The following is a 71,050-nucleotide window of genomic DNA, read 5'->3' as shown; positions in this document are numbered from 1 at the left end:
GTCCCGCATCACTGCTAATGGTAATGCGTCTATCGCATCACTAAACTCGTGGCGCAGGAAGTGCAAATACCTGTCACCAGTAATGTTGTCCTCGAAGAAGAAAGGTCCGCTGATTCTGTTTCCCAGAATGCCACACCAAACATTTATCTTCCATCGAATTTGATGGTAATGTTGCCGTAACCAGTATGGATTTCGTTGGGTCCACTAATGTAAGTTATGTCGGTTTACCGTACCATTCCTGTGAAATGTCGCCTCATCAGAAAAAGAACCTTTCTTAAGAACAATGGATCGGCTTCTATTATCTCGCGCATGGTAAGACAGAAGTCTTGACGTCTTAGGTAGTCATCGTCCGTTAAGTCTTGATGCAGGTGGATATGATAGGGCCGGTAATGATGCCGATGTAAAATGGCAAGAACGGTTGAATGGCTTAGACCTTAGACCAACCTTTTCTCTGACCGCTCTACTACTAGTATGAGGATTGGCTTCAAAACGTGCTAGAATGTCGACTTCCCTATCATGATTACCAATTATACGGTCTCTTCTACGTTGACGGTTTTGCACGACGAAACTCCCGAAATCTCGTAGGTTGTCTCAAATGTTCGTGAAGGTTCTTCGAACCGGCCTTCGTCGGTTTGGGAAGAGTTCGGCATAAAGCAATGGCGCTTGTTGAACGTTACCGCGACATTCACCCAAAATAAACGTCATGTCCAATTTTTCTCGGTTGGAGCAGGCTGCCATTCGTCTACGACACAGGACTTACAACGTTTATACGAACTAAGCTGCTAGTAACGACGCGTACGTTTGATTGAATAATGTGCCGAATTCTCAGTGCCGCGGAAAATTCTGACCTTCGTAACCTCGTATGGATTCCTTATCTAAGTAGGCCAAAGCCACGAGTTTAGTGATGCGATAGACTCATTACCATTAGCAGTGATGCGGGACCTGTGGTTCCAGCAGGATGGTGCGCCACCACGTTGGGCGGTCAATGTTCGCCAATGGCTAACTGAGCACTTTCCAAACCGTTGGATCGGTAGAGGTGGACCAATTCCGTGGCCATCAAGATCCCCTGACTTAACCCCACTTGATTTCTTCTTTTGGGGAAGGTGTTTGCAACAGAACCTTTAAATTTAGACGACTTGACGACCAGAATTCGAAGCGCAATTGAACGAATCACTCCTCAAATGCTAAAAAACGTAATACAAGGCATGGACAATCGTCTTGAAGAGTGCCTACACCACGACGGTAGGCACATCGAACATTTACGCTGATGGGTTTACCAAACAGCCCTTTAATTTGTAGTGTGATGCCTTAGTTCCTAAGCTTAATCGTAGGTCTTTAACGTTTCAAAGTGCGTATCATTAAACGATATTCACTATGATACTTGTTGCACGTTCTCATTTGTATACAATGACACATGTCACACCCTGTATACGAGCTCGAAAATGTACTGCAGTGAAGTAGTCCGTCAGGGGTTTTGGGGGTTTTCCACAAAGGTAGGTGTTGCTCTGATCTCTTCCACACTGTATTAGATATGACCTGATTCGTACATGTCTCTATTTGCTGCTCTCCTGGGCTGAGTTTATTACATTTATTCTTCACCAAGATTATTGATAAAGCTGCGTTCTGGCTTGGAATTTTTTCTATTTATAATCTGTTGCGGATCTTGGCGATCTTTACGTTGCAGCTTTTTGAATTAGAGTTTATGACAAAAAGGTTGCATCGTCCCTTGGAGTTTTATTATTACCTTGTGAAAATTCATATAACGAAATCTCCTCCACGGAGTTGCAAGTGTTCCACCTTGTGAAAACACCAGTTATCATAGTTTAAATAAATGTTTAACGTTTTATTAGGAGCGCTCATAACTTTGAAACTGTCCCACTCGGCTCCATGGATTTCGAATTCAATTACAAACTGCGACAGTTTTTCTGGAAAATGCCACCAGACGAAGTGAAAGGATTTAGCCTGAAAACCTTGGAGGCTGTATTCAAGATTCTGGTTTACGGAAATGCTTTGGCGTTTCTCGTATTGGTAGCGGAAATTTCATTTCAAGTTGCCACAGCCTCAAAAAAACGGAAGCGACCATATCCACTATTTTAGAAAAGAGTACGCAACTTATGGCGTGTATCGTTTACTGGTCGCCATTTACTCTATTGAATAATCTAATCCACTAGCAATCGTTCACAGATTGCTCTGGAAATATAATACGCATCATTTCCGGAGCTGCTTAAAAGTTTGTTCTTTTTCACCTATAAGCGTCTTTACAGATTTAGCGAGCGATCTGTCGCTCTATACAGACCAGTTGTGAGCGAATCTCAGGCCGAATGGACAGAAACTCGTTGATAGCTCACAAAAGATCACGATTAACCTACAGATCTTTTCGAACACTAATAACTATATCGCAGTAAAACGGCCTATGTAATTTTCCGCTTCGCGATATTTCCGATTTTAAAACGTAAACATTTTAACAAATCAAGCTCTATTTTTTAGATATCCGAGTATTTGAACCCCCTAATAGCAAATGTTAGTCTAAAATAGTACCTAGTATCAAAAACGGATTTATATACTAAGAACGTCGGATCATAGCTTTAGCCTCTGGAACCATCCTCGCATACTTTATTGAGAAACTTCGTCTGCTTATATTTTGACTCCACCTAAAAATTTTGTATATAGCGACTTCTCGTCATTCTTATCTCTATTTTCGTGGTTAGATATATTTTTTCCGAAAGTGAGCCAGTGGTAAAAAAGTAAAGTGGACAACAATGCGATATAACTTCCGATTTAGTGGAATTAAGTTTCAAAGTTAAGAATATATATAATTGATGTCTCTTTAAATATTTTCTTTAAGTACTGGATTTTATTTCTTAGTACTATAATTCTTATTATTTACTTGCCTTATGCAGTATCTATATTTAAAGACTAAAGTATAAGAGGATAATGCCGATAGATGGCGAGCGCGAGTTTTGAAATTAAAAGCCACTCCCATCAAAACTTACAAAGTAGTCGAGGATGGGTAGGGAATTTGCTTCGTCGAACGTTCTTCTTGCATAAATCCGTTTTTTCTAATGTAAAACTAGTAATCCATAAAAATTCTTGAAGATGCCATTTTTTCTAGAAGTACCATTCAGAGCAAAATACATGTTGAAACAATGTTGAAGAAATGAAATTATGGTGAAAAAAACTATGATAAGAATTTTTTCAAATACTTCACGGTTTATAATCATGTCATCAAACGTGAAAATTTGATTATCTGTACTTGACTGGACTATCAACGCCGAGGGGTCGGTCATTCATGAAATAACGTACGCTACCCTTGAAATCCAACATAAGAAATCCGAAATCAATGCTGATTTCGAAATCAAATAAAAAAATCCGAAATCAGCAACGAAATCACAAAATCCGTAAAGAAATCATAAAATCAGTAAAAAATCACAAAATCAACAAAGAAATCACGAAGTCAACATAGAAATCACGAAATCAGAAGGGCAATCACAAAATCAGAAACGAAATGAGTAAAGAAATCGTGAAATTCATTACAAAATTCACGAAATCCAAAATCAAAAGAAATCACAAAATCGGACGAAATCAAGGGGAAAATCTCAAAATCAGAGGAAATGGAGCGAAAAACCTCAAAAACCAACGAAATCAAGGGAAATATCGCAAAATCAGTCGAAATCACGGAAAAAAATAGCCAAATTCGACGGAATCACGGGAAAAATGAGACTGAAATTGAATACGGGACACTTGCAGTGGGTTTATATTCATTCATACGCATTGTTGAAGCGAGATTGACCAGTGTCTGGGAATTAAAATTGATTTTCTCGAACAATTACACTTTTATTTCTTGTCATGAATGGCATCTAGCATTAGTAACTTTGTTGTAGTTGTAAACTAACTAACATTTAAATAATCTGTTAAATAATATTCAACACCCTCTCTCAAAGTTACACTTGTCTACCGCCATAAACGGAACATATTATGACAGTCCTAACGATGATGTGAGTTCTTTAGTTTTCAACCTTCCTAGAGGTTTGGTGAGCAAATCCGCTATCATTACGTCAGTAGGGCAATACGTAAACTCAAACATCTCCTTTAGATCCTTGATAAAATGATGGCGTGGGTCGATGTGTTTTGTGCGCTGCGTTACACCTTCATTTTTGACCATTTTCAAGCAACTTTGATTATCTTCATATATCCTCGTTGCAATCACGTCTTGATGTAAATCTTTCAGAAGCTCATGAAGCCAAAGCGCTTCACGACATGATTCTGCCAGTGCCACATACTCGGCTTCTGTTGAGGAAAGCGTGACCAGCGTTTGCTTGCGACTAGCCCAGCTTATTGTACCTCCCATCCATTGAAACACTAGACCCGAGTTTGATTTTCGGTCTACTACATCTCCTGCCCAATCTGAATCGGCATACCCGGTTAAAAAATTTTTCTTCGCTTTTTCTGTTCCCAATTTTAACTTCAAATTGATGCTTCCTTTCAGATATCGAAAAACGCGTTTTACAGCCGTCCAATCCTGTTGAGTTGGGTGACAAATATTCCTACTCAAAATAGAGACTGTCGCTGAGATGTCTGGACGTGTGCACGTTGCAACATAGAGTAAACAACCAATTGCTTGATGGTAGATTTCTGTACTGAAGGGTTCACCACTTGTTTCTTGTGATTATTGCTTCATGTATCCGGTTTCCATGGGCGTTTTTGCGGGCTTTGCGTCTTGCATTTTAAATCTTTGTAGGATTTTCCAAATATAGCTTGATTGATGAATACAGAATAAACCGTTCACGTCGCGTTCTACCTCTAGGCCCAAATAATATTTCAATTCGCCCAGATCTTTAATTAAGAACCTTTTCGCCAGTAACTGAGAAACACTGCTCAAGAATTCGTCTGTGCCAACCGCAACGAGGTCGTCTACATATACGAATAAGTAGCACCACACGTTTCCGACTAGCTTTGAGTAAAGACATTGATCCGCAGACCCTCTCTTAAACCCGTTTGACGTGAGGGTTTTGTTTAATTCTTCATTCCACGCCCGAGCCGCTTGTTTCAAACCGTAAATGCTCTTGTTTAAGTGGCATACCAAATTTTCACATACTGCCGTAGCATAGCCTGGTGGTTGTTTCATATAGATATCCTCTTCTAAGTTGCCATATAGGAATGCTGTTGTAACATCGTAGTGATGTACCTTCAATTTCTCATGTCCAGCAACCGTCAAGAGAGTTCGCAACGTAGTGTGTTTACCGACTGGAGAAAATACCTCATCATAATCGGATCCATATTTTTGGGAAAAACCTTGCGCGACAAGTCGAGCCTTGTATCGGGTGATATCACCTTGCGCATCTTTCTTCGTTTTGAACAGCCACCTACAACCAACAGCCTTTTTATGTGGTGGTAGGGTTGTAAGGGTCCATGTTTGCATGTCTTCGAGCGACTTTAGCTCTGCACTTACAGCCTCTTTCCATTTTTCACATTCAGGGCCAGAAAGAGCTTCTTCAAGTGTGCTTGGATCATCTTTCGTAGGAGTAGCTTGCTGTTTTGCCAGCACTACTTCTATCAACCTTTCTGGTTGCTTGCCTATGTTTGATCTTAAAGATCGCCTTGGCCCTTGATCCAATTCTTCAGCGTTTTCATCCGAAGGAAGACACTCCTCATCCAAACGCTCTTCTTGATTAGCCATAGTTGATACACTTGGCGGCAAATAGTCTTCTTCCTGTTCCTGATTTGAGCATTTCTTGTTAAAGGGACATTGTTCTTCCACGAACTTGACGTCTCGACTTATTGTGATACGATCAGTCGTTTCATCCAAAAGCCTGTAGGCTTTGGAGCCGTCCTCGTACCCAACGAACGTTAATCTGTTCGCTTTCACGTCCAGCTTCCGACGTTTCTCATCCGGAATGTGAGCATATGCAACACATCCAAATGTTCGAATATGACTTAAATTAGGCACTTCACCGTACCAATGCTCGTATGGCGTCTTCTCAACAGCTCTACTAGGTAATCGATTTTGTAGATAGCAGGCTGTTATGACGGCTTCACCCCAGTATCTGTTGGGAAGCTAGCTATCATTAAGCATGCATCGAGCCATTTCAGTCAGAGAGCGGTTCTTCCGCTCCGCCACGCCGTTAGCAAGAGGGTAGTGTGTTTAGAAACCATTTTAGGTTGGACCCTACACGGACCTTCGGGGGAACCCACAAACCAAATAAAACAGGGGTCAGTTATGCACATAGGCGTCACTCAGAAAAGGGTAGATGAAACCCTACAGAAATTCTTTAACCTTGAAACAATGGGTATCAATAGTCAAGAGTTGAAAGAAACAACCGACGACGATAAGTCACAAATTTTTTTGATGAAATCAAATTTAACGGGGAAAGGTATGTGGTTAAGTTTCCGTGGAAATGCCCAAAAGAATTATTGCCCAATAACGAGCAAATAGCTAAAAAACGAGTTATGGGGTTGATTAAAAAATTTGAGAGGGACCCAGCCTATTTTGAAAAGTATAAAGGAGTCATTGAAGAACAGATAGAGTTGGAATTATAGAGGAGGTACCCAAAGAAAAACTAGAAGGCTCCCTACCTGGGACTTACTACATGCCCCATCAAGGTGTATGCAGAGAAGATGTTCTAACGACAAAATTAAGGGTAGTAAACGACGCTTCTTCTGGTACCCCGTCTCTAAACGATTGCCTCTCCCCTGGCCCTAACCTAAATCCCGACATACCATTATTAATATTGAGATTTCGTACCAACAAAATAGGCATAGTTTCCGATATTGAAAAGGCTTTTCTCCAGATAGCGCTAGACGAGGAAGACAAAGATTCCACTAGATTTATTTGGGTAAAAGAAGAAGGGGAAAAGATCCTTAAAAATGAATTCAGAGTGCTCCGGATGAATAGGGTGCCCTTTGGGGTCACCTCGAGCCCCTTTTTGCTCGCGTGTACTATCAAAGTCCACATACAAAATGTAAACAATATAGACCCTAGAGTAAAACAAAAACTAGGAAACGATTTGTACGTGGACGACTTGACTACCGGAGTGAGCGAGGTTAAGGAAGGCTATGAAATCTCAGTGGAAGCCGCGTTGGTCATGCAAAAAGCAGGCATGAGGTTCAGAAAATGGGGAACGAACTCATTGGAATTAAAGGAACTTTGGGAAAATCATCCAACCACAAGTGGGAAAGAATTGTTTGAAAATGAGATAGACATGAAGGAGCGAAAAATATTAGGTCTTAGATGGGACCCCACCTTAGACACTCTATCTTACAATCTACGTCCGTTAATACAAACCTTACAAGACCCCAAAATGACAAAACGAAGTGCAGTTTCGCAAATTTGTTAAAAGACCAAGAACTCACACTACCCAAACTCGAGTTAATGGGATGTCTCTTAGGAGCTAGAATCACAAACTACATTAAACCCACTTTTGAGCCCCTCGCCATAAAACACTATTATTGGACTGATTCTACTATCGCCTTAGCTTGGGTAACGGGTACCGCAAAAAATTGAAAGCCGTTTATTTCTAACAGAGCTAGCGAAATTCAAAAACTGACAGACAAGAACACGTGGTTTCATTGTCCAGGTATACAAAACCCGGCGGATTTGCCAACAAGGGGGCTAAAAGGGGGAGAGTTAGAGAACTGTAAACTCTGGTGGGAAGGACCTAACTGGTTAAAATAATCGGAAAACCTATGGCCAAAACTACGTCCAGAAAATCCAGATATGTCCACTGTTGCCAATGAAAGACGGAAGGTTACGTCATTAGCACTTAACATAAAGGAACAGGCAGGCATTCACCATTTACTAGATTCAAAAATAAATAGGGGAAAGTTTCGGACTGCCATATTTTCCTGCCTTTGCCTCAGCTTGACATGCATTTCGAGACGCTCAAGAGGTGTTTAGCCAATCAAATTTGAAGTTGATGATGTCATTCTTCCCGAAAATAACGCTCGTACGCCACCAAACGGGACAATTTGGCATAGGCGTATCTCAAGGAAGAGTCACAACCTCGGACCTCAGCGCTCTGTTCTATTTTCGCGTTTGAACGAGGTTAAAATTTGCTTAAAACCTTAGCACTCCGAAAATAAAATAAAAATGCTGCAAATCATTATTTATTTCAAAAAACTCATGGGTAAAATCCTTCAGAATTTCGTTCAAACTTAGGCCCTGGGTTGTCATTATAAGCTAAATGGTTTTAATATTAGTAAATAACATCAAAATTAGCAAACTAAATTAATACAATCATGTACATCATCAAATTAAATTGTGGCCACGGTTAGCCTCAGTCAAAAGCAACTAATGTAAAATAAAACCGCACTATTTCTTCACGCGCAATATCACAAATTATCTTAGGTACATGGTGAATAGGCGAGGGGGATGAAACAGATTTCGCGAGTATGCATTCACCCCTCCAAATGCATGTCAAAGACGAAGGAGAGAGTCCGACACTTTCCCCTATTTATTTTTGATAGATTTAAATAGGCACAATTCCCTAAACAAAAACTTAAGGATCACAGCATATGTTATGAGGTTCATTAGAAACACCAAAGGAAAAAACTTAAATATAATTGGTGGGCCCATAACCGCTGAAGAAATGGGACTAGCTGAGATCACGTGGGTTAAATCAATCCAATCTAGCATTTATGCACCCGAATAAAGGCTCTTTCAGACGATCCAACTTTTTGACTCAGCTCGATGGGTCAAAAAGTTGTATCAACTTGGCCTACTTTTGAAGGGAAAAGTGATATAAATCCTTCCCCTTTTCACACGACTAAACTTTTACCGCCAAATGGAACTTTTTAAGCGCCACCTACCTTGGCACTTACGAAATAACTCGCGAAGAAGGCTTTTTTTCTAATTCATTTTGATTAGCTGGAGAAATGAGTTGAGTCAGCAAAAATTCGATCATTGGTCCAATTTTTCCTAGCCAACTATTTTGTTGACTCAACTCATCCAGCGTCTATTCACACGATCCAACTACTTGATTCAACTCGAGTTGACCCATCAAGCTGAGTCAAAAAGTTGGATCGTCTGAAAGAGCCTTTAGTTGCGTTAAAAGCTGGAGAACCCATAGATCCAAATTCAAATTTAGCCACTCTCCAACCCATTCTTAACGACCAGGGACTTATTTGTGTAGGTGGGCGTTTAGCTGAATCAAACATGAACTATATAGAAAAACAGCCAATACTCCTAAACAAAAATGAAAAATTTGCTAAATTTTATATGATCTGTTGTCACAAACAAGTGCAACACGGAGGCATCAATGACACAATAGTGCAACTTCGGGAAAGATATTGGATACCAGCTAGCCGACAATTAGCAAGGTCTGTTGTCAAGGCTTGTCTGACGTGCAAAAAACTGAGCGTTAAATCAGGGGACACCCCTATAGCACCGTTGCCCCACGACAGAATAAATGAATGCCCCCCCTTCTCCATCATGGGAATTGACTTCGCGGGTCCCTTACTAGTTAAAACAGGAGACAAAATGAGTAAATCTTACATTTGTCTAGCCACTTGCGCCGTTACGCGTGCGATCCACCTTGAGTTAATACCATCTCTTAACACTGACGACTTTCTGCTAGCATTTAAAAGAATAGTAGCAAGAAGAGGGGTACCGAGCGTTGTCTACACGGATAACGCCAAGACATTTAAAAGGGCAGACGCTGACCTAAAATTAATCTGGCAAAATTTAAATGTGGATAAACTAGGGGAGTTTTTTGGTACGCATGGCATAACGTGGAAGTATATAATAGAAAGGGCCGCTTGGTATGGAGGGTGGTGGGAGATTCTTGTAAAGTCCTCCAAAACAGCGCTTAAAAAGAATATAGGAAATTCCTCCCTAACATACAATGAAATGCAAACCGCTATCATAGAAACTGAAGCTATAACTCACGCCCGATCACTTACGTGTACAGTGACGTCAATGAACCAACCCCACTGTCACCCGCTGAACTTCTTATAGGTCACAGATTAACTGCTTTACCACCCTTAAACCAAAATTTAAAAAATGTAACCACTTCACGTGTGGAATTAACGAAAAGAATAAAATATAGAGAATTGTTAATCAATAAATTTTGGAATATGTTTTGGAAAGAATATTTAATGAATTTAAGAACGGCTCACTATGGTGAAACGCCTAAAAAGTTAGTGAAATTAAAGAAAACGATGTAGTCATAATTGTGGACGATAAATTAAAACGCCACATGTGGAAACTCGGTCACGTAATTGAAATGGTTAAAGGTCGAGACGGAAATAACCGTTCTTGTATAGTTAAAACAACAAATGGCTCGACCATTGGACGTTCATTGAAACAACTTTGTAATTTAGAAATAACTGATGTCGCGCAATAACCTTAGGATAATACTTTCAACATTAAATTTTCAGTATTATCCGGGGGAGTGTAAAATAATGGACGTATATTTTCTAAATTAACTTTCTTTAAATGTAATTAATACTTAAAATTAAATAAAATAATAATCATAAATAACTAAGATTTCAAATTACCACATTCATGTAAAAATGGATATATATTCATGTATTCCCTTTTTTATATTTATCACAAACACAATCTTGTAAACTGGTTAATTTTCTGGCTCTCTCTCCATAAAGAAAGCATGGTGGTCCTACACTGGATGAAACCAGCGTTGGGTTTTCAAAAGAGGACCCATGACGTAGTGGAAAACTTTGCTTCGTCATGGGACTGTCCAAAAAAAGAGAGGTTTCTCTTAATCGCCAAAGAAAAGGGGTATAGGTAAAGGAAGGAGGGAGCCAGGACCCCAGGTTAAAATCAGATAGAAAACAAACTCGCTACCGAAAGGTTGTGCTAAAAAAAAAGGGACTTTCACTGATAAAATATTTTAGTAAAAAAAACCAAGTCTCTCTACTTTGTTCAAGTTAAATCCAAGCCATCGAAACTAAATTAGTTATTTCCCGCTATCAATTGTTTCAGTCCGATTGATAGCAATTAAATTATCTCAGCTCTCCCAAAGCCAAAGAACCAGTTAATAGTAGGAGGACAACTATTGAAAATTAAATCTACTTTCTCCCTCCGATAATCGACAAGTTTCTTGTTCATCACGCGTCTGCTAAATAACTGAGTAATAGGGCAATACTACGATGGTTATTATATAACCACACGGAATAATCAATTGGTCTGGACTTAATTCAAAGGTTTGATAGAAGAAACAGTGGTTTTGCGAAACACTGCTCTGTTGAACGGAGGTTAACCAAAAAATATGGGACAAAATAGTAATATATTCTTTATATTATTTGGTTGCGAAAGGTATGGTTTGGTTACGATTGTTTCTTGGGTGTTAACTCATTAGTTTAAATTATATAGAGAAAAAAATAAAAATAAAGACACTTCGGCTGCTGCTAATTAAGATTGTAAAGATTTTGAATAATAATTTTAATTAAAATCAACGGACGTCACTTTATTTTATCAAGAAAAACAACACGCTTGCACGACTCAGGAGTCACGAGAATGAGAAGGACGCACCACGCTAAGTCACGCTGTAAATTCGTAAAACGTGTTACACACTGACTGAGAAATTCAAGTCCCTTCAAGTCCCTTCAAGGCACAGGGCATACATGTTTGATTTAAATCGAGTCTGATCCTTGAAATGGAGATAGTCATAAGTTATATCCCATTCAGATTGCAACGCAAGTATACGACAGGAAGGAAGCCTTTTTTACAGTCGCTAGGCATAAATTACAGTGGATAATTTTTCCCAGCCGGTTGCTTAAAGTTCGTTCTCATTTTATGGTGCCGAAAACCGGGACACTTGAGTGTTGAAGTTCAATATAACCCGTTATCAGATCGATTTCAAAAACATGAATGGAAGCCAATATAGCTGGTTTCAAGAAGAAACGAGGAGTTTACCGGTCATCGGCAACAAATCAAATAAACAGCATTCAAGAAAGCCTGAAGGAAAATACAATGGACGAGGAAACCATGCAGATAAGTTTAAAACAGCTTATAGCAAAAGGAAAAGAGTTTAAAGCGTTGGACAACAGCTTAGAACCCCGGATTCTGGAATTCGACGAGAACAATAAAGAGAAAGAGGTAGAAGACGCTATGAAATATAGCGATGTAATTGTGGAAACCCAGACCAGGTTGGAAATGTGGAAGAAGTCCGATGAAAAGACAGGCCAACGAATGCGAAGAGGCTCGACAGCAAAATCTATACATACAGAAGTTTTTACCGAGGCTATCGAGGAACATCTCCCCTTTATGGAGTAAAAAACTTTCAACTTGATGTGAACTATCAAGATGTTTCCGGTGAAGTTAATAAGCTGAATTGAATTACTGAACAGAACGTTGAGGAGATTCGCTTGCTTAAAGAACATTTTGAAAAGGCCTTGCATAATCGCAGTGACCATGAGCTGAAGAAAGGTGCTAAAGATGCACTGACTCGTAGGATGGTACGAAAAATCCAAAATCATGACGTTAGGGCTCTGAACATCATGGTTTTTGGTAGTGAGGCGATAGAGCTGGAAGATAAAACAAGAGCTGCACGATGGATAGAAAACACTTTGGGTTTCGACACTGATTCAGTCACGATAACGGATACTCTTCGTCTGAAAACCAACGGTAAAGCGCCCCGACCTTTACGTCTTACTGTAGAAACACTCGAAATGAGGAAAAATCATGACGTTAGGGCTCTGAACATCATGGTTTTTGGTAGTGAGGCGATAGAGCTGGAAGATAAAACAAGAGCTGCACGATGGATAGAAAACACTTTGGGTTTCGACACTGATTCAGTCACGATAACGGATACTCTTCGTCTGAAAACCAACGGTAAAGCGCCCCGACCTTTACGTCTTACTGTAGAAACACTCGAAATGAGGAAACGCGTCTTGCAGAAGACTAGCAGTCTTAACCGGAGTTAAAAGGAGTTTTCATTCGGGCAGATTTAACGCCTCAACAGCTGTGGAATGGTCTCGAGTTTTTTGCTCGCAAAAATCAAAATACTGGACGACCTGCATCGGGCGCATCCAATGTAGGTGGTTCTGGTAACCAACAATGAATAGCTACAGCGAACAAAGGGAATAAAAAACGACGAGGGAAGAGAGTTAAACGACGTAAAAACAGTGAATGCCTTTTAAGGATCGGATTTCTCAACATTCAAGGTGGTCGTAAACGGGAACTATGGCCAGAACTGGAACAATAAATGGTCACTAACGACATCCAATTGTTCTGCATGGTAGAAACGTTCTTAAAAGACGATGAAACGCCAGATTTATCACAAGAATTCCAATGGTTTGGTGTAAATAGGTCAAAGTGTCAGAAGAAAGGTGGGGTCTAGGCATGGTGTCAAGGATAGGCGTCCGATGTCTCAAATAGCATCTTTGTACTGAACATATGTGGTTGGAGACAGTGTCCCCGCCAGGGTAGGCACGTGCCTACGTTGAAAAATATGTGCCTACTTGGGGGCCCCATAATCTCTAAAAAGGTGCCTATGGGGGCCCCATAATTTGTAAGAATGTGCCAACTGGTGCCTTCAAAAGAGATCATTTTATCATTGGGCCCTCTAAAAATCCATATTTTTAAAGAAACATAAATCAATCCACAAAATATTCAAAAATTCTCTAGCTCCTCCTCCTTGTGTTTTACAAAAGACATTTTTGATCAGGGGTCTAAAATGTTAGAGGTCCAAAAAAAAAGTAAAATTGAATTTTTTATCTCTTTACAACTCTTTTGTAAAGATAAAAATTACAAAATAAAACTGGAAGGGAAAATACCTAAGGCCATCGCCATAATAATGGACCATCTATGATAAATATTGGGAGGGAAAATACCGTATGCCATATGCACCTGTTCTACACAACAAAAGTACAAACACGAGATTTGTTTCTTGGAGTTTGACGATTTGAGCTTTGAGCCTTTGACGACGTTAGTGAGGGTGGAATCTGTAAATATTGTTTCTCTCTTTATCTGAAACGAAAGGGTTAGAACCGGGGTAAAGTCCAAGCATAATACTTTGAAAAATTGGGCATTATGATATTTTTGAGTTTCTCATTTTTGCGAAGTCACATGTGCGCCGAGCAGGTACATTCGCAAGTTAGTATTTGATTCTTTCATTTTGACTTGAACTTCTGAACAAAGTAGACTAGTTTTCCATTTCGAGTCTATGTCAGGAAGTATTTTAACTAAAATAGTTGATTTTTTCCAAAAGCCTTTTTCAAGGCTAACTTAGTAGCTGCTATTTCAAACAGCCTTTTTCAAGGCCCATTCAGTAGCTGCTATTTCAAACAGCCTTTTTCAAGGCCCATTCAGTAGCTGCTATTTCAAACAGCCTTTTTCAAGGCTAATTCGCTCTTTTAATTATTAGTACCAGAAAATTTTTATCAGGGGCCCAAAAACACAAGAGAGAAGAGGATTTTGTTACTAGTCAGAAAGTTGCAATGGCACGTTTTTTGCAATCGTCGTCCAATAAGCATAACGCTAGTTTAGGGAAAAGCCAAAGCCTAAGCAATAAAGAGGGTTCAGAAACCGATGCGGAGAATATTGTTGTTGAGGTTCTTTCAAACTGCAGTGCATCCAGTCTAGACATTCCTGCTCTGGAAATCGTACTAATTATTAATGCGGAAATAATTGAAAACACCATCAACAACCCTAAACACACGCTAGATAGTCCAGACATTGCTACTCTGGAAATCGTACTAACTAATGAAGGAGAAATAATTAAAAAGCCTATTAACCACTCTAACTATGCGCTAGATAGTCCAAAAAATTTGAAAGCAAAGCACTTGCTTGCAATGGATACTAGTTCAGATAATGATTGTCTTCCACTTCAGCCTAAACACATTCCTTTTCCTAAAACTCAAATTGGTAGTAAAAATCGGGGTTTCAATTCTTCTTGCTACGACAAATACCCAATGCTTGAATATTCTGTTGGAAAGGATGCAGTTTATTGTTTTTGTTGCCGTCATTTTTTTGACAGTACAAATACTGGTAATATTAATGGATTTTCGGATTGCAAAAATATGACGAAAAAATTCGAAGAACACTTCACTTCGAAAAAATCTTCTCACCAACTAGCCTATAAAATGTACTTAGACTATATCGAATCCAAATCTCGTGGATCAATAGCGTGTCAGGTTGATGACCATCATAGGCTAGACGTAATTAGAAATAGAGAGGTACTATCTGCACATGTGGAAGTTATACTTTTATGTGCCAACAAGATCTAGCACTTCAGGGGAATACATCTGCCGATAAAATTGAAAATAATGGAAACTTTATTGCTATATTAGATCTTTTAAAGAGAAAATGTCCAGATTTGAAAGTCAAGTGCGAGAATATGCCAAAAAACCAAATATATGCATAGCACAATTCAAACTGAAATAATTGCCATTTGTGCCAATTTTGTAAGGAGAATGATTGTCGAAGAGGTTAATGAATCTGGTGGTTTTTACTCTGTAATTGCCGATGAAATTCGAGACAATGCAGGGGTAGAGCAGTTAAGTGTTTGTATTCGATACACTAAAATAGAAATAGGAGTCGTAGAAAGATTTCTAGGGTTCACAGATTTACATAAGTTTGATTATGAGAGTATCAGCTTTGCAATAATAAATCTTTTGACAGCAAGTGGTTTAAAACTGCAGAATTTTGTTGCACAGGGGCCAGTGTAATGAGTGGACACGTAAAAAGAGTGAGGTTGAAAATAGAAGACGAAGTAGGCGGATATTGTCCGTACGTGCATTGCTACGCGCACCGCTTTAATTTAGTTTTAGTTGATTGTTGCTCCAAAATAATAACAGTTAGGGAACTGCTTGGTCTGGTTCATGCCATCTACAATTTTCAAAGCAATTCGGCTATTAGAAGCGAATGTTTTGAAAGCTCCCAAAAAGATCTAGGCCATGACATACTTAAAATGCCACAAACCTGCGACACTCGGTGGTGGAGTAAAAAAGGTAATAATTATTTTAGAAACAGACTCGATTCCGTAGTTTTAACACTAGAGAATCTGATTGAAAATGGAAAACCCGAGGAAGCTGCTGAGTGCCGTGGGTATATATCCCAGTTGCACAACTTTAGCAATTTGTTATTGATTGTTGCATTAGATGAAGTATTAGGTGAAACAAATTCCCTCTCGGTGTACTTTCAAATTACTAACGTTAATTTTACGGATGCCGTTGCCATTTGCCAAGCTACCGTAAAGACCTTAGAAGAATATAGGAATTCTGAGCGCTTTGATTCAACTTGGGAAGAAGCAACTATATTGGCAGAATCCGCCTTCATTACAGTACCTGATCGTAACAGCGAACCGATAGCTTTACGGAAACGTAAAATTATCCCTAACAAAAGACTAAAAGATAGTGTGGTAACAAGTACAACGGGAAGCAGAGAGCCTATTACGAGTTAATTGACAAATTTATTTCAGAAATGAAAATTCTGGCCATTTCAAAGGTATAATGGCGTCTGACCCTCAATCGGAAAACTTTCTTAACGAAAACGATATCCTAGCTCATTATAAAACATACAATAGGTTTAATTTAGACCTGGATTCGTTAAATGGTCAAATGAAAATAGCCAGAAATTTGATTATCCCCAAAACATTTACCACTGTAATCGACTGCTTCCACTATTTAATGACAATAGCAGATGGCTTCCCTGACCTAGTTAAATACTATAAAATGATTTTGTGCATTCCTGTGGCAAATACTATCTCAGAAAGGAGTTTCAGTTAGAATAGAAACGCGTACAGCGATAACTATGGGAGAATTTAGACTTTCAAACCTGGCTACATTGCCTATTAATCGGGATTTGTCGAATTGTTTGAAAGAAAACACAAGGTTAGTGGTCGACGAATTTGGGAAAAGTCAAAATCGAAGAGTGTCATTCTTTGATTAAATTGTCCTTAAAATTAAAAGCTTTGCTTGACTAAAATTGTCAAGAAAGAAAATTTCATCTCGCATAGAAAATCTTTGTATAGGTATGTTACAAATGGCTTCGGCTTGGAAAATTAGGGATATCTAACCAAAACCTTGTAGAGGAGGCCCCTAAATCACGCTCTGCCTACGTGCGGGAAATTCCTGGCGGGGCTACTGCAAATTGGTACGTTCTCTGCGAATGTTTAAAATGGTTTTATTTCTGCTTTTTAAAGTTAATTTTGAAATTGCAAAGCTTGAACGACAATCAGTTATAGGTAACTTCGCTCTTCCTTCATTCAGTTGTTTTTCTGCCTTTCGTTTTTCACTTTTGCAAGGTATTCCAAGAGTCAAATATTGACCATAATGATCATTCTTGTAATGCACTGCCAAAGGCTGGCTGTTCTTTAGGCGGTTCTACTCACCATATCTGGGGACATTTGTGTATAAACTATTAGATTTTGAATTAGTGTCAAAGCCTATATGGTTCCATCAAGTATTTCAAGATCTCTTTTAACACTCGAAAAATTTACAAGTGGGGACCTTCACTGTCATTTCAACTGACAAGTGGGGTCTTTAAACACAAATTTTCAAATTTCATGTATATTAGAATTTTATAGTTAAAATATTGATTATCAGAATGAAACTTAGGTATTAAGCTAGAAATAGGACTGATTACGTAAGTTTTGAGCTAATTTTCAGGTTTACAAGTGGGGACCTAAACCGTCTTCCTACCTTATATTTGTGTATAAATTATTCGATTTTGAATTAGTGTCAAAGCCTATATGGTTCCATCAAGTATTTGAATTTCATTTTTCACACTCGATAAATTTACACGTGGGGACCTTTACTGTCATTTCAACAGACAAGTGGGGTCTTTTAAACGCACATTTTCAAATTTCATGTATATTATAATTTTATAGTTAAAATATTGATTATCAGAATGAAATTTAGGTTATCAGTCCTATTTCTAGCTTAACACTTAAGTTTTGAGCTAATTTCTAGCTTAACAAGTGGGGACCTAAACCGTCTTCCTACTGGGGACATTTGTGTATAAATCATTCGATTTTGAATTAGTGTCAAAGCCTATATGGTTCCATCAAGTATTTCAAGATCTCTTTTAACACTCGAAAAATTTACAAGTGGGGACCTTCACTGTCATTTCAACAGACAAGTGGGGTATTTTAAACACATATTTTCATGTATATTATATTTTTGAGGTTAAAATAATGCTTATGAAACTTAAGTAATCAGTCCTATTTCTAGCTTAACACTTAAGTTTTGAGCTAATTTCCGGTTTACAAGTGGGGACCTAAACCGTCTTCCTACCTTATATCTGGGGACATTTGTGTATAAACTATTAGATTTTGAATTAGTGTCTAAGCCTATATAGTTCCTTCAAGTATTTGAAGATATTTTTTTAAACTCGAAAATTTTACAAGTGGGGACCTTCGCTGTCATTTCAACAGACAAGTGGGGTCGTTAAAATACGTGTTTCTAAAATTCATTTTAATTCACTTTTTTTAATTAAAATATTGATTATTATGATGAAATTTACATTATATGTAACGTTAGTCCCATTTTAAAATGTGGGGAACTTGGCAGTGTTCGTACGGGGTGTGATTTTAGTCGGGGTCGGGGAGTAAAAAAACCCCGAAAAACCGGGTCGGGTCGGGTCGGGATTTATTGAAAAAAAAACAAAAAAGATATATTTTCAAAATTTTATGCTTTTAATTGAAAAAGAATTGCAATCAGAAGATAAATCATAAACCTTCAGTTTCTGCCTCTATTTCCGTTGAAACCAATGGTTCATTTGGAAATTCTTCTAATTCATTGACAATAACGTAAACTAAAACTCATCCTCAAATCAAGAAGAGAATCAACCAGGGCGAGTCGAAAATGCGTGTCTCGTTTGAAGAGGGGTGATAGCAAGGAAGCTTATAATTTTGCCCTTTCTGTATTCTGGTAATCTGCCTCTGCCATCTGGTTTCCGTTATCGAACGTTTTTAACGTTTTATAATTGTATTGTTTATAAAGATAAGTTGGTAACTTGGTCCAAACTCCAAATTCCAAAACCCGACTATTAAAAAAAACCCGACTTCAAAATTGGCCACCCCGACCCGATCGGGGTCGGGGTTCAAAACCCGGGGATCCCCGACTTGTCGGGTCGGGGTCGGGGACCCCGTACGAACACTGGAACTTGGCCGTCTTTTTAATATACATCTGGGGACATATAGTTTTTTAATTGAGTTAATGTTTTAAACGAAGTTAATTTAATGATGCCTAAAGAATTTGGAAAAGTAGTTTTCGTACGTCAAGTGCAATTAAATTATGAAAAAATCACCGTTCGGTCTGTGAGGTACAAGAATTTATATTGTTATCGCTGAATAATGTATATTTTGTATTTCTAAAGTAGCGACATCTATCTGTGCTTATTGTAATGAAACCCCATTTTTGAGCCCCCACATGTACGCCGAAGAGACCATATGGTCCTCATTTCGTACAACTGGGTACCCGGGTGTGTGAAAACCTCTGGCGACATCTCTCGAATATGTGTTAATTTCCATGGTCCCCACTTTTAATGTGAAAAACCCAAGTACCTTATAAGTGGGGACTTTTTTAAAAAAATTAATTTGGGCTCTAATTATATCATTTATCTAATTACTTACATGTGAGGACTTTAAAATGTCCCCACATGTAAGTCGGGTCCCCAATATGTGGGTGAAAATATTGTCAGAATCCCCACTTGTCAATCGTATGCAGACGCACCCTAGTTTGACTGAAATGTTATGCTTAGATCATTTCTTGTTTCTTTCCCCTTTTTTCACTCTCTGAACATCTTATCAATTGAGTTGAAGGACCTTAAATAAAATTCTTTTTTTCGTATGATTTTCTCTGGTGGACCATGAAGCTGTCGAATTACATCTTGTGGTTTAAAATATTTTCTATAAGCTAAGGTGCTACCGTGTTACTTTTCAACATTTGAACGCATATTTCAAGAACGAGAGTGATAAAAGACGCGGAGAATGAATAATGCTCCCAAAAGGACCATCACTATTTTTGCGCCACATCTCGTATATTTTAGCGAAATTGAAACCTGGCATTTTACAAAATATATTTAAAATTATATTGCAAATTACTATTTAAAATATTATTTTTTCATATTATTTAAAATAAATAATTTATATAATTTAAAATAATATTTTGTAAATGAATTAAATAGCTTAAAATAAATATAAATTTTTAGCCAAAATTTCAAGGTAGGCTCGAACGCGCGAGCCTCGGTTTTAAAACAATGCACGAGGAAAATATTATCGAGCGATTTACCACTGGGTTACGACTAGCTCTGTAATTTCCCTTCTGTTTGCGTACTGTATACATATTCTAAAGCTAGAGTTGACTGACAGCTGAGGGTGAAAAATAAGGTGGGGTTTTCGACGCCGTCCAATAAGCGGTGTGACGAAGACGAAACGAAGGAGGAGTTAAACTCTTTTGTTATGCTTCCCAATATTTTTACGCCATCTAGCGATGGGCGCAAAAATAAAAACGGTTTTCTTTTGTTGCGAACGCGAATGTTGATGATGCTTTGGTCAACCAAAATTAATTTACAATTCGTTGTATTTCTGTGGGGGACCATGTAGGGCCAAATTACAACTCTTGCAGTAGTTGAAAATATTCGGTAAAGGTTAGAAAGCGATTCTGTAAGTGATGGATATGGTTTTGCAGACACTGTTCTTTTTGGTATACTTTTTTTTGAAAGAGTGATGTCGGTCTAAAGATATGACACCGATAAGCTAAGGCGCTACCATGTTAACTTGCAACATGTCAACGTATATTTCGAGAACGACAGTTACGAAGGATGCGGAGAATCCGAAGAGACAGACGTGGAAAGTGACCATGAAAGCGGGGACGTTGATGACGACGAACGAATCAGGGGTTTCCGGTTTCTGACAGGGATGCATTTCGTTCTTCAAAGACGGGTTCAGATCCATCAAGCAATCGCCCTCGGTCAATTGGCGCAGCCTGACAAATATGATTAAATTATTTCCACCATAAACATACAACTTCGAAGGAGACACTAACCTTCTGTTGACGGTCTTGATTAGCGTTTGCGAAGTGTTTTTCTTGAAATACAACACTGCGTAGCTTATTATTAAAGGCTGCCGGCTTACTTTCAATTTACAGCTTCCAGTATTTGCGTACCGGGCCTTGATTATATTCCAGTGTAGCATTTCCGCTGCAAATAGAAAACTTTGTCGATATTCAATTCCGGAATGAATGTCATAGTTTTCCGTTAAAGTGCCGTATGTCTGGTAACACGAATTCGGGTTCGCATCTGCTCGCTTTAGTACTTCCGCATATGCCGTTTTAATCAATGCATTTTGCTAAATCGAAAATAAAGAAATAAAAATGAAAAACACCTAAGATGAAAACAATGAAGGACGTATATTAACCGAATGAGAAAGTAACGCGTAACTCTTATATTAACCTCAATGAAATTGAATTGTGCCGTGTTTTTCATCAGTAAAGGTTTAGCATTAGGAAAGTGAAATACATCGTCGATGGTGTCGAAGGGAAGTGCTTCCGATTGGCTCGAATACTGTGACGTCATTTCCGAAGATACAAAAACCAATAGAACGAAAGACGCCAAACTCCACAAGGCCGAAAGAAAACGAGAGACTCCGCTACAATTCAAACTTTGGGGACCTGTGATTGAAATTGAATTCAATTATGAAATGAGCATATCGCTTCTCTTAAAGTTCTTACTCGTTCCCAGAAAGCATTCCAACAAAAACATGAAGGGCAGTTCAGATTTGACTTTGCCGTATTTAGAGTTTAGTTTCCCCGTCATGTAAATCAGCAGAACGACACCAACGGACCACACAATTATCTAGATATATTAAATATCAAAAACTTTAGACCACTGTTTCATCATGGATAAAATTATAAATCAAGCGAAACATATTTTTCCAGAGAGTTTAATCTACAATAGAAAGCTAGATCCGGTTTACTGGTAAACTTCAGGAAAGTGAAACTTACGCCTGATATCAATTTTATATGAAAATTAGGAATGACAAGTTACCCATATGTCGACAACGGAGAAAATGTCGTTTTCATTTGATTGGTTTGTTCCGAATAATATTTTGATTCTTGAAGTCCAAAATGGGTGCGAAGATGGAAAGGAATGGAAACGATCATTTGTTTCGAACACAGGAGTTATTGCGAAATCTGCCTCCTGTGTATTGGAAACGTTAACTCCATTATTAATGAAAGAAGTTGACCAAGAACTAACTCGTATTGCTATAAGAATATGAAAAAACTCAGATTCTAAACCGAAAGACTCCGTGTCTTCCGAATCAAGTAAACCCTAATTATTTCCATGAAAATTAAACCTTAAAATGACAAATACAACAAAACCATGAAATTTCATTTCTAGGAAGCTAAAGCCTAACATATTCTTAGTATCGAGAATGAATTCTTGGTTCAGAATATATTTTTAATTGTACATTTCTTTCGATCATTCCTAGCATTCCATTCCACGAATTATTAACTTTCGCTCCCCAAAACTTGTCTACATTCGGGATAAGAGTAACGCTGAAAAACATTTCCATGATTCTGGTTATTATGAGTACCATAAAAGCACCACTAACTCTACGCAAATTACTTGATATTGTCGAGTGTTTGTAGAACATGCAAGAATTTAATCATGTAGCCCGTTTTCTCTCCTTGTTCATTCAAATAAACAAATGGCGATAACTGGTAAAAATATAACGGGCTCAGCTGAAGTGTATGAAAGACAACGGGCGAACATAATCTAGTGAATTTTCGTAGTTCAAGGAAATCCTTGCCATTGCACTAGTAACATTATCTTTGAAAAGTAGTAAATCATGAAATGCTTTAAACTTACTGCCATGAAGGTTGCTTTGTAGTATTTTGCTGTTTCGACGTGCATTATTATCAGTTTTTAATCAGTCTCGAAGGAGAACCAATTGCGAAAGAATGAAATATTTTAGAATGTATTTTGGTCTCTTCTCAAGTAGCCCCGTTCTCCGACAGAGCCACTTCGCAGTATTCTTAATGCGTGTAGAATTTAGCTTTTGGGGATCCCGCCTTGCGCAAAGCGAGCAGTCACTAGAATAAATTGAAGGAAATCCTGAGAAAACCCTTTGCGTGTTTGAACTTGTTTTTCGGGGTTTCGTTTTCGTATGTTACTTGTAATTTGTGGCATGAGTGAATATTGAAACCCGTTAAAATCAATAAAGTTATAAAGTTTTTCAAAGTAGCGAAGGAATCAGAGCAAAGATAATGGTCCTACCTTCATTGAGAGGAAAATCTTTTTTCGGGATCGATGACGTGTCGACCTTTGTGGGAACTCGAGTCGTTAGTTGCTAAGCAACCACTTTCTAGTGTCGCTAGTTTTTGACGCGTCTAACAATGTATTTTACACTTAAAAGTTTAAGACTTACATCAATTGAAGGGGCAGGATTGTTGGTTTTAAACTGATTACTATTCGTTGTTCTTGGTGCAGTTATGCAAAAAAAACTAGAGATTAAAAACGTATGTAGTATTTTTCCTTAAACTCGTATTCAAGTTAGCGCTCACTAGTGGATGTTTAACTGCAGTATTATTTTGATGGCGAGTTTAAATTAGCTTGCGGTTTTACCTTATTTTCCGAGCCTTTGTGGGGTTACTTTTAAATTGTGGCATGAGTGAATATTAAACCCTTTCGAACCATTAATCTTGTTTACTTCAGTTCTAATGGAAACGGAGCAGAAATAATGGTTTTTTCATTCTCGGCTTTTCAATGATAAAGTCCCTAGATTCTTAAATTTGGATCCAAGGTGTTTTGATTGTTACTTTTGCTTTATTTTAATAAGAAAATGATACTTATGCAATTAATCAAATAAGTTTATTTAGAAACTAAAAATACATTGGGTGCTTTCGGACCGCGGTTGAAGGTTCTTATACGAATTTCAGTGGGGAACCGTGTAGCGGACTAATTACATCTTTTAACTATTGCAGTTATTTAAATATTCAGTAGACCCGAGAAAGGTCAAAAATCGATTTTGTGGGTGATGGATAAGCTTTTCTAGACAATATTCTATTGTAGAAGTAATGTCAGTCCGAAGGTCAGACTATGGTAAGGCGAGGCGCTACCGTGTTAACTTTTCAACATGTCAACATATATTTCGAGAACGAGACTGATGAGGGATGCGGAGAACCCAAAGAAACAGACGCGAAAAATGACCACGAAAGCGAAGACGTTGATGGCGTCAAACAAATCAGGGGTTTCCGTTTTCTGACAGGGATGCAATTCATTCTTCCAAGACGGGTTCAGATCGTCGAAGCAATCGCCTTCGGTCAGTTGGCGCAACCTTACAAATACGGTGAAATTAGTTCCACCATAAACATCCAAAACTTTGAAAGAGGCTCTAACCTTTTGTTGATGGTCTTGATCAGAGTTTGCGAAATGTGTTTCTTGAAACACAACACGGCGGGGGCTATCATTAAAGTCTGGCTTAGTTTCATTTTGCAACTTCCTGTCTTTCCATACCGGGCCTTGATAATTCTCCAGTGAATGTCACCCACAGAAATTATAAATTTTTGCCGATTTTCAATTTCTGAATGAATGTCGTCGTTAATCGTTAAAGAGGCAAATGTCTGATAAAACGAATTTGGGTTCGCATCCGCTCGCTTTATTACTTCTGCATATGCCGTGTTAATCAACCCGTTTTTCTAAAGAAATTTAAAAAACACTAATTTAAAGGGAATGAGAGGTGACGTGTAATTCTCATATCAACCTGACCTGAACGAAACTGGTATATGCCGAGTTTTGTACCAGCAAAGGTTTCGCATTGGGAAAGTGAAATACATCGTCGATGGTGTCGAAGGGAAGTGCTTCCGATTTGCTCGAAAACTGTGACGTCATTTCCGAGGATACGAAAACCAATAGTACGAAAGACGCCAGACTCCACGAAACCGAAAGGAAACGAGACACTCCGTTGCAATTCAAACTTTGGGGACCTTAGATTGAAATTGAATTCAGTTATCAAATGAGTATAGCGTTACTTTATTACTTACTCGTTCCCAGAAGGCATTGCAACAGAAACACGAAGGGCAGTTCCGATTTGACTTTGCCATATTTAGATTTTATTTTCCCCGTCATGTAAATTAGCAGAACGACACTAACGGACCCCGCAATATCTGGATGTATGAAATATAAATCAACTGCTTCAAACCAAAACGAAACATGTTTTGGCATATTCTAATTAATCTACAATAGCAATCTTTTATCCGTACACTTAAGAAAGGGAATCGTCTGATTACATTTTTTATGGAAATTAAGAAAAACAAGTTACCCATTTATTGACAACAGAGATAATATCGTTTTCATTTGATTTTTTTGGTCCGAATAATATTTGGATTCTCAAACTCAAAAATGTGTTCGAAGATGCGAAGGAATTGAAGCGATCAGTGCCGATCACTTGTTAATGCGAAAGGTATTAGTGAAAAATCTCCCTCCTGTGTATTGAAAACGTTAACTCAATTACTGTTGAAAGAAGTTGACCAATAAGAATTAACTCCGATTACTATAAGAATATGGTAAGAATCCTTCCATATAAAGTGACAATTGATCTTCAAATAAGACTAACAGCTAATTTTATCGGGAAAATTTGATATTAAGTTGACAAAATGTGCAATATAAATTAGACCAGCGTAACAAAAATCCGTGAAAATCATGAAATTTCATTCCAAAGAAGCTAAAGCCATGTTAACATCAATTCTTGGTTCTGAAAATATTTGGAATAATACATTTCGTTCGAGCATTCCATTCCACGAATTATTAACTTTTGCTCCCCAAAACTCATCCGCATTCGGGATAAGAGTAACGCTGAGAAAGATATCACTGATTGCGGTTATTACGAAAAGTATATTAGCAGACCAATGTTGTTACGCTTAATTACTTGATATTGTCAAATATTTGTAGAACAGTGAGAAATTTAATCATGTAGCCAGTTTTCTCTCCTTGTTCATTCGAAAAAACAAATGGCGATATCTGGTAAGAAATATAAAAGTACTCAGCTGAAGTGTATAAAAGTCAACAACCGAAACTAATCTAGTGAATTATCTTAGTTCAAGGTAATCCTTGCCATTGCACTAGTAACAATATCTTTGAACAGTAGTAAATCATGAAATGCTTTAGACTTACTTCCATGAAGGGTGCTTTGTAGTATTGTGCTGTTTCATCGTGCGCCATTATTATTTCTATTTAATTTCCCAATTGTAGTCGACGTAGGAAAACCAATTGCAAAAGGATGAAATGTAATAGAATGTATTCAGGTGTTTTGATCCCTTCTCAAGTTGCGTCGTACTTCGACATAGCCACCGCTCAATATTCTTATTGCGTGTAGGAAGCTTTTGCAGATCGCGACTTGCTCAGTGCGTGCACCCACTCGAATAATTTGAAGGAACTCCTGAGAAAACCCTTTGCGCGGTTGAACTTGTTTTTTGGGGTTTTGGTATGGTGCTTTTAATTTATGGAATGAGTGAGTATTGTAACCCGTTGAAACCAAGAAAGTAATAAAGTTTTCCAAAGTAGCGAAGGAATCAGAGCAAGGATAATGGTCCTATATTCCTTTAGAGGAAAATCATATTTCGGGATCGATGACGTGTCGACTTTTGTGGGAACTCGACACGTTAGTTTCCAAGCAACCAGTTTATGGTGTTTCTAGTTTTTGAGCTTCTAACACAGTGTTTTACAATTAAATGTTTAAGACTTACTTCAATAAAAGGGGCAGTATAGTTGGTTTTGAACTCAATACTATTCGTGAATGAATTCTCAGTTTTTCATTGTACTTTGTGCAGTTATGAAAGGAAGAATTCCGAAATTTTAAACGTGTTAAGCATTTTATCATAAACTTAGTTATTTCTTTCCGTTTTCAGGTTCGCGTTCTCTAGTAGATGTTTAAGTTCAGTAGCATTTTGATTTAGAGTTTAAATTAAATTGCGTGGATCGATACTCGAAAACCGCGTGCACCCAGGTAAACATTTAATAAGGGCAGTCTTGGGAAACTCTTCGCGTGTTTCACCTTAAGGCCCGTTCAGATTAACCAACTTTAGTCATCTGACAAAGCCGAAATGACCAATCAGGTAATATGAACGTCTCACCCAACCTTACTATTGTCAGATCGAAGCTCGGATTTTAATCGGGTAGGTCGGTGATTTGACTCGGGCCGACTAAAGTCAGAGAGGGAGCAAACCAATCACAATTGGCGAAACTATTACGTCATGAGACACGTGTCGTTTTTTTCTTCAAGCTCGAGAGAGAATAGCGGCCATTATTTATTTGTCGCTGAAAGCCTAAAAAAACGATTTCGGGCCTTGGCCATCTTTTAACACGAGTTGATTATTAAGTTTTGATGGTTGTTCCTCATTGAATATTATCAGAGGTATTATTGACTTTGGTCACCTGCTTTGGTCTATGGTTTGTCAGCTGACTAAAAATGGGTAATATGAACGGGCCTTAATTTTCCGAGCCTACCAGCTTTACTTTTAATTTGTGGCATGAGTGGAAAATGTTGTTTACTTCAGTTCTGAAGGAAACAGAGCATAAATAATGGTTTTTCATTTCTCGTATTTTCGATGATAAAGTTCGTGTTCTGTATAGCGAAAGCTTATCGATTTCGTTGAATTGGTAATTTCGTGTCATCTAGAATTCTCCAATGCGTTTCAATACTAAGCGGTACCCTTTTGAAAAGCTATACATAAAATTTTCATCATAGTTTGTGATAAAACAAATTCTTTAATATTTGGGAAATAATTCTTTATTGAAATTACTTTTAGTGATACATATAGTCCAATACAATACAGCGGAAAGACTAGATACGCCAGTTTGACGGACGTGTCATGTTTAGCCCATTCATGTTGCTTTCCCCCTTTTTTCACTCTCTGAACTTCTAAGCAATTGAGATGAAGGACCTTTCATGAAATTATTTTCTTTTTTTGTATGAATTTGTGTGATGGACCATGAAGCGGCCGAATTTCATCTATGAACTAATGCAGTTGTTAGGAATATTCAGTGTACCACTGAATGGTCAAAAGTTTATTTTGTAGGTGATGGATAAGCTTTTGTAGATGCTATTGTCGGTCTAAAGGTCAGTCTCTGGTAAGGTGAGGCGCTACCGTGTTAAGTTTTCAACATGTCAACGTATATTTCGAGAACGAGAGAGACGAAGGATGCGGAGAATCGGAAGAAACAGACGCGGAAAATGACCATGAAAGCGGGGACGTTGATGACGACGAACGAATCAGGGGTTTCCGTTCTCTGACAGGGATGCAGTTCGTTCTTCAAAGACTGGTTCAGATCCATCAAGCAGTTGCCCTCGGTCAATTGGCGCAGTCTGACAAATGACAGAAAGTAATTGAAACATAAACTTAAAACTTCGAAGGACACACGAACCTTCTGTTGACGGTTTTAATCAGCGTTTGCGAAATGATTTTCTTGAAATACAACGCCCAATAGTTTATCGCTAAAGGCTGGCTTAGTTTCATTTTTCAACTTCCAGTCTTTGAGTACCGGGTCTTGATTATATTCCAGTCAACAATATCCGAACCAATAACAAATATTTCCCGATTTTCAATTCCTGAATGAATGTCGTCGTTTCCCGTCAAGGTGTCAATTGTATAGTAACACAAATTATTCGGGTTCGCATCTGCTCGCTTTATTACTTCCGCATATGCCGTGGTAATCAATGCATTTTTCTAAATCGAATATTTTAACATATGAAAAGATCCACGAATGATTTCAATTTACTATAAATTAAAGCGAAATTCTTATATTAAGCTGACCTGAATGAAAATGGAAATTGCATCGTTTTTGGTTAACCAAGGCTTCGCATGGGGAAAGTGAAATACGTCGTCGATGGTGTCGAAGGGAAGTGCTTCCGATTTGCTCGAAAACTGCGAAGTCATTTCCGAGGATACGAAAACCAAAAGAAAGAAAGACGCCAGACTCCACGAGACCGAAAGAAAACGAGAAACGCCGTTGCAATTCAAACTTTGGGGACCTGAAAATGAAATTGAACTCAGTTTTGAAATGTTCATAGTGTTACTTTTGTTACTTCTTACTCGTTCCGAGAAGGCATTGCAACAAAAACCAGAAGGGCAGTTCAGATTTGACTTTTCCATATTTTGAGTTTAGTTTCACGATGGATACGAATTAGAAAGCTAAAATAAGTATATTTTTGCTGAGAATATTCAGTTTAATCTGCATTAGAAAGCTTCATTCTGTAGATGTAAAGACTGATAAATTTTGGGAAAGTGAAACTTGACGTCTTGATAACAATTTTATATGGAAATTTGGAAAATCAAGTTACCCATTTATTGACAACAGAGAAAATATCGTTTTCATTTGATTGGTTTGTTCCGAATAATATTTGGATTCTCGAAGTCAAAAATGAGGGCGAAGATGGAAAGGAATTGAAGCGATCAGTAGTTAAGTACAAAGGTATTAGTGAAAAATCTCCCTCCTGTGTATTGAAAGGTTTTCTCAAGTATTATTGGAAGAAGTTAACCAAGAACTAACTCGTATTACTGTATGAATATAGTAAGACTCGGATTCTGAACTAATCTTCCCATGTTAAGTAACAGTTAATCTCAATATAAGATTCAATTCTTCTTATTTCCGAATCAACTATGCCCTAATTATTTTTACACGTAAATTTAGCATTGAAATGATAAAACGTGCTATTTACATAATATCAGCGTGGAAACCAAACCATGGAATTTCGTTAGGCGTGGATTTTAGAAGAAGATAAAGCCTTGTTAACATATTCTTAGTATCGATAACGAATTCTTGGTTCCGAACATATATTTTAAATTATACATTTCTTTGAAGCATTCCTAGAAGTCCATTCCACAAATTATTAACTTTCGCTCCCCAAAACTGATCAACATTCGGGATAAGATTAACGCTGAAAAACATTCCCACCATGAAAACGGACGACTAATGTTACTTTTTACCTCTCCAAATGACGATGACGTGCCACTAGACATGTCTGTCTGTGTGTCTGTCACCACCCTCGCAGTTGGAAAATTGGAGCAAACGTATATGCCATATCCGGACCGGGTTCGCAGTTCACAGAAAGCAATATTGGTATCTACTTCATTATCATCGTTTAAGATGCACGCGGCGATCGGCTAGACTTATGAGAAATGTCTAACCTCATAATGGTGGGGTTTTCTTCAAAGGTTCACGCATTTGCAAAAATTGTTAAAGAGGCATACGCTAGAAGTCAAACGTTAACATTGGCTATTAGAATGAAGGTAAATTACTGACGATTAAAATAATATCAATTATATTTATTGAATTATTTAAGAAAATCCGCTTAAGTGGGTAGATAGCCCTCGTCTAGACTCGGAGAGGTTTATTTCGGTTTCCCAACTTGTAATTACTTTACTTCAAAGAAGGATGCTCTATAGTATTTTGCTGTTTCGTCGTGCATGGCTATTTCTTTTCAATTGCTCATTGTAGCCTACGTAGTCTTGTTGGAGAACCAATAGCTAAAGAATAAAATGCTTTGAGATGAGATCAATTGAGTTGCACATAGCAATCGCGCAGTATTCTCATTGCGTGTAGAATTTAGCTTTTGGGGATCACGCCTTGTGCAAAACGAGCAGCCACGGATTTCTTGAGTGAATTTGACGGATATCCTGAGAAAATCCTTTGCTCATTTCTTTTACTTTGTGGCACGAGTCTATATTGTTCCCCGTTAAAACCACGAAAGTTATAAAAAAATTCCGAAGTAAGGAAGGAATCAGAGCATGGATAATGATCCTATTTTTCGTTGGAGAAAAATCTTATTTCGGGATCGATGTCGCGTCGACTGTTTAGGAAACCACTAAGCTAAGCAACCACTTTTTAGTCTTATTAGTTTTTGACGAATGTAACAAATTATATTACTTTTTAATGTTTGTGAATTACTATTCGTAAATTATTGGTCCATTTGACATTGTAGTCGGTTCAGTCTTTCAGGAAGAAATCCACAAGCTCATGAAATATGTTATCATAGTCTTGAGTTTTTGGGTTCGTTCTCAAGTTCGCCCTCCCTCGTACATGATGATGAGTTTAACTCTTTGCGTGTTTCACCTCATTTTCCGAGGTTAATTTTAATTTGTGGCATAAGTGAATATTATACCCTTTCGAACCATTAATATTCTTCCACAATGTGGATGGAAACGGAGCAGAAATAATGGTTTTTCTTTCTCGGCTTTTCAATGATAAAGTCCCTAGATGTTAAATTTTGGATCCAAGGTGTTTTGATTGTTACTTTTGGTTTGTTTTAATAAGAAACTGATACTTAATGCAAATATTTAATTAAGATTATTTACAAACAAAAGTACATTGGGTGCTTTCGGACCGCGCTTGAAGGACCTTATATGAATTTCAGTGGGGAACCGTGTAGCGACCTAATTACATCTATTAACCATTGCAATACTTTAAATTATTCCGTAGACCCGAGAATGGTCAAAAATCGATTTTGGAGGTGATGGATATGCTTTTCTGGACACTATTCTATTTTTAGAAGTAATGTCAGTCCAAAGGTCAGATTCTGGCAAGGTGAGGCGCTACGCTATGTTAACTTTTCAACATGTCAACGTATATTTCGAGAACGAGTGTGATGAGGGATGCGGTGAACCCGAAGAAACAGATGCGGAAAATGATGCTGATGAGGTATGGTTCTTGCCGCTGTGTGTACTGATACGTGTTGCACGTGGGACACTGTTTGCACAGGCTTTCTATCTGGTTGTTTATATCAGGCCAATAGATGCATTTCCGAGCCCTTCGCCGACATTTTTCTATGCCCAAGTGTCCGTCGTGGACTACCTTGAGCATGTGACTTCTTAGTGATTTTGGAACCACAATTCTAGACCCTTTGAGTACCAGGCCACTCGCTTCCGTGAGCTCCGATTGCACATTTGCGTAACCGGCTGCTTCTAGGCCCTTTTGTTCCCAGCCGCTCCGTATCTGTCGTATAACTCCTTGAAGTTCTTCATCTTTAGCCGTTTCATCTCTCAGCCGCCCCATCATGGTTTGAGTCACCGGCAATGACTGGACTATTGCATTTACGTGGATTTCGACTTCCTTCTGAGTATCTTCGTCTTCTGCTGTTCCTGTTGGTAGACTAGATCGGGATAGTGCGTCGGCCAGTACGAGGCACTTCCCTGGAGTGAAGATGATTTTAAACTGGTACTTCATTAACTTATGGAACAGCCTCTGCAGACGAGGTGGTACCTCGGCAAGCACTCTGCTGGCCATCGCCAGCAGCGGTTTATGGTCTGTCTCCAGAATTAGCTCCTTGCCATATATGTAGTTGTGGAACCTTTGGCATCCGAATACGAGTCCCAAGCTCTCTTTCTCTATTTGCGCATACCGTGTTTCCGCTTGACTTTAGGTTCGTGAGGCGTACGCGACCGGCCACCAATCCTGTCCATGCAACTGCATTAGAACAGCGCCTAGTCCATCTTTTGACGCGTCCGTGGATATTTTCGTGGGCTTCTCCGGGTCACAGAATTTCAATACCGGATGGTTTGTTAGGACCCTCTTGATCTGCTCCCATTCCTGGTGGTGTTCTGGTAAGATCTGCTGGTCGTCGACGTTCTTGTTCTTTTGACTTCGTAGATGCGTGGTGTGTGCCGAAAGATGTGGTATGTATTTCCCCACGAAGTTCACGACGCCCAGAGCTCGCTGAACCTCTATCTTTGATGTCGGGGTGGGCATATTTAGAATTGCTTCAATTTTCTTGGGGTCCGGCTTGACCCCGCTTCGCGAGATGATTTCTCCCATATAGACTACTTCAGCTGCCTTGAAGACGCATTTCTTCAAGTTTAGTGTCGCTTTGGCTTCTTTGAGTTTTCTCAGCGCTTGCCTGAGACATTTATCATGCTCCGCTCCTGTCTTCCCCCATACTATAACGTCATCATGAAGCGGTCTTGCGTTCGGTATGTCGTCAAAGATTTGGCTGAAGTGTTTGAAGAATACCTCCGGTGCGGACGCGATTCCGAACGGAAGCCGCTCGAAGCAATACCTTCCGAATGGCGTGTTGAATGTTGTTAGCAGCTGGCTCTCTGTATCGAGCGGGATTTGGTATAAGCCCGACGCTGCATCGAGTTTTGTGAAATACTTGGCACCGGCTAGTTCGGCTTCGATTTCTTCTCTCGTCGGCAATTGATAGTGTTCTCGCTGAATGTTTTCGTTTAGCGACTTCAGGTCCAAACATAGGCGTAGCGATCCGTCCTTCTTTTCACGTATGACCAGAGGACTAATCCACGGCGTTGGCTCGTTGACTTTGCGAATTATTCGCTGTTTTTCCAGTCGAACCAGTTTGGTTCGTAGTTTTCCTTGCAGCGAGTATGGAATTCGCCGGGGTGGGAAAATCTTTGGAATTGCGTCGTCCTTCAACTGAATTCGGCACGACGTTTGCAAGCATCCAATGCCTTTGAATACCTCCGGGAACTCCTGCGTGATTGTTTTGCGGAACCCCTCATTGCTTTCCTGGGCCTTTTCCGTCTCCGGCTTGCTAGCGTCTTCTACCACCTCATAGATTAGTCTTACAAGTGCAAGGTCCACACATGTTTCCCGACCTAGTATGGGCCTTTCCCCCTGTTCTACCAGGACCATCTCCGTGATGATCGTCCTGGACTTGACTTGAGCTCGGACGCTAATCTCACCGAAAGTTTTGATTTTGCTTCCTCTTTATGCGTTGAGCCCGACTGTTCTGCGCGGCCGGGGTTTCGGTGACATGCCCTCGAGATAATTTAGCGGCAAGAGATTGGCTTGAGCGCCTGTGTCCAATTTGCACGGTACCGAAACTCCATTGATGAGTATGGGTACTATCCAATCCTTCCGGTCTCTCCGTGGTGCCTCGACCATATCGATTATAAAATCATCTTCACTCTCCGATGCATGTTGTATCTCATCGACTTGTGCCTCTGGACAAGCCACCGCAAAGTGATTCCGTCCCCTGCAGTTTCGACAAATCTTCCCATGTGCCGGGCACTTATTTCGCTCATGGGCCTTGTGACAGAACCGGCAGTCTTGTACGAGGATAGAACGACTGTGTCTGTCCTGGTCGTAGCGACTGGTCTTGGTCGTGGACGGTTGATGTCGGGACCCTTTCGTCGGTGGTCGCTCTTTGTGACTAAGCTTACGACCGTGTCGTGTGATTGCATCGACGTTCTCCTCCTTGGGTACTACGGTTCCATCGGACCAGCTTTACATCTGCTGCGCCATTGTTTCTGTCGCCTGACATACTTGAACCGCCCGAGTGAGTGTGAGGTTTTTCTCTGCCAGCAATGTACGTCTCACTTTCTGATCAGTGATGCCGTATACTACTTGATCCCGGATGAGAGATTCTTCTAAATCTCCGAAATTATAGGATTTGACCTTGAGTCTCAAGTCGCCGACGAACTGGGTGATGCCTTCGCCCGGCTTTTGCATCCGACTGCGAAAGATGGACCGCTCGTAGGTCTCATTTTTCCTTGGAGTGCAGTACGTTTCGAACTTCGCTAGCGTGTTCGTATAAGTCTTCTGAGAATGTGAATGTGTTAAAAACGTCGATGGCTTCCTGGCCGGCGATGTGCAGGAAAAGGGAGAGTTTCTGTGCGTCGCGACGGCCGTCCCCGGAGGCTGTTGCAGCTTCGAACAACTCAAACCGTTGTCGAAAGTCCCTCCATGACTTGGCGGCGTTCCCAGTGAACGAGAGTTCCAGTGGAGCTTTCAGTCCGTCCATAGGTGAGCGAAAGCGAAGGCGTAACGTGACGGCGAGGATCCGTGCTCTATTCTGACACCATGTACTGTTTCACTAAGCTACTGTGAAGCTAGTTCTAACTTAGCAAAGACTCATGTTGTAGTTAGATAAAACTCATGTTTATTAGTACGCAACCCAGACAACTCTGACAGATGTTTATTACATTCGTCGTAAAGAAACCTCGCATAGATTATACGATAGGTCAAAGTGTACAAAGATAAGATTAATATTAATTGTGTTTTTTAACATAATGATTGGTTAAAAAATAATGAAGATGATTTTTAACTATCAATACAAAGATCATCCTGCAGCAAATGACAATCAGCTATTGAATTTACAATTTTACAGACTTTATTGTCGTCAGCAAATTGGATAAGTTGCGAGTGGCGTACTTCAAAATGGAGATCGTATAAGTAGATATTAAAAAGCAGTGGCCCTAGGGATGAGCCCTGCGGAACGCCACATTGTACCGAATAAGTAACCTGAGTTAGAAAGCCATTGCATTTAAGGACATTAACGCGATAGCGAAGGTAATCGTCAATCCAGCCCAGCAAGTCACCACGGATGCCTAAGACTTGCATTTTTTTGACTAGAATATCATGGGACACTCGATCGAAAGCCTTAGCGAGGTCCAGATAAACAACGTTAACCTGTCCCTGGTTAACCACCTCTGATGCCACAAGATCCATGAACATAGCGTAATTTGTATCGACACTTTTGCCTGGCACAAAACCATGCTGGCAGTTATTAGGGAAGTAATCGAACCAACGCTGCAGTCGCAAATGCATACCCGAATCAAAAACCTTAGCTAAAACACACAGGAGAGAGATTGGCCTATAGTTAGCTTGATCGGTCGAAGGTCCTGATTTGTAAACAGGAACCACTACTGATTTTTTCCATAGGGTGGGAAAGCAACGCGTACGCAAGGACAAATTAAAGATATGTGTAAATAGGGGTAAAATGACATCTCGACATCCTTTAATGACGAAAGTCGGAATGCCATCCACCCCTGTCGAAAACTTAGCAGGGAGCCGGTCGATCGCCTTAGAGACTTCTGATTGCAAAAATATTTCGCCAGTGTAGTGACTTGTCGCTATGTCAGGCGAAGTAAATCTATTATCGGGTCTGTGTTTTGATTTGTCCTTAGAAATTGCCGAGAAGTGCTGACCGAAAACTGTGGCAATATTTTCTGGATCAGACTCTAAATTATTACCAATTTTAAGCTATAACTATACCTTTAAACTAACTTTAATTAAGAATTTTGTTTTTTTAACTTAGGCTGGTTTTAGAAAATAGATCTAAAACAGAGAGACCCTCCTAACGATAAACAGGGCATCTTTTGCAATTGTGTTGTTTTTCAGCGTATATATTGTTTCACTTAGAAAATACCACTTTCAATGTCCATCACTTTTCCAGCTATTAGCCTATTTAGTCGGTAAGCGCCTTTTGGTTTGTGACAGTGAGAATTTAATATCTATATTTTCCTTTCGGCAATTGGGTCCAAACTAAGATCACCACCGACTGTAGCAAAAAACTAAAGAGAGTTTCCTTCCATTAATAACCTTGACTATTTCCTCTGAAATAATTTTATGTTATTCTATTACAAGTTAAAGTTTACATTCCATAGTCTATTTAGTTAGCAGGACATTTAGATTTACGCAGTAATCTAAGGCGCATTGAATTTCTTACTTGAAATGAGAATTTTAATGGGCGGCAATGTAGAGTTAAATACTCTTTACTTGACCTCCCATAGGTTTGGTAAGGAGGTTTTTCGGGGGAGGGGAAATGTTTTTTTTTATTTATGTATTAAATTTGCAGAAGAAGTTTTAAAGATATCAAATCATGAATGTATAGAAAAAATACATCTTGAATATTTAGTGAAAAGGCCACCTTGAATATTTAGAAAAAAATCATTTTCAGTATTTACAGAGTAGCAAAAAAGGCCACCATTTTTAACTAAGGCTCCAAGAGACATAAAGTCAGTCTTAAGTATATTGGAACCAGTAATAAATATTACTGATTCGGTTGAAACGCGTGGACGTATTTCTATGAAGAAGATTTATGCTTTTCGGGCCGCCATTTATTTCAAGATAGTGAGGGGTTGACACATATCTTTCTAACTGTTCGCCTACTACTTAAGATAAACGTCCCAGAAAATTTTTAAATCTCTCGGTAAAGCTGTAGTTGATTACCAGACAAATTGTAAGTTATGTTACTGTAGATGTTAAACCTACTAGCTACCGAGCTTTTCGTAGGCGTCCTTACGATTTAAATTGAAATTTCCAATGTAAAATACAACTTGATGTCTTACATTGGCGTAGCTGTCCGCGCTTACCTCATTTCAGCTAGCCCGAGCGCGAATTGAGCGAGGCTCTTCAAAATAATTGAAAAGCTCACGAGCCCGAGCCGAGCCTAAAAGTTTATGAAAAACATTTCTGAGCTTCAGCAGGGGCTCACAATATATCACAGAACAGTGGAGCGAGCTGAGCCCAAATATAAGTGAAAAATTAACGAGAGCTTGCGCCGAGCCCTATAACAAATTTTTTGGCTTTCTTGAGCTTGAGCGAGGCCGATTTATATCTATGAGCTCGCTCATTTTGAAAGGGCGCTCACTGATTTGAGACTGCTTTCAGCGCCACATTTATTGGAAACAGAAACTAGTGTAGCTCATTGGTAGATGAAGTTTTGAAGTTTTTTTTAATACAAAACCATTGCAAGACATTTGGATGGTAAATAAATATTCCTGTTTTTCATTTATTGCGAAAAAATAGCTCTAAAATTATTTATTTCAACAAATACACTGTTTGGAAAAAACGTCTCCGGAAATATGTGACCAACTTGAGCTTAAGCTTACTAAATTGACTGAGCCCGAGCTCGAGTTGAGCCAAACAAATACTGAGGGGCTCACACAGAAAACACTTTGTGTTAACCTACAGAACTATTAAATATGGTTCAGCGGTTCAGAGTCCAGTAAAATAGTCACTAGAGTTCAGACCATGTTAAGTTATTGAATTATTAAATTGGGTTCAGCGGTTCATAGTTTAGTAAAATAGACCATTTCGGTGCGGCTTCTTTAGCTGTAGACTGTTACGGTGCTTCCACTTCGGTGTTTGCGATTTAGGTGTGTAGGTCATTACGGTGTGGAGGTAGATTAGGTGTGGCCTGTTTAGGTGCGCAATAAAACATATAATAAAAATTGCAAATAAATATTTTATTCATGTTGAATTAAAAATCAAAGTAAAAAATTGCAAATAAATATTTTATTCATGTTGAATTAAAAATCAAAGTAATGGGCAACTCCTTGTAAATAAGAAATTGACTCCTCTACATTATAACTATTCCTGTGTTTCTTTATACATTTTTCTTTTGTCTTTGTTCGTTCCCCTCTGTTGAGTTTCGCCAAATCTGTACTGGCAAGCGCTTCTTGTTTCTTGAGTTTTCACAAAAATTTCCAAATGTTGGGGTGAGTAGCGAAAATATGAGAGGATAAACCACGGTGCCAAGCTTCCACTGCATTATTTGACTTCTCTACACCTTGAAGAACGTCATCGTAATGGTTCCATGTCTCTATGGGAAATCGGGGCTGTCTCTTTAGCCCAGGACTTTTAGGGTTTGACCTAGAACATTTGAACATAAAGATGAAAATTGGTACATGTGTTATTTTCGACCCAACAAAAAATATACTAAAAGTCCCCTGCTGTAGAGCGCGAGCTTTCGCCTCCATCTTGGAAAATGGCCGCCGGGAATTACAGCTAAAATGTATTCCACGTTCTTCTTCAAAAATTATGAAAATTGGTACACATTATGAATGGTACCACATGAGCATCATAGGCCATTTCAAGAACAATGGCATAACTGATTATAATACTAAAAATATTAAGCTATTTATATGTATAATTGGTTATAAAATGGAAACGTTAAAGTTTAATTAAAAACGTTTGAAAAGTAAAATCGTAGGTCATTTCGGTGCGCACACCGAAACAACCTACCCACCGCAATAGCCTATGCACCAAGCCGACCTCCACCGAACCGACCGCACCGATGCATCCGCCACCGAAATTGTCGATACCGAAATGGCCGGATCCCGGTGTCCTTCCATTGGATCGAATCCCATTCGACCCAATTCCCAATCGACCGATTTTATCTGAAATATGATTTTAAATCCCGCCGTTTGTGCGGTTTCTGTCTATTGGGATTTTTTTATTAGGAATATTATTATTACTTATAAGGCTTTATAAGTTAATTTAGCGATAGGAACTTTCGTCTCACCGTGGCGCAGTGGAAGAGTATCGGACAACCGTGCGACAGTCCTTGGATCGATTCCCCGAAAGAAAAAGTAAACTACGTAATACTAGTTTCATGCAATTGATTATTAATTTCATTTGAACATAATTGCAGTTGCGTTAGACACTGAGGGAAACTATAAAGTAATAAAAAATACTATTGCAATAATGGCCTTTGAGTATTTGAAATATTTTGCGTAAATTTTATTAAAATTACGGTAATATTTTAGAGGAATAAGGTTAGGTCAAATCAGGTTAGGTTAGGTTAGGTTTGGAAGTGGTAGGATAACCGATTTTCCAAAATATTTTTTATTTTAATTGAGGTCCTTGCATAATAAAAGCGGGCCTTTTCCAACAAATTATTTTTATAAAGATTCTGGAACAATTAACGCTGCATTTATTAAGTTCTTTGAACAATAAATATATGCATTTTCCAAAATATTGATTGTTTTACGGGTCATTTCAGGTTGGCTTTGATTCGGCTCGGTTACAATAGAGGCATCCTTTTAAACTTGGGATTTGACCATCACAGTATCATTATTTATGTAGGAAAGTGTATTAATAGACGCAAGCTTAAGGACAAGGGCATTTTCTTTAAAACAAAAGAGGTATTTTTAATTCGGTTTTAAAATACGGCGTTAAAAATATATCGTTTAATAGCAATAAAAATTTTAAGATAAAAAACCCGCACATTTTGGCTATATGCGGTCCAACGGGATTCGGTTCAATGGGACATTCGATCTAATGGAATTCGGCCCAATGGGCCAGCAGCTTCTGAATCATGCAGTAAATTAGAATCATAATTTAGATATAATGTTTAATTGAAATCTAGAGTAAATCTGGATTTGTTTTTAACTTTGACTTTTCACCTCCAGAATCAACGGTTTTTAGTTTTTTCATAATGCTATGCACAGAAATCTTGAAATTTCTTTTCAATAGTCAAGAGTTGAAAGAAACAACCGACGACGATAAGTCACAAATTTTTTTGATGAAATCAAATTTAACGGGGAAAGGTATGTGGTTAAGTTTCCGTGGAAATGCCCAAAAGAATTATTGCCCAATAACGAGCAAATAGCTAAAAAACGAGTTATGGGGTTGATTAAAAAATTTGAGAGGGACCCAGCCTATTTTGAAAAGTATAAAGGAGTCATTGAAGAACAGATAGAGTTGGAATTATAGAGGAGGTACCCAAAGAAAAACTAGAAGGCTCCCTACCTGGGACTTACTACATGCCCCATCAAGGTGTATGCAGAGAAGATGTTCTAACGACAAAATTAAGGGTAGTAAACGACGCTTCTTCTGGTACCCCGTCTCTAAACGATTGCCTCTCCCCTGGCCCTAACCTAAATCCCGACATACCATTATTAATATTGAGATTTCGTACCAACAAAATAGGCATAGTTTCCGATATTGAAAAGGCTTTTCTCCAGATAGCGCTAGACGAGGAAGACAAAGATTCCACTAGATTTATTTGGGTAAAAGAAGAAGGGGAAAAGATCCTTAAAAATGAATTCAGAGTGCTCCGGATGAATAGGGTGCCCTTTGGGGTCACCTCGAGCCCCTTTTTGCTCGCGTGTACTATCAAAGTCCACATACAAAATGTAAACAATATAGACCCTAGAGTAAAACAAAAACTAGGAAACGATTTGTACGTGGACGACTTGACTACCGGAGTGAGCGAGGTTAAGGAAGGCTATGAAATCTCAGTGGAAGCCGCGTTGGTCATGCAAAAAGCAGGCATGAGGTTCAGAAAATGGGGAACGAACTCATTGGAATTAAAGGAACTTTGGGAAAATCATCCAACCACAGGTGGGAAAGAATTGTTTGAAAATGAGATAGACATGAAGGAGCGAAAAATATTAGGTCTTAGATGGGACCCCACCTTAGACACTCTATCTTACAATCTACGTCCATTAATACAAACCTTACAAGACCCCAAAATGACAAAACGAAGTGCAGTTTCGCAAATTTGTTAAAAGACCAAGAACTCACACTACCCAAACTCGAGTTAATGGGATGTCTCTTAGGAGCTAGAATCACAAACTACATTAAACCCACTTTTGAGCCCCTCGCCATAAAACACTATTATTGGACTGATTCTACTATCGCCTTAGCTTGGGTAACGGGTACCGCAAAAAATTGAAAGCCGTTTATTTCTAACAGAGCTAGCGAAATTCAAAAACTGACAGACAAGAACACGTGGTTTCATTGTCCAGGTATACAAAACCCGGCGGATTTGCCAACAAGGGGGCTAAAAGGGGGAGAGTTAGAGAACTGTAAACTCTGGTGGGAAGGACCTAACTGGTTAAAATAATCGGAAAACCTATGGCCAAAACTACGTCCAGAAAATCCAGATATGTCCACTGTTGCCAATGAAAGACGGAAGGTTACGTCATTAGCACTTAACATAAAGGAACAGGCAGGCATTCACCATTTACTAGATTCAAAAATAAATAGGGGAAAGTTTCGGACTGCCATATTTTCCTGCCTTTGCCTCAGCTTGACATGCATTTCGAGACGCTCAAGAGGTGTTTAGCCAATCAAATTTGAAGTTGATGATGTCATTCTTCCCGAAAATAACGCTCGTACGCCACCAAACGGGACAATTTGGCATAGGCGTATCTCAAGGAAGAGTCACAACCTCGGACCTCAGCGCTCTGTTCTATTTTCGCGTTTGAACGAGGTTAAAATTTGCTTAAAACCTTAGCACTCCGAAAATAAAATAAAAATGCTGCAAATCATTATTTATTTCAAAAAACTCATGGGTAAAATCCTTCAGAATTTCGTTCAAACTTAGGCCCTGGGTTGTCATTATAAGCTAAATGGTTTTAATATTAGTAAATAACATCAAAATTAGCAAACTAAATTAATACAATCATGTACATCATCAAATTAAATTGTGGCCACGGTTAGCCTCAGTCAAAAGCAACTAATGTAAAATAAAACCGCACTATTTCTTCACGCGCAATATCACAAATTATCTTAGGTACATGGTGAATAGGCGAGGGGGATGAAACAGATTTCGCGAGTATGCATTCACCCCTCCAAATGCATGTCAAAGACGAAGGAGAGAGTCCGACACTTTCCCCTATTTATTTTTGATAGATTTAAATAGGCACAATTCCCTAAACAAAAACTTAAGGATCACAGCATAAGTTATGAGGTTCATTAGAAACACCAAAGGAAAAAACTTAAATAAAATTGGTGGGCCCATAACCGCTGAAGAAATGGGACTAGCTGAGATCACGTGGGTTAAATCAATCCAATCTAGCATTTATGCACCCGAATAAAGGCTCTTTCAGACGATCCAACTTTTTGACTCAGCTCGATGAGTCAAAAAGTTGTATCAACTTGGCCTACTTTTGAAGGGAAAAGTGATATAAATCCTTCCCCTTTTCACACGACTAAACTTTTACCGCCAAATGGAACTTTTTAAGCGCCACCTACCTTGGCACTTACGAAATAACTCGCGAAGAAGGCTTTTTTTCTAATTCATTTTGATTAGCTGGAGAAATGAGTTGAGTCAGCAAAAATTCGATCATTGGTCCAATTTTTCCTAGCCAACTATTTTGTTGACTCAACTCATCCAGCGTCTATTCACACGATCCAACTACTTGATTCAACTCGAGTTGACCCATCAAGCTGAGTCAAAAAGTTGGATCGTCTGAAAGAGCCTTTAGTTGCGTTAAAAGCTGGAGAACCCATAGATCCAAATTCAAATTTAGCCACTCTCCAACCCATTCTTAACGACCAGGGACTTATTTGTGTAGGTGGGCGTTTAGCTGAATCAAACATGAACTATATAGAAAAACAGCCAATACTCCTAAACAAAAATGAAAAATTTGCTAAATTTTATATGATCAGTAGTCACAAACAAGTGCAACATGGAGGCATCAATGACACAATAGTGCAACTTCGGGAAAGATATTGGATACCAGCTAGCCGACAATTAGCAAGGTCTGTTGTCAAGGCTTGTCTGACGTGCAAAACACTGAGCGTTAAATCAGGGGACACCCCTATAGCACCGTTGCCCCACGACAGAATAAATGAATGCCCCCCCTTCTCCATCATGGGAATTGACTTCGCGGGTCCCTTACTAGTTAAAACAGGAGACAAAATGAGTAAATCTTACATTTGTCTAGCCACTTGCGCCGTTACGCGTGCGATCCACCTTGAGTTAATACCATCTCTTAACACTGACGACTTTCTGCTAGCATTTAAAAGAATAGTAGCAAGAAGAGGGGTACCGAGCGTTGTCTACACGGATAACGCCAAGACATTTAAAAGGGCAGACGCTGACCTAAAATTAATCTGGCAAAATTTAAATGTGGATAAACTAGGGGAGTTTTTTGGTACGCATGGCATAACGTGGAAGTATATAATAGAAAGGGCCGCTTGGTATGGAGGGTGGTGGGAGATTCTTGTAAAGTCCTCCAAAACAGCGCTTAAAAAGAATATAGGAAATTCCTCCCTAACATACAATGAAATGCAAACCGCTATCATAGAAACTGAAGCTATAACTCACGCCCGATCACTTACGTGTACAGTGACGTCAATGAACCAACCCCACTGTCACCCGCTGAACTTCTTATAGGTCACAGATTAACTGCTTTACCACCCTTAAACCAAAATTTAAAAAATGTAACCACTTCACGTGTGGAATTAACGAAAAGAATAAAATATAGAGAATTGTTAATCAATAAATTTTGGAATATGTTTTGGAAAGAATATTTAATGAATTTAAGAACGGCTCACTATGGTGAAACGCCTAAAAAGTTAGTGAAATTAAAGAAAACGATGTAGTCATAATTGTGGACGATAAATTAAAACGCCACATGTGGAAACTCGGTCACGTAATTGAAATGGTTAAAGGTCGAGACGGAAATAACCGTTCTTGTATAGTTAAAACAACAAATGGCTCGACCATTGGACGTTCATTGAAACAACTTTGTAATTTAGAAATAACTGATGTCGCGCAATAACCTTAGGATAATACTTTCAACATTAAATTTTCAGTATTATCCGGGGGAGTGTAAAATAATGGACGTATATTTTCTAAATTAACTTTCTTTAAATGTAATTAATACTTAAAATTAAATAAAATAATAATCATAAAAAACTAAGATTTCAAATTACCACATTCATGTAAAAATGGATATATATTCATGTATTCCCTTTTTTATATTTATCACAAACACAATCTTGTAAACTGGTTAATTTTCTGGCTCTCTCTCCATAAAGAAAGCATGGTGGTCCTAAACTGGATGAAACCAGCGTTGGGTTTTCAAAAGAGGACCCATGACGTAGTGGAAAACTTTGCTTCGTCATGGGACTGTCCAAAAAAAGAGAGGTTTCTCTTAATCGCCAAAGAAAAGGGGTATAGGTAAAGGAAGGAGGGAGCCAGGACCCCAGGTTAAAATCAGATAGAAAACAAACTCGCTACCGAAAGGTTGTGCTAAAAAAAAAGGGACTTTCACTGATAAAATATTTTAGTAAAAAAAACAAAGTCTCTCTACTTTGTTCAAGTTAAATCCAAGCCATCGAAACTAAATTAGTTATTTCCCGCTATCAATTGTTTCAGTCCGATTGATAGCAATTAAATTATCTCAGCTCTCCCAAAGCCAAAGAACCAGTTAATAGTAGGAGGAGAACTATTGAAAATTAAATCTACTTTCTCCCTCCGATAGTCGACAAGTTTCTTGTTCATCACGCGTCTGCTAAATAACTGAGTAACAGGGCAATACTACGATGGTTATTATATAACCACACGGAATAATCAATTGGTCTGGACTTAATTCAAAGGTTTGATAGAAGAAACAGTGGTTTTGCGAAACACTGCTCTGTTGAACGGAGGTTAACCAAAAAATATGGGACAAAATAGTAATATATTCTTTATATTATTTGGTTGCGAAAGGTATGGTTTGGTTACGATTGTTTCTTGGGTGTTAACTCATTAGTTTAAATTATATAGAGAAAAAAATAAAAATAAAGACACTTCGGCTGCTGCTAATTAAGATTGTAAAGATTTTGAATAATAATTTTAATTAAAATCAACGGACGTCACTTTATTTTACCAAGAAAAACAACACGCTTGCACGACTCAGGAGTCACGAGAATGAGAAGGACGCACCACGCTAAGTCACGCTGTAAATTCGTAAAACGTGTTACACACTGACTGAGAAATTCAAGTCCCTTCAAGTCCCTTCAAGGCACAGGGCATACATGTTTGATTTAAATCGAGTCTGATCCTTGAAATGGAGATAGTCATAAGTTTTATCCCATTCAGATTGCAACGCAAGTATACGACAGGAAGGAAGCCTTTTTTACAGTCGCTAGGCATAAATTACAGTGGATAATTTTTCCCAGCCGGTTGCTTAAAGTTCGTTCTCATTTTATGGTGCCGAAAACCGGGACACTTGAGTGTTGAAGTTCAATATAACCCGTTATCAGATCGATTTCAAAAACATGAATGGAAGCCAATATAGCTGGTTTCAAGAAGAAACGAGGAGTTTACCGGTCATCGGCAACAAATCAAATAAACAGCATTCAAGAAAGCCTGAAGGAAAATACAATGGACGAGGAAACCATGCAGATAAGTTTAAAACAGCTTATAGCAAAAGGAAAAGAGTTTAAAGCGTTGGACAACAGCTTAGAACCCCGGATTCTGGAATTCGACGAGAACAATAAAGAGAAAGAGGTAGAAGACGCTATGAAATATAGCGATGTAATTGTGGAAACCCAGACCAGGTTGGAAATGTGGAAGAAGTCCGATGAAAAGACAGGCCAACGAATGCGAAGAGGCTCGACAGCAAAATCTATACATACAGAAGTTTTTACCGAGGCTATCGAGGAACATCTCCCCTTTATGGAGCAAAAAACTTTCAACTTGATGTGAACTATCAAGATGTTTCCGGTGAAGTTAATAAGCTGAATTGAATTACTGAACAGAACGTTGAGGAGATTCGCTTGCTTAAAGAACATTTTGAAAAGGCCTTGCATAATCGCAGTGACCATGAGCTGAAGAAAGGTGCTAAAGATGCACTGACTCGTAGGATGGTACGAAAAATCCAAAATCATGACGTTAGGGCTCTGAACATCATGGTTTTTGGTAGTGAGGCGATAGAGCTGGAAGATAAAACAAGAGCTGCACGATGGATAGAAAACACTTTGGGTTTCGACACTGATTCAGTCACGATAACGGATACTCTTCGTCTGAAAACCAACGGTAAAGCGCCCCGACCTTTACGTCTTACTGTAGAAACACTCGAAATGAGGAAAAATCATGACGTTAGGGCTCTGAACATCATGGTTTTTGGTAGTGAGGCGATAGAGCTGGAAGATAAAACAAGAGCTGCACGATGGATAGAAAACACTTTGGGTTTCGACACTGATTCAGTCACGATAACGGATACTCTTCGTCTGAAAACCAACGGTAAAGCGCCCCGACCTTTACGTCTTACTGTAGAAACACTCGAAATGAGGAAACGCGTCTTGCAGAAGACTAGCAGTCTTAACCGGAGTTAAAAGGAGTTTTCATTCGGGCAGATTTAACGCCTCAACAGCTGTGGAATGGTCTCGCGTTTTTTGCTCGCAAAAATCAAAATACTGGACGACCTGCATCGGGCGCATCCAATGTAGGTGGTTCTGGTAACCAACAATGAATAGCTACAGTGAACAAAGGGAATAAAAAACGACGAGGGAAAAGAGTTAAACGACGTAAAAACAGTGAATGCCTTTTAAGGCTCGGATTTCTCAACATTCAAGGTGGTCGTAAACAGGAACTATGGCCAGAACTGGAACAATAAATGGTCACTAACGACATCCAATTGTTCTGCATGGTAGAAACTTTCTTAAAAGACGATGAAACGCCAGATTTATCACAAGAATTCCAATGGTTTGGTGTAAATAGGTCAAAGTGTCAGAAGAAAGGTGGGGTCTAGGCATGGTGTCAAGGATAGGCGTCCGATGTCTCAAATAGCATCTTTGTACTGAACATATGTGGTTGGAGACAGTGTCCCCGCCAGGGTAGGCACGTGCCTACGTTGAAAAATATGTGCCTACTTGGGGGCCCCATAATCTCTAAAAAGGTGCCTATGGGGGCCCCATAATTTGTAAAAATGTGCCAACTGGTGCCTTCAAAAGAGATCATTTTATCATTGGGCCCTCTAAAAATCCATATTTTTAAAGAAACATAAATCAATCCACAAAATATTCAAAAATTCTCTAGCTCCTCCTCCTTGTGTTTTACAAAAGACATTTTTGATCAGGGGTCTAAAATGTTAGAGGTCCAAAAAAAAAGTAAAATTGAATTTTTTATCTCTTTACAACTCTTTTGTAAAGATAAAAATTACAAAATAAAACTGGAAGGGAAAATACCTAAGGCCATCGCCATAATAATGGACCATCTATGATAAATATTGGGAGGGAAAATACCGTATGCCATATGCACCTGTTCTACACAACAAAAGTACAAACACGAGATTTGTTTCTTGGAGTTTGACGATTTGAGCTTTGAGCCTTTGACGACGTTAGTGAGGGTGGAATCTGTAAATATTGTTTCTCTCTTTATCTGAAACGAAAGGGTTAGAACCGGGGTAAAGTCCAAGCATAATACTTTGAAAAATTGGGCATTATGATATTTTTGAGTTTCTCATTTTTGCGAAGTCACATGTGCGCCGAGCAGGTACATTCGCAAGTTAGTATTTGATTCTTTCATTTTGACTTGAACTTCTGAACAAAGTAGACTAGTTTTCCATTTCGAGTCTATGTCAGGAAGTATTTTAACTAAAATAGTTGATTTTTTCCAAAAGCCTTTTTCAAGGCTAACTTAGTAGCTGCTATTTCAAACAGCCTTTTTCAAGGCCCATTCAGTAGCTGCTATTTCAAACAGCCTTTTTCAAGGCCCATTCAGTAGCTGCTATTTCAAACAGCCTTTTTCAAGGCTAATTCGCTCTTTTAATTATTAGTACCAGAAAATTTTTATCAGGGGCCCAAAAACACAAGAGAGAAGAGGATTTTGTTACTAGTCAGAAAGTTGCAATGGCACGTTTTTTGCAATCGTCGTCCAATAAGCATAACGCTAGTTTAGGGAAAAGCCAAAGCCTAAGCAATAAAGAGGGTTCAGAAACCGATGCGGAGAATATTGTTGTTGAGGTTCTTTCAAACTGCAGTGCATCCAGTCTAGACATTCCTGCTCTGGAAATCGTACTAATTATTAATGCGGAAATAATTGAAAACACCATCAACAACCCTAAACACACGCTAGATAGTCCAGACATTGCTACTCTGGAAATCGTACTAACTAATGAAGGAGAAATAATTAAAAAGCCTATTAACCACTCTAACTATGCGCTAGATAGTCCAAAAAATTTGAAAGCAAAGCACTTGCTTGCAATGGATACTAGTTCAGATAATGATTGTCTTCCACTTCAGCCTAAACACATTCCTTTTCCTAAAACTCAAATTGGTAGTAAAAATCGGGGTTTCAATTCTTCTTGCTACGACAAATACCCAATGCTTGAATATTCTGTTGGAAAGGATGCAGTTTATTGTTTTTGTTGCCGTCATTTTTTTGACAGTACAAATACTGGTAATATTAATGGATTTTCGGATTGCAAAAATATGACGAAAAAATTCGAAGAACACTTCACTTCGAAAAAATCTTCTCACCAACTAGCCTATAAAATGTACTTAGACTATATCGAATCCAAATCTCGTGGATCAATAGCGTGTCAGGTTGATGACCATCATAGGCTAGACGTAATTAGAAATAGAGAGGTACTATCTGCACATGTGGAAGTTATACTTTTATGTGCCAACAAGATCTAGCACTTCAGGGGAATACATCTGCCGATAAAATTGAAAATAATGGAAACTTTATTGCTATATTAGATCTTTTAAAGAGAAAATGTCCAGATTTGAAAGTCAAGTGCGAGAATATGCCAAAAAACCAAATATATGCATAGCACAATTCAAACTGAAATAATTGCCATTTGTGCCAATTTTGTAAGGAGAATGATTGTCGAAGAGGTTAATGAATCTGGTGGTTTTTACTCTGTAATTGCCGATGAAATTCGAGACAATGCAGGGGTAGAGCAGTTAAGTGTTTGTATTCGATACACTAAAATAGAAATAGGAGTCGTAGAAAGATTTCTAGGGTTCACAGATTTACATAAGTTTGATTATGAGAGTATCAGCTTTGCAATAATAAATCTTTTGACAGCAAGTGGTTTAAAACTGCAGAATTTTGTTGCACAGGGGCCAGTGTAATGAGTGGACACGTAAAAAGAGTGAGGTTGAAAATAGAAGACGAAGTAGGCGGATATTGTCCGTACGTGCATTGCTACGCGCACCGCTTTAATTTAGTTTTAGTTGATTGTTGCTCCAAAATAATAACAGTTAGGGAACTGCTTGGTCTGGTTCATGCCATCTACAATTTTCAAAGCAATTCGGCTATTAGAAGCGAATGTTTTGAAAGCTCCCAAAAAGATCTAGGCCATGACATACTTAAAATGCCACAAACCTGCGACACTCGGTGGTGGAGTAAAAAAGGTAATAATTATTTTAGAAACAGACTCGATTCCGTAGTTTTAACACTAGAGAATCTGATTGAAAATGGAAAACCCGAGGAAGCTGCTGAGTGCCGTGGGTATATATCCCAGTTGCACAACTTTAGCAATTTGTTATTGATTGTTGCATTAGATGAAGTATTAGGTGAAACAAATTCCCTCTCGGTGTACTTTCAAATTACTAACGTTAATTTTACGGAAGCCGTTGCCATTTGCCAAGCTACCGTAAAGACCTTAGAAGAATATAGGAATTCTGAGCGCTTTGATTCAACTTGGGAAGAAGCAACTATATTGGCAGAATCCGCCTTCATTACAGTACCTGATCGTAACAGCGAACCGATAGCTTTACGGAAACGTAAAATTATCCCTAACAAAAGACTAAAAGATAGTGTGGTAACAAGTACAACGGGAAGCAGAGAGCCTATTACGAGTTAATTGACAAATTTATTTCAGAAATGAAAATTCTGGCCATTTCAAAGGTATAATGGCGTCTGACCCTCAATCGGAAAACTTTCTTAACGAAAACGATATCCTAGCTCATTATAAAACATACAATAGGTTTAATTTAGACCTGGATTCGTTAAATGGTCAAATGAAAATAGCCAGAAATTTGATTATCCCCAAAACATTTACCACTGTAATCGACTGCTTCCACTATTTAATGACAATAGCAGATGGCTTCCCTGACCTAGTTAAATACTATAAAATGATTTTGTGCATTCCTGTGGCAAATACTATCTCAGAAAGGAGTTTCAGTTAGAATAGAAACGCGTACAGCGATAACTATGGGAGAATTTAGACTTTCAAACCTGGCTACATTGCCTATTAATCGGGATTTGTCGAATTGTTTGAAAGAAAACACAAGGTTAGTGGTCGACGAATTTGGGAAAAGTCAAAATCGAAGAGTGTCATTCTTTGATTAAATTGTCCTTAAAATTAAAAGCTTTGCTTGACTAAAATTGTCAAGAAAGAAAATTTCATCTCGCATAGAAAATCTTTGTATAGGTATGTTACAAATGGCTTCGGCTTGGAAAATTAGGGATATCTAACCAAAACCTTGTAGAGGAGGCCCCTAAATCACGCTCTGCCTACGTGCGGGAAATTCCTGGCGGGGCTACTGCAAATTGGTACGTTCTCTGCGAATGTTTAAAATGGTTTTATTTCTGCTTTTTAAAGTTAATTTTGAAATTGCAAAGCTTGAACGACAATCAGTTATAGGTAACTTCGCTCTTCCTTCATTCAGTTGTTTTTCTGCCTTTCGTTTTTCACTTTTGCAAGGTATTCCAAGAGTCAAATATTGACCATAATGATCATTCTTGTAATGCACTGCCAAAGGCTGGCTGTTCTTTAGGCGGTTCTACTCACCATATCTGGGGACATTTGTGTATAAACTATTAGATTTTGAATTAGTGTCAAAGCCTATATGGTTCCATCAAGTATTTCAAGATCTCTTTTAACACTCGAAAAATTTACAAGTGGGGACCTTCACTGTCATTTCAACTGACAAGTGGGGTCTTTAAACACAAATTTTCAAATTTCATGTATATTAGAATTTTATAGTTAAAATATTGATTATCAGAATGAAACTTAGGTATTAAGCTAGAAATAGGACTGATTACGTAAGTTTTGAGCTAATTTTCAGGTTTACAAGTGGGGACCTAAACCGTCTTCCTACCTTATATTTGTGTATAAATTATTCGATTTTGAATTAGTGTCAAAGCCTATATGGTTCCATCAAGTTCAAAACCCGGGGATCCCCGACTTGTCGGGTCGGGGTCCCCGTACGAACACTGGAACTTGGCCGTCTTTTTAATATACATCTGGGGACATATAGTTTTTTAATTGAGTTAATGTTTTAAACGAAGTTAATTTAATGATGCCTAAAGAATTTGGAAAAGTAGTTTTCGTACGTCAAGTGCAATTAAATTATGAAAAAATCACCGTTCGGTCTGTGAGGTACAAGAATTTATATTGTTATCGCTGAATAATGTATATTTTGTATTTCTAAAGTAGCGACATCTATCTGTGCTTATTGTAATGAAACCCCATTTTTGAGCCCCCACATGTACGCCGAAGAGACCATATGGTCCTCATTTCGTACAACTGGGTACCCGGGTGTGTGAAAACCTCTGGCGACATCTCTCGAATATGTGTTAATTTCCATGGTCCCCACTTTTAATGTGAAAAACCCAAGTACCTTATAAGTGGGGACTTTTTTAAAAAAATTAATTTGGGCTCTAATTATATCATTTATCTAATTACTTACATGTGAGGACTTTAAAATGTCCCCACATGTAAGTCGGGTCCCCAATATGTGGGTGAAAATATTGTCAGAATCCCCACTTGTCAATCGTATGCAGACGCACCCTAGTTTGACTGAAATGTTATGCTTAGATCATTTCTTGTTTCTTTCCCCTTTTTTCACTCTCTGAACATCTTATCAATTGAGTTGAAGGACCTTAAATAAAATTCTTTTTTTCGTATGATTTTCTCTGGTGGACCATGAAGCTGTCGAATTACATCTTGTGGTTTAAAATATTTTCTATAAGCTAAGGTGCTACCGTGTTACTTTTCAACATTTGAACGCATATTTCAAGAACGAGAGTGATAAAAGACGCGGAGAATGAATAATGCTCCCAAAAGGACCATCACTATTTTTGCGCCACATCTCGTATATTTTAGCGAAATTGAAACCTGGCATTTTACAAAATATATTTAAAATTATATTGCAAATTACTATTTAAAATATTATTTTTTCATATTATTTAAAATAAATAATTTATATAATTTAAAATAATATTTTGTAAATGAATTAAATAGCTTAAAATAAATATAAATTTTTAGCCAAAATTTCAAGGTAGGCTCGAACGCGCGAGCCTCGGTTTTAAAACAATGCACGAGGAAAATATTATCGAGCGATTTACCACTGGGTTACGACTAGCTCTGTAATTTCCCTTCTGTTTGCGTACTGTATACATATTCTAAAGCTAGAGTTGACTGACAGCTGAGGGTGAAAAATAAGGTGGGGTTTTCGACGCCGTCCAATAAGCGGTGTGACGAAGACGAAACGAAGGAGGAGTTAAACTCTTTTGTTATGCTTCCCAATATTTTTACGCCATCTAGCGATGGGCGCAAAAATAAAAACGGTTTTCTTTTGTTGCGAACGCGAATGTTGATGATGCTTTGGTCAACCAAAATTAATTTACAATTCGTTGTATTTCTGTGGGGGACCATGTAGGGCCAAATTACAACTCTTGCAGTAGTTGAAAATATTCGGTAAAGGTTAGAAAGCGATTCTGTAAGTGATGGATATGGTTTTGCAGACACTGTTCTTTTTGGTATACTTTTTTTTGAAAGAGTGATGTCGGTCTAAAGATATGACACCGATAAGCTAAGGCGCTACCATGTTAACTTGCAACATGTCAACGTATATTTCGAGAACGACAGTTACGAAGGATGCGGAGAATCCGAAGAGACAGACGTGGAAAGTGACCATGAAAGCGGGGACGTTGATGACGACGAACGAATCAGGGGTTTCCGGTTTCTGACAGGGATGCATTTCGTTCTTCAAAGACGGGTTCAGATCCATCAAGCAATCGCCCTCGGTCAATTGGCGCAGCCTGACAAATATGATTAAATTATTTCCACCATAAACATACAACTTCGAAGGAGACACTAACCTTCTGTTGACGGTCTTGATTAGCGTTTGCGAAGTGTTTTTCTTGAAATACAACACTGCGTAGCTTATTATTAAAGGCTGCTGGCTTACTTTCAATTTACAGCTTCCAGTATTTGCGTACCGGGCCTTGATTATATTCCAGTGTAGCATTTCCGCTGCAAATAGAAAACTTTGTCGATATTCAATTCCGGAATGAATGTCATAGTTTTCCGTTAAAGTGCCGTATGTCTGGTAACACGAATTCGGGTTCGCATCTGCTCGCTTTAGTACTTCCGCATATGCCGTTTTAATCAATGCATTTTGCTAAATCGAAAATAAAGAAATAAAAATGAAAATCACCTAAGATGAAAACAATGAAGGACGTATATTAACCGAATGAGAAAGTAACGCGTAACTCTTATATTAACCTCAATGAAATTGAATTGTGCCGTGTTTTTCATCAGTAAAGGTTTAGCATTAGGAAAGTGAAATACATCGTCGATGGTGTCGAAGGGAAGTGCTTCCGATTGGCTCGAATACTGTGACGTCATTTCCGAAGATACAAAAACCAATAGAACGAAAGACGCCAAACTCCACAAGGCCGAAAGAAAACGAGAGACTCCGCTACAATTCAAACTTTGGGGACCTGTGATTGAAATTGAATTCAATTATGAAATGAGCATATCGCTTCTCTTAAAGTTCTTACTCGTTCCCAGAAAGCATTCCAACAAAAACATGAAGGGCAGTTCAGATTTGACTTTGCCGTATTTAGAGTTTAGTTTCCCCGTCATGTAAATCAGCAGAACGACACCAACGGACCACACAATTATCTAGATATATTAAATATCAAAAACTTTAGACCACTGTTTCATCATGGATAAAATTATAAATCAAGCGAAACATATTTTTCCAGAGAGTTTAATCTACAATAGAAAGCTAGATCCGGTTTACTGGTAAACTTCAGGAAAGTGAAACTTACGCCTGATATCAATTTTATATGAAAATTAGGAATGACAAGTTACCCATATGTCGACAACGGAGAAAATGTCGTTTTCATTTGATTGGTTTGTTCCGAATAATATTTTGATTCTTGAAGTCCAAAATGGGTGCGAAGATGGAAAGGAATGGAAACGATCATTTGTTTCGAACACAGGAGTTATTGCGAAATCTGCCTCCTGTGTATTGGAAACGTTAACTCCATTATTAATGAAAGAAGTTGACCAAGAACTAACTCGTATTGCTATAAGAATATGAAAAAACTCAGATTCTAAACCGAAAGACTCCGTGTCTTCCGAATCAAGTAAACCCTAATTATTTCCATGAAAATTAAACCTTAAAATGACAAATACAACAAAACCATGAAATTTCATTTCTAGGAAGCTAAAGCCTAACATATTCTTAGTATCGAGAATGAATTCTTGGTTCAGAATATATTTTTAATTGTACATTTCTTTCGATCATTCCTAGCATTCCATTCCACGAATTATTAACTTTCGCTCCCCAAAACTTGTCTACATTCGGGATAAGAGTAACGCTGAAAAACATTTCCATGATTCTGGTTATTATGAGTACCATAAAAGCACCACTAACTCTACGCAAATTACTTGATATTGTCGAGTGTTTGTAGAACATGCAAGAATTTAATCATGTAGCCCGTTTTCTCTCCTTGTTCATTCAAATAAACAAATGGCGATAACTGGTAAAAATATAACGGGCTCAGCTGAAGTGTATGAAAGACAACGGGCGAACATAATCTAGTGAATTTTCGTAGTTCAAGGAAATCCTTGCCATTGCACTAGTAACATTATCTTTGAAAAGTAGTAAATCATGAAATGCTTTAAACTTACTGCCATGAAGGTTGCTTTGTAGTATTTTGCTGTTTCGACGTGCATTATTATCAGTTTTTAATCAGTCTCGAAGGAGAACCAATTGCGAAAGAATGAAATATTTTAGAATGTATTTTGGTCTCTTCTCAAGTAGCCCCGTTCTCCGACAGAGCCACTTCGCAGTATTCTTAATGCGTGTAGAATTTAGCTTTTGGGGATCCCGCCTTGCGCAAAGCGAGCAGTCACTAGAATAAATTGAAGGAAATCCTGAGAAAACCCTTTGCGTGTTTGAACTTGTTTTTCGGGGTTTCGTTTTCGTATGTTACTTGTAATTTGTGGCATGAGTGAATATTGAAACCCGTTAAAATCAATAAAGTTATAAAGTTTTTCAAAGTAGCGAAGGAATCAGAGCAAAGATAATGGTCCTACCTTCATTGAGAGGAAAATCTTTTTTCGGGATCGATGACGTGTCGACCTTTGTGGGAACTCGAGTCGTTAGTTGCTAAGCAACCACTTTCTAGTGTCGCTAGTTTTTGACGCGTCTAACAATGTATTTTACACTTAAAAGTTTAAGACTTACATCAATTGAAGGGGCAGGATTGTTGGTTTTAAACTGATTACTATTCGTTGTTCTTGGTGCAGTTATGCAAAAAAAACTAGAGATTAAAAACGTATGTAGTATTTTTCCTTAAACTCGTATTCAAGTTAGCGCTCACTAGTGGATGTTTAACTGCAGTATTATTTTGATGGCGAGTTTAAATTAGCTTGCGGTTTTACCTTATTTTCCGAGCCTTTGTGGGGTTACTTTTAAATTGTGGCATGAGTGAATATTAAACCCTTTCGAACCATTAATCTTGTTTACTTCAGTTCTAATGGAAACGGAGCAGAAATAATGGTTTTTTCATTCTCGGCTTTTCAATGATAAAGTCCCTAGATTCTTAAATTTGGATCCAAGGTGTTTTGATTGTTACTTTTGCTTTATTTTAATAAGAAAATGATACTTATGCAATTAATCAAATAAGTTTATTTAGAAACTAAAAATACATTGGGTGCTTTCGGACCGCGGTTGAAGGTTCTTATACGAATTTCAGTGGGGAACCGTGTAGCGGACTAATTACATCTTTTAACTATTGCAGTTATTTAAATATTCAGTAGACCCGAGAAAGGTCAAAAATCGATTTTGTGGGTGATGGATAAGCTTTTCTAGACAATATTCTATTGTAGAAGTAATGTCAGTCCGAAGGTCAGACTATGGTAAGGCGAGGCGCTACCGTGTTAACTTTTCAACATGTCAACATATATTTCGAGAACGAGACTGATGAGGGATGCGGAGAACCCAAAGAAACAGACGCGAAAAATGACCACGAAAGCGAAGACGTTGATGGCGTCAAACAAATCAGGGGTTTCCGTTTTCTGACAGGGATGCAATTCATTCTTCCAAGACGGGTTCAGATCGTCGAAGCAATCGCCTTCGGTCAGTTGGCGCAACCTTACAAATACGGTGAAATTAGTTCCACCATAAACATCCAAAACTTTGAAAGAGGCTCTAACCTTTTGTTGATGGTCTTGATCAGAGTTTGCGAAATGTGTTTCTTGAAACACAACACGGCGGGGGCTATCATTAAAGTCTGGCTTAGTTTCATTTTGCAACTTCCTGTCTTTCCATACCGGGCCTTGATAATTCTCCAGTGAATGTCACCCACAGAAATTATAAATTTTTGCCGATTTTCAATTTCTGAATGAATGTCGTCGTTAATCGTTAAAGAGGCAAATGTCTGATAAAACGAATTTGGGTTCGCATCCGCTCGCTTTATTACTTCTGCATATGCCGTGTTAATCAACCCGTTTTTCTAAAGAAATTTAAAAAACACTAATTTAAAGGGAATGAGAGGTGACGTGTAATTCTCATATCAACCTGACCTGAACGAAACTGGTATATGCCGAGTTTTGTACCAGCAAAGGTTTCGCATTGGGAAAGTGAAATACATCGTCGATGGTGTCGAAGGGAAGTGCTTCCGATTTGCTCGAAAACTGTGACGTCATTTCCGAGGATACGAAAACCAATAGTACGAAAGACGCCAGACTCCACGAAACCGAAAGGAAACGAGACACTCCGTTGCAATTCAAACTTTGGGGACCTTAGATTGAAATTGAATTCAGTTATCAAATGAGTATAGCGTTACTTTATTACTTACTCGTTCCCAGAAGGCATTGCAACAGAAACACGAAGGGCAGTTCCGATTTGACTTTGCCATATTTAGATTTTATTTTCCCCGTCATGTAAATTAGCAGAACGACACTAACGGACCCCGCAATATCTGGATGTATGAAATATAAATCAACTGCTTCAAACCAAAACGAAACATGTTTTGGCATATTCTAATTAATCTACAATAGCAATCTTTTATCCGTACACTTAAGAAAGGGAATCGTCTGATTACATTTTTTATGGAAATTAAGAAAAACAAGTTACCCATTTATTGACAACAGAGATAATATCGTTTTCATTTGATTTTTTTGGTCCGAATAATATTTGGATTCTCAAACTCAAAAATGTGTTCGAAGATGCGAAGGAATTGAAGCGATCAGTGCCGATCACTTGTTAATGCGAAAGGTATTAGTGAAAAATCTCCCTCCTGTGTATTGAAAACGTTAACTCAATTACTGTTGAAAGAAGTTGACCAATAAGAATTAACTCCGATTACTATAAGAATATGGTAAGAATCCTTCCATATAAAGTGACAATTAATCTTCAAATAAGACTAACAGCTAATTTTATCGGGAAAATTTGATATTAAGTTGACAAAATGTGCAATATAAATTAGACCAGCGTAACAAAAATCCGTGAAAATCATGAAATTTCATTCCAAAGAAGCTAAAGCCATGTTAACATCAATTCTTGGTTCTGAAAATATTTGGAATAATACATTTCTTTCGAGCATTCCATTCCACGAATTATTAACTTTTGCTCCCCAAAACTCATCCGCATTCGGGATAAGAGTAACGCTGAGAAAGATATCACTGATTGCGGTTATTACGAAAAGTATATTAGCAGACCAATGTTGTTACGCTTAATTACTTGATATTGTCAAATATTTGTAGAACAGTGAGAAATTTAATCATGTAGCCAGTTTTCTCTCCTTGTTCATTCGAAAAAACAAATGGCGATATCTGGTAAGAAATATAAAAGTACTCAGCTGAAGTGTATAAAAGTCAACAACCGAAACTAATCTAGTGAATTATCTTAGTTCAAGGTAATCCTTGCCATTGCACTAGTAACATTATCTTTGAACAGTAGTAAATCATGAAATGCTTTAGACTTACTTCCATGAAGGGTGCTTTGTAGTATTGTGCTGTTTCATCGTGCGCCATCATTATTTCTATTTAATTTCCCAATTGTAGTCGACGTAGGAAAACCAATTGCAAAAGGATGAAATGTAATAGAATGTATTCAGGTGTTTTGATCCCTTCTCAAGTTGCGTCGTACTTCGACATAGCCACCGCTCAATATTCTTATTGCGTGTAGGAAGCTTTTGCAGATCGCGACTTGCTCAGTGCGTGCACCCACTCGAATAATTTGAAGGAACTCCTGAGAAAACCCTTTGCGCGGTTGAACTTGTTTTTTGGGGTTTTGGTATGGTGCTTTTAATTTATGGAATGAGTGAGTATTGTAACCCGTTGAAACCAAGAAAGTAATAAAGTTTTCCAAAGTAGCGAAGGAGTCAGAGCAAGGATAATGGTCCTATATTCCTTTAGAGGAAAATCATATTTCGGGATCGATGACGTGTCGACTTTTGTGGGAACTCGACACGTTAGTTTCCAAGCAACCAGTTTATGGTGTTTCTAGTTTTTGAGCTTCTAACACAGTGTTTTACAATTAAATGTTTAAGACTTACTTCAATAAAAGGGGCAGTATAGTTGGTTTTGAACTCAATACTATTCGTGAATGAATTCTCAGTTTTTCATTGTACTTTGTGCAGTTATGAAAGGAAGAATTCCGAAATTTTAAACGTGTTAAGCATTTTATCATAAACTTAGTTATTTCTTTCCGTTTTCAGGTTCGCGTTCTCTAGTAGATGTTTAAGTTCAGTAGCATTTTGATTTAGAGTTTAAATTAAATTGCGTGGATCGATACTCGAAAACCGCGTGCACCCAGGCAAACATTTAATAAGGGCAGTCTTGGGAAACTCTTCGCGTGTTTCACCTTAAGGCCCGTTCAGATTAACCAACTTTAGTCATCTGACAAAGCCGAAATGACCAATCAGGTAATATGAACGTCTCACCCAACCTTACTATTGTCAGATCGAAGCTCGGATTTTAATCGGGTAGGTCGGTGATTTGACTCGGGCCGACTAAAGTCAGAGAGGGAGCAAACCAATCACAATTGGCGAAACTATTACGTCATGAGACACGTGTCGTTTTTTTCTTCAAGCTCGAGAGAGAGTAGCGGCCATTATTTATTTGTCGCTGAAAGCCTAAAAAAACGATTTCGGGCCTTGGCCATCTTTTAACACGAGTTGATTATTAAGTTTTGATGGTTGTTCCTCATTGAATATTATCAGAGGTATTATTGACTTTGGTCACCTGCTTTGGTCTATGGTTTGTCAGCTGACTAAAAATGGGTAATATGAACGGGCCTTAATTTTCCGAGCCTACCAGCTTTACTTTTAATTTGTGGCATGAGTGGAAAATGTTGTTTACTTCAGTTCTGAAGGAAACAGAGCATAAATAATGGTTTTTCATTTCTCGTATTGTCGATGATAAAGTTCGTGTTCTGTATAGCGAAAGCTTATCGATTTCGTTGAATTGGTAATTTCGTGTCATCTAGAATTCTCCAATGCGTTACAATACTAAGCGGTACCCTTTTGAAAAGCTATACATAAAATTTTCATCATAGTTTGTGATAAAACAAATTCTTTAATATTTGGGAAATAATTCTTTATTGAAATTACTTTTAGTGATACATATAGTCCAATACAGTACAGCGGAAAGACTAGATACGCCAGTTTGACGGACGTGTCATGTTTAGCCCATTCATGTTGCTTTCCCCCTTTTTTCACTCTCTGAACTTCTAAGCAATTGAGATGAAGGACCTTTCATGAAATTATTTTCTTTTTTTGTATGAATTTGTGTGATGGACTATGAAGCGGCCGAATTTCATCTATGAACTAATGCAGTTGTTAGGAATATTCAGTGTACCACTGAATGGTCAAAAGTTTATTTTGTAGGTGATGGATAAGCTTTTGTAGATGCTATTGTCGGTCTAAAGGTCAGTCTCTGGTAAGGTGAGGCGCTACCGTGTTAAGTTTTCAACATTTCAACGTATATTTCGAGAACGAGAGAGACGAAGGATGCGGAGAATCGGAAGAAACAGACGCGGAAAATGACCATGAAAGCGGGGACGTTGATGACGACGAACGAATCAGGGGTTTCCGTTCTCTGACAGGGATGCAGTTCGTTCTTCAAAGACTGGTTCAGATCCATCAAGCAGTTGCCCTCGGTCAATTGGCGCAGTCTGACAAATGACAGAAAGTAATTGAAACATAAACTTAAAACTTCGAAGGACACACGAACCTTCTGTTGACGGTTTTAATCAGCGTTTGCGAAATGATTTTCTTGAAATACAACGCCCAATAGTTTATCGCTAAAGGCTGGCTTAGTTTCATTTTTCAACTTCCAGTCTTTGAGTACCGGGTCTTGATTATATTCCAGTCAACAATATCCGAACCAATAACAAATATTTCCCGATTTTCAATTCCTGAATGAATGTCGTCGTTTCCCGTCAAGGTGTCAATTGTATAGTAACACAAATTATTCGGGTTCGCATCTGCTCGCTTTATTACTTCCGCATATGCCGTGGTAATCAATGCATTTTTCTAAATCGAATATTTTAACATATGAAAAGATCCACGAATGATTTCAATTTACTATAAATTAAAGCGAAATTCTTATATTAAGCTGACCTGAATGAAAATGGAAATTGCATCGTTTTTGGTTAACCAAGGCTTCGCATGGGGAAAGTGAAATACGTCGTCGATGGTGTCGAAGGGAAGTGCTTCCGATTTGCTCGAAAACTGCGAAGTCATTTCCGAGGATACGAAAACCAAAAGAAAGAAAGACGCCAGACTCCACGAGACCGAAAGAAAACGAGAAACGCCGTTGCAATTCAAACTTTGGGGACCTGAAAATGAAATTGAACTCAGTTTTGAAATGTTCATAGTGTTACTTTTGTTACTTCTTACTCGTTCCGAGAAGGCATTGCAACAAAAACCAGAAGGGCAGTTCAGATTTGACTTTTCCATATTTTGAGTTTAGTTTCACGATGGATACGAATTAGAAAGCTAAAATAAGTATATTTTTGCTGAGAATATTCAGTTTAATCTGCATTAGAAAGCTTCATTCTGTAGATGTAAAGACTGATAAATTTTGGGAAAGTGAAACTTGACGTCTTGATAACAATTTTATATGGAAATTTGGAAAATCAAGTTACCCATTTATTGACAACAGAGAAAATATCGTTTTCATTTGATTGGTTTGTTCCGAATAATATTTGGATTCTCGAAGTCAAAAATGAGGGCGAAGATGGAAAGGAATTGAAGCGATCAGTAGTTAAGTACAAAGGTATTAGTGAAAAATCTCCCTCCTGTGTATTGAAAGGTTTTCTCAAGTATTATTGGAATTGCGTAAAAATATTATGGTGCAAAATTATTTCGAAGCTAATATTTATTTTAAAAGTTGTGGGTGCTTACTACAAAATCATTATTAAGTTAAAAAAGCCTAATTTTTCTCTCGATCAAATTAATAACAAATTAGCCTAACTAAATTTTAGTGCAGATTCGAACTCACCATCTTTACTCGGCAGTCTAACGCGTCATCTACTACTCCACTGGATCTCTGATTTTTAAAATCGTATTAGTTTCACTATGGTACTTTTTCTACTTAACATTGTTTTGTACCAAATGACAGGCTTCGCGTAAGCCAAAAAGCTAAATACTTGTAACATTAAAAAAATAATTTGCACCGTAAAGTTTTTGCGCCGTAATTTTCGTCTCCAAATAAAAAAGTGACCTGCTAGCTGAAGTTTTTCTGAAATATGTCCGTAATGTCTTGCTTGAATAACATCACAAAGATAAACTTGTACTCCTGGCAATATATGTATTTAAACTATTGTGTTTACGGTTTACCTTAACAGGAGAATATCTTTGCGAGTACGGTGGAGAATTAGTTGAGACCAGCTCAGTGGAGAAAAAAATATTTGGCCACAGGAGGGCATTGCTACTTTTTTCATGTCAAACACAATGGCAAAGATCTAACATTTGACGCTTCGGATGGAAATAAAATCGGAAGATATATTAATCACAGAAGGAAGGACTACACCACTGTAGCGAAAAAAAGAGTAGTTGACGACGTTCTGCGATTGATTTTCTTCGCGGACCGTGACATGCAAGAGAGAACCGAATTAACAATAGATTACAATGCCAGAAAAGGTTCTCCTGGATAGGTGCCTTTCTGGATGTTCGTTGACGAGGTGATTTAAGATGAGTTCATCGACACTGATGATGAACAAACACCATCTTCCTCCGAATAAATATATTGTTTTATTTCTGTTTTCAATTTTCACCAATAAAAGTTTTTTGTTTTCAATAAGGAAACTAATGAAAGAACTCTGCTTTTTTATATTAAGTAACATACTAAACTATGGGGAACTAATTTCACAAGAAACAAGTTGGAAAACAATGATAAAATATACGTAATAAATACTCCCAAGACAAAAGATCCCCGGTCATAATCCACCGACCTTTGAAAACGTACAAAATTTCCCCTCTATCAATAGTAAATCCCCCGTTCATTTTCCCAACATCCTAGGAAAGAGTACAAAATCCTTCACTCTCTAGACGAACGCCCCTACGTTCTTTCATTCTTCTTATTGCATTTTGTAGAGCTGAGGTCACAATATTTACGAGATGGTCGCAAACTTCAAGCATAGGAACGTTGTAGAGGTATTTCACATGAGCAAAATATCTTGATCCCTTGAGGACCCTTCTCGAGTTACATTTTTTCAGGCGTAGCGGAAATACGATACTGGGATTTTTGAGTGGTTTCCAAACGTTCCACCAATGAGATAATAAAAAACCGTCCAATTTTATTTCAGTTTGAATACCATGTGCTGGCTGCGAATTCATGATGTTGAACAAACATTTAATTTCAATATAATACGTTTCTATCTATTTACCGAAAATAATAGGAAAGCCGTGATAGAGCATTTAGGTTTTAATCCTAGATTTATACAGTGGTGTAGCGAACCTCTTTGCCATAGCTTAAATGTAGTAAACAAACACGAATGGTGACAAATATATCAAAGTATTTCAACAATGAGAACTCTACATAATGTAAAGGAGTGCAACGATAAGAACTGAATCTCGCAGGAGCAAACATCAATAATTATACTGCTACTAGAAGGGTGGTCCTTGTATAGTTGGGTTTGTTCAGAGCTAACCGAAAGTAAAGGAACAAAACTGCTGCTTAACCAGTGGCTTAACTAAGCACTAACTTAATGTTTTGTTACGGTTTAGGCCTACCGTTTCGGACGACAGTGTACGCTGTATAGTTTGATATTTTCGATCCTTTCTTGATTCAGTGAGAATGGTTTAAAAGGGAAAATATTATATTGTAAGGACACACATTGCATTCACATTCAGTGAGAACTCAATGTTTTCAATGTGTGGGAAATTTCCCGTTTTGCAGGATTTTTCGACTGCATTTTGACTTTGGCGAAAAAAAGTAATTTTTGGATTAAACACCACTAAAATAACGCCTGCATTATTTTACTGGTTAATTGGGAGAGCTAGATGTTGTTCGTAATAAGACCAGGTTAGTACGACAATTTAAACAAAACGAAAATTGAGAAACTTTATTTGCATTTAGGAAGGTCCTCGCTCCGAAACTTTTCTCGAACTGGTTATTTTTACAGAAACTTTTTTGAACATAAAAGGAAAAAGGGGTTGAACGGACCCCCACGACTCGAGCATTTCACCGCCCCTTCTGGGGGGTTCTCTCCGGGTTAACACAGAACTCTTATCAATGGAAATGCAAGCGTCGAGAAGGGACTATTTTGGGTGGCAAAAAAAGAAGTAAATTATCAAAGTAACTAAATAAAAGTGAATTAATTCTAAATTTAATATCAATTGCCAACAACGATAGACGTGATGCTTTTTCCTATACAAGTTGGAAGTTTCTTTACACCTGAGATGAAATTTCGAATGACGAGCGTTTATGACTCAGTGTCGACCTTAATCATCTCTTCAGTCCCGAAAATGGAACGAAAAATAACGAGAACTTTTCCCATAGGTTCCCTAGGAATCCAATAACAATTTCTTTCAACATTAACTGTAGTTCTTCATAACTGTAGAAAGTTTCGATAATCTTAGCTTTGGGCACGCCCAAAAATGGCCGACCGTTCGTCATGTCTTTTGTCGAAATGATCTGGAAGAATTTCCTATTTTTCTACGAACGTATGCTGTTTCGAATTTAAATTTTGTAATATTATTATACTTGAAATGCGAGCCGTTTCTTTACAGCGTACAGCCGTGTCGAAAAAGCGATCACGTGGCTTCTGGCAGCCATGTCCTGCTTGATCGCGATCACTTTCATTTACTTCGAAATATCAGGCAACCCCAAGTCGGATTTCACCGAGAAGGACTACGATACTGTGGACACCGTTGACCAATTCGTCAAACAGGTTTTTCAAAACGTGCGGTTCTGGAACGACACTGACGATTTTGTATCTTTTCGAAAAAAGGTAAGAACAGAAATAGACCGACCTATCTGTTATTGAACACGAGCTACTATTTTTCTCAGAATTGTTAGATAAAACCAAAGTCGAGTATCGTGGTACACTGTTAAAAATAACCGTTTCTTCCTGTTGAATTACCGTAAAATTTCAACAAGTAATATCCAATACTAGATATTACCGTTGGATTAACAGGATATTTACTATAAGCAACAGTAAAAATGTAATAATTTTATCAACTGTACATTTAGCAGTAAATGTTCAATAAATAACAAGAAAGTTACTGTTATCTTAATATACCGTACCATCAACAATAAAGTAATGGTACAAATACTGTCGATGAAAAATACTGTGAAATCAACACTAAGTAATAGTAGAAACATAGTCGTTTAGAAATATCGTAACATCAACAATAAATACTCGGTGATCAACTGTGAGGATGCTGTTAGGTTAGGAATAACATATCAACAATGGTATTCTTTGCATTGCGTTTTGTACTACCCCAAATGAAATAAATTCAAATAATTTCACCTTTTTTCTCTGTTAGGATATTATTTACTATTATTTATTTATTATTACAATTTACGACATTGGACAACAACTTAGCGTGACAAATCGGATTAACCAGCATTCTTCCACGTAATTCAAGGATGCCAGATTGAGGGAAATTTCCCATATCTAGGGAAATTTATTTTAATGGTATTGGATTTATTTCCTATAAATTAATTGAATTAAAAATTACTTATCTCAGATTTTTCAACAACAATTACAATTTCCTAAAACATTTTATCTAGAAATTTATTTTTACCTCTCCGAGTGACGATGACGTCACGGAGAGGTATTATACTGAACGCATCTGTGTGTCCGTCTGTCTGTCAAAGCGTTAGCAGTTGGCAAATAGGAGCAAACGTGTTCGCAATTTCCGGACCGCATTCGCAGTATACAGAAATTCGGAAAACTATACTTCATTGCTATATTTATCTTACTTAACGTCAATCATTAACTAGCCGTTATAACTTCATCAGCTGGCTAACCGCGAACTCTTTCACCCAATAACAATCGGTATTTAAAGGATTCTAACAACAACACCATGCACTAGTCTTTCGTCTATACAACATAGACACCAATCTGCAACATAAGCTTCTACTGCATCTACATCTTTAGGTTTAAGATGTACGCGGCGAGCGGCTAGGGTTACGAGAAACGTCTAGCCTCCCAATGGCAGGGCTTCCACCGCAGGTTCACGCATATGCTAATTTTCTTATACCTCACTGTGAATCGATCACCTTATATACCCTAAATTCACGAAAATTCGGAAAAAGGTGTTCGCTGGAAGTCAAACGTTAACAATAGCTATGTTTAAAATAATTTTAATAATGAAGTTTCTTGCATCGACTTAACTATAATTAATCTAAAATACAGACGACTAAAATAATTAATATAAGATATATAAATTTAATTATTTAAGATAAACTTCTTTCTTCAGAACGACACGATTGAAAGTTTATATAGAACGAGTAATGAAGATTGCATCTGAATCGAAACACTATACGCGTATCAAAGTTAATATAAAGCGAGTTGGATGAAAAGATCTTTTACAAAACCATAAACATTTTCTTTTTGCAGAATATTAAATGAAAATCAATTAAATATATTTCGGTATTACGATTCTTTTAGTAGTTGTGTAGCTATAAAGCTCTGATTCATTTCAATATTCCAAGAACATCTCTTCATAATAATATTTCAAATTTTGTGTTTACTATTTAATTCAGCTTTACTACATTTATATATAGCGTAAAAGTAAAATTTATCTTTCATAGTTTCAATGGATGATAACGCTTAATACTTTAGTAACAGTTGCTCTGAGTGGATCCATGAGTTAAGAATTCCTTGGGCTAAAGCAAAATAAGCCTTGATTCATGTTCTCCTTGCGGAGGTCTTAACGGTTCAGAGTGAGCCGAAAGTTAAATACACATTTAAATGATATATATTAGGTCCTTAAATAGAATTAAGGAGGATATATAGTAAAGGAATCGACACTTTAACCTTTACAAATGAACTAGGCAAATTTGTACTTTTTATTTCCTGTTATCTCATTGGCGGATTGTGCTTTGTTTGAAAAGTATAATTCTTTTTAGGAAATGTTAGCTCTCGACTCGGAGAGGTTTATTTTGGTTTCCCAACTTAATTTGAGGGATATTGTTACCATCTATTTAGACTTGAAAATTATGATTGAAAACCTTGAAAATAAACCGTAAAAACACATAAAATTTGCTGTAGTTACGATGGGCTGCCGTCATTTAATTTTAAAATAATGGGATGTTACCAGTAATTACTACGGTTAACTGTAATTTTATTTGAAAAACTAGTAGGAAGGAAGGCAGAATTTAACGTTGGAACAACAGTAACGTTCCAGTAAAAGTAACTTTACTTCACTTCTGCATGGAGCAAGATCTTAATTGCAAGATTTACGTGTAAAATAACGTCGGGGTTTTTTACCGTCATTTTATTTTAAAATAATAGTAGAAATCAGGTACAGCTTACTGTTGACACCACAGTAACGTTTCTGTTAAACTAACTATACTATACTTGTACATATATCAGGTTTTTAATTTCAAGTTTCATGATACAATTAATGTTGATGTTAACGGTAAGAAAAACCTGTAATTTAACGGTAACTTTCCTGGTAATTTTCTGCCAGTAAAATTGCCGTAATTTCAACAGTAATTTTTTACAGTGTACAGGTTTGACTTGCATTTTATTATAATTAATTGCTTACACGCATGAGAACAAATTGATCTTGTATTACGCGCTTCTAAAATTGCTGAATGATTTAAACAGAACCATTAATTTCAATTTTAGGCCAACGTGGCCATCCGAAAAAGTTCAATACTTCAGATTAAGAACGGGGTAATCGGAGACGAGTTCGTCAACGTCGCGCAAAACATCGTTGACAAGAGAAAGTTCATGGTCGTAGGGATATTGATAATTCAATTTCTATTGCTGGAAAATCTAAAAATGGAAAATAAAACACAATACGCGAACAAATACTACTTTTCAGCGTTCATAGACAGTAAGCTTTTGGGTTTTGTCGTTTTGATGTGTCCTCCTAGAATTTAGGAATTAATGAACTAGATAGCACCACTAATTAATGTAAACATAAACACACCCCTTTAGAAAGGTATAAAAACAGGACCCCTTGATTAGATAAGGCATTCGAGTACCTGGCACGCGACTCCACAACTTCGGACTATGATCTGTACGGGTATCAACTAGTAAACTCGCGCTAGGATTATTTTAGCATATCTTTTACTTCTTATTTAATAAACTACAATTATTTCACATCCGGCTAATTATTCACGTTTATCAGTACATAACAGAATGGCGACGGACGCGAGATCGTAAGTTAACGGAAATAGTTTGAACTCTAGATACCGGAAACCGCTCCCGCGTAAAAAGACCCCTTAGATCAGTACGTTATAGGAAACCGATAAAATATTTAATAAAAAAGTCGCGATAAAGTCCGCGAACGTTTTTTCACGCGAGAAGCCGAGAAATAGGTATACGCGAGCCAATGAGAAATAAGCTAGAGTCCTGACGTCATTTTCGACCATGCGTGAGTAGTATAGGGCTACAGTTCGTACCACGGTAGAGGTATAAAGTAGGTGCGTGGGAACTGGGTCACTGGGTCATGGGAACTGGGTCATGGTAACTGGGTCATGGGAACTGGGTCATGGGAACTGGAGCGTGGGAACTGGAGCACGCCGCCGCCGCGGTGAATCTTCGCGAGTTCCCCGCGAGTTCCTTCCCCCCTCACCCCCGCGGGGTTCCACGCGCGCGCCGCGAGTTCCTTCCCCCATTTTAACTCCGCGCGCGGCGCTAGTTTCGTACTATTCAATTCCAGGAAAAATTCTATTGTTAAATTCTTACTATTTACTGAGATTTTATACTGAGACTATCCCTTTAGTTTTTTATCCTGAGACTGTCCTTTTAAAGAATTAAGAGGTGTTTTCCCTCGGTAACATCAAACCTTAACCTTTCTGTTTTCATACCTTGCGTGTGACTAATCAGTAATAGGGATTATTTATTCAACAACACGAACTGGCTATAATACGTTTTATTCAATGCCTTCAAATATATATCAGTTTAGTTTTTAAATCATTTACATCGTTTACAATGTAGTTGTAAAGAAATGGTTCATCAATAGGTAGATTAGTACCAAAATCTTTGCGAAACTTTTCAATGACATTATCGTAGTTAATTACTTTTAAAGCTTTCACTAAGTTTTTTTCGACCCTTTCGTTCCAGTCAGTTTCTTCGGACTCGCACATAATATCGTGGGCTATTTTGTTTTGGCAAGAGGTATTGTCGCAGCATTGGGTCATCTCCAATAAGATTTCCGTTACGTTTTTCAGAATCGCTTCTCTCATAGTTTCAACGGCTCTTGTTTTTTCGTGTAGCTCTAAGTCTATGAGGGCTTTAATTTTCTTCAAATAATCCCAACTAGATTGGTTAAAGGAAATGCCCCCGCTTGTAGCGTACAAAATGTTGTATTTTTCTCGACATCCTCTCGTGTATTTTCTAATGTCAAATATATGACCTTTCCGGTTTACGAAGCATTCTAGCTTTAAATTGGTAGTAGTTGGATGTAGCCAGACGGAAAACCTCGGCGAATTTCCTTTGAAGAAAGCGTCGATTTCGTTGGAAAACTCCCAAATATTAGACCAAACGTGTTTCTTTAATGATATTTGTACACGAGTGTCGGTACGTCTAAAATATACCTTTGGGGTCGTGACATTACCAACCCAAACTTCTACTTTCTCCGAAATATTGTGAACTTGGTTCATTTTAAAGCGGTTAAGAAATGACGATTTCGACGTTGAGTTCCTACCTAATATAGTTTTTCCTCAAAGTTCAGGTGATCTCCAAAAAAAGAGTAATACGAATGACGTCATATCTAATTCAACCAATCAATGCGCCTATATTATAACTGTTCGACGAATGACGTCTATTATAACAGTTCGACGAATGACGTCATATTTGCCTTAAGTTTTACTCTAATGATTCAAACGTTTTTATTGTTACATTGGGACTATTTGTTACAAACTTCTATTGTTAAAGTTAGATTATTTTTTTATAAGCATTTTCTAATGGCATAGAATTAAGGCGATATTTACAAAGTCACGTCCTGTTCTTATGGAATATTTACAAGTCAGCTATATAAAATATAAATGGAAAGACCTTTGTTTGTATTAAGAAGTGCTAAGCTTATTGGCTGACTTAACCATCTGGGTAGAAGGTTTAAAAAACTAACCAATTACAAATCATGTACTAGAACGTTTATAGCACGTGATTTTACTGTTACAAGCACTTCTTGGAATCGGATGTTTCTTAGAAATCAGCTAAAGACGGTCATTTAGAGGTCTTACCAAATTATCTAAAATTTCAATAGAAAAATGGTCAAAATTTTTTAAAAAAGGCTTTTTGTTTTCAACTTGGTTTAAAGTTTTTGATGAAAATGATTTTAAGTACGAGTGCAAAATATAATTTGTGTGGATATAGTGGTTTCAAGCGTGTAATTTTCGAGTAAAAAACCACGTTTGTTTTTGTGATCATCAACTTAAATAAGGAATACATATATTCGCATTGAAAGGTAACATTTTTTGCTATATTTAAATTAGTTTTGGGGTGCCTAGTTTTTGAAATGTGCACTTTAATAAATTTCAAGAAAAATATTCTAAAAGTGAAGTATCGTTATGAGTTATAAATGTGCCAGGGTGTTAGCCACTAAAATAAAATCAATATACATGACAAAAATGGGTAATGAACGAAAAATAAACGAACTCCTCCTCCTCTTCATTTAAATTAGCAATGCGTATAGAGCTTCATCTATTTAGTTGTCTTAAACGGCAGAAAATCCAACCCTTTTCTTATGAAACAAAAGTCATACCATCCTGTTAACTGGAAATGGTAGCTGTAAAACCCTTTCCCTAGGAATGCGAGATGTAAAACCCTTTTCTCTAGAAATGAAAACAATGTATCTGACTGAGAATTTAAGTTTATTATACTACAATTTACAATAAATAAAAAAAAAATTAATGTAAAAAAGATAAACGAGCCACTTTAGTATGAGTTACCTCTTCTTGGTCTCTAAATGTAAATGATCTACGATTGCTAATAGTATGCCAGCCGGTATTATGCGAACAAAATTCCTCACTATACATATTAAATAAAGGTTTTTTTATGCAA

The 71,050-nt window shown here is 37.9% G+C and overlaps 7 protein-coding genes across 8 annotated transcripts; 5 read left to right on the top strand and 2 right to left on the bottom strand.

The window, feature by feature from the left end:
• Nucleotides 1-6,283: 6,283 nt before the first annotated feature.
• On the top strand, nt 6,284-10,340 carry LOC149622625 (uncharacterized). Its single transcript, XM_089853569.1, has 5 exons — nt 6,284-6,371; nt 6,538-7,266; nt 7,338-7,484; nt 9,030-9,899; nt 10,135-10,340. Exons 1-5 carry the CDS (start codon nt 6,284-6,286, stop codon nt 10,338-10,340), a joined length of 2,040 nt encoding a protein of 679 aa, XP_089709695.1.
• A 4,057-nt stretch (nt 10,341-14,397) lies between these two features.
• On the top strand, nt 14,398-16,361 carry LOC149622624 (zinc finger MYM-type protein 1-like). Its single transcript, XM_089853568.1, has 4 exons — nt 14,398-15,117; nt 15,195-15,286; nt 15,369-15,533; nt 15,581-16,361. Exons 1-4 carry the CDS (start codon nt 14,398-14,400, stop codon nt 16,359-16,361), a joined length of 1,758 nt encoding a protein of 585 aa, XP_089709694.1.
• Nucleotides 16,362-27,992: 11,631 nt separating this feature from the next.
• LOC149622623 (uncharacterized) lies at nt 27,993-28,872 on the bottom strand. 2 transcript variants are annotated; one of them, XM_089853591.1, is made up of 3 exons: nt 28,717-28,872; nt 28,328-28,629; nt 27,993-28,268 (listed from the first exon to the last, which is right to left on the bottom strand). In XM_089853591.1, the coding sequence occupies exons 2-3, from the start codon at nt 28,417-28,419 to the stop codon at nt 28,055-28,057; spliced, it is 306 nt and encodes a 101-aa protein (XP_089709717.1). In that variant the 5' UTR covers nt 28,420-28,629; nt 28,717-28,872; the 3' UTR covers nt 27,993-28,054. Both variants share the same exon structure in this region; 1 of them encodes a protein (XP_089709717.1).
• Nucleotides 28,873-40,188: 11,316 nt separating this feature from the next.
• LOC149622622 (uncharacterized) lies at nt 40,189-40,935 on the top strand. Its single transcript, XM_089853567.1, has one exon. It carries the CDS (start codon nt 40,189-40,191, stop codon nt 40,933-40,935), a length of 747 nt encoding a protein of 248 aa, XP_089709693.1.
• Nucleotides 40,936-40,970: 35 nt separating this feature from the next.
• On the top strand, nt 40,971-43,941 carry LOC149622621 (uncharacterized). The gene is made up of 3 exons (XM_089853566.1): nt 40,971-41,085; nt 42,631-43,500; nt 43,736-43,941. The coding sequence occupies exons 1-3, from the start codon at nt 40,971-40,973 to the stop codon at nt 43,939-43,941; spliced, it is 1,191 nt and encodes a 396-aa protein (XP_089709692.1).
• Nucleotides 43,942-47,998: 4,057 nt separating this feature from the next.
• LOC149622620 (zinc finger MYM-type protein 1-like) lies at nt 47,999-49,962 on the top strand. The gene is made up of 4 exons (XM_089853565.1): nt 47,999-48,718; nt 48,796-48,887; nt 48,970-49,134; nt 49,182-49,962. The coding sequence occupies exons 1-4, from the start codon at nt 47,999-48,001 to the stop codon at nt 49,960-49,962; spliced, it is 1,758 nt and encodes a 585-aa protein (XP_089709691.1).
• Nucleotides 49,963-60,312: 10,350 nt separating this feature from the next.
• Nucleotides 60,313-61,130, bottom strand: LOC149622619 (uncharacterized). Its single transcript, XM_089853564.1, has 3 exons — nt 60,975-61,130; nt 60,586-60,887; nt 60,313-60,526 (listed from the first exon to the last, which is right to left on the bottom strand). The coding sequence occupies exons 2-3, from the start codon at nt 60,675-60,677 to the stop codon at nt 60,313-60,315; spliced, it is 306 nt and encodes a 101-aa protein (XP_089709690.1). The 5' UTR covers nt 60,678-60,887; nt 60,975-61,130.
• Between the last annotated feature and the right edge of the window lie 9,920 nt (nt 61,131-71,050).

Source organism: Phalangium opilio, unplaced genomic scaffold (assembly GCF_054372755.1).
Source record: "Phalangium opilio isolate 3A_F unplaced genomic scaffold, DU_Popi_V2 ptg000194l_1, whole genome shotgun sequence".
NCBI lineage: Eukaryota > Metazoa > Arthropoda > Arachnida > Opiliones > Phalangiidae > Phalangium > Phalangium opilio.
This window is presented reverse-complemented; position numbering and strand designations above follow the sequence as displayed.

Coding starts and splice junctions, on each gene's coding strand:
- LOC149622625 (XM_089853569.1), top strand. CDS start 6,284: ATGGGTATCAATAGTCAAGAGTTGAAAGAAACAACCGACGACGATAAG. Junction 7,485..9,029: donor CGCCTTAGCTTGGGTAACGG/GTACCGCAAAAA, acceptor ATCGTCTGAAAG/AGCCTTTAGTTGCGTTAAAA. Junction 9,900..10,134: donor TCACGCCCGATCACTTACGT/GTACAGTGACGT, acceptor ACGCCTAAAAAG/TTAGTGAAATTAAAGAAAAC.
- LOC149622624 (XM_089853568.1), top strand. CDS start 14,398: ATGGCACGTTTTTTGCAATCGTCGTCCAATAAGCATAACGCTAGTTTA. Junction 15,118..15,194: donor ATGACCATCATAGGCTAGAC/GTAATTAGAAAT, acceptor CTAGCACTTCAG/GGGAATACATCTGCCGATAA. Junction 15,287..15,368: donor TGTCCAGATTTGAAAGTCAA/GTGCGAGAATAT, acceptor CAATTTTGTAAG/GAGAATGATTGTCGAAGAGG.
- LOC149622623 (XM_089853591.1), bottom strand. CDS start 28,419: ATGAAACTAAGCCAGCCTTTAGCGATAAACTATTGGGCGTTGTATTTC. Junction 28,269..28,327: donor ATTAAAACCGTCAACAGAAG/GTTCGTGTGTCC, acceptor GTCATTTGTCAG/ACTGCGCCAATTGACCGAGG.
- LOC149622622 (XM_089853567.1), top strand. CDS start 40,189: ATGCCCCATCAAGGTGTATGCAGAGAAGATGTTCTAACGACAAAATTA.
- LOC149622621 (XM_089853566.1), top strand. CDS start 40,971: ATGGGATGTCTCTTAGGAGCTAGAATCACAAACTACATTAAACCCACT. Junction 41,086..42,630: donor CGCCTTAGCTTGGGTAACGG/GTACCGCAAAAA, acceptor ATCGTCTGAAAG/AGCCTTTAGTTGCGTTAAAA. Junction 43,501..43,735: donor TCACGCCCGATCACTTACGT/GTACAGTGACGT, acceptor ACGCCTAAAAAG/TTAGTGAAATTAAAGAAAAC.
- LOC149622620 (XM_089853565.1), top strand. CDS start 47,999: ATGGCACGTTTTTTGCAATCGTCGTCCAATAAGCATAACGCTAGTTTA. Junction 48,719..48,795: donor ATGACCATCATAGGCTAGAC/GTAATTAGAAAT, acceptor CTAGCACTTCAG/GGGAATACATCTGCCGATAA. Junction 49,135..49,181: donor GGGTTCACAGATTTACATAA/GTTTGATTATGA, acceptor ATCTTTTGACAG/CAAGTGGTTTAAAACTGCAG.
- LOC149622619 (XM_089853564.1), bottom strand. CDS start 60,677: ATGAAACTAAGCCAGCCTTTAGCGATAAACTATTGGGCGTTGTATTTC. Junction 60,527..60,585: donor ATTAAAACCGTCAACAGAAG/GTTCGTGTGTCC, acceptor GTCATTTGTCAG/ACTGCGCCAATTGACCGAGG.